The 72089-nt window shown below is 42.2% G+C and overlaps 4 protein-coding genes across 4 annotated transcripts; all 4 read right to left on the reverse strand.

Moving 5' to 3' along the window:
• Window positions 1-701: 701 nt before the first annotated feature.
• LOC311051406 (5-hydroxytryptamine receptor 3E-like) lies at window positions 702-3288 on the reverse strand (the record flags this gene model as incomplete). Its single annotated transcript, XM_084065972.1, has 5 exons — window positions 702-985; window positions 1780-1983; window positions 2314-2538; window positions 2871-3011; window positions 3120-3288. The coding sequence occupies 5 exons, from the start codon at window positions 3286-3288 to the stop codon at window positions 702-704; spliced, it is 1023 nt and encodes a 340-aa protein (XP_083922098.1).
• A 5964-nt stretch (window positions 3289-9252) lies between these two features.
• On the reverse strand, window positions 9253-30512 carry LOC311051407 (uncharacterized protein). The gene is made up of 20 exons (XM_084065973.1): window positions 30455-30512; window positions 30234-30297; window positions 28115-28281; window positions 27407-27451; window positions 26784-26890; window positions 24165-24334; window positions 23372-23535; window positions 22990-23200; window positions 21943-22131; window positions 21276-21567; window positions 18079-18205; window positions 17884-17947; window positions 16825-16991; window positions 16516-16560; window positions 16160-16266; window positions 15360-15529; window positions 12684-12844; window positions 12285-12495; window positions 11969-12157; window positions 9253-9766 (listed from the first exon to the last, which is right to left on the reverse strand). The coding sequence occupies exons 1-20, from the start codon at window positions 30479-30481 to the stop codon at window positions 9468-9470; spliced, it is 2976 nt and encodes a 991-aa protein (XP_083922099.1). The 5' UTR covers window positions 30482-30512; the 3' UTR covers window positions 9253-9467.
• Window positions 30513-35571: 5059 nt separating this feature from the next.
• Window positions 35572-43040, reverse strand: LOC311052169 (5-hydroxytryptamine receptor 3C-like). Its single transcript, XM_084066994.1, has 10 exons — window positions 42956-43040; window positions 42734-42797; window positions 41398-41564; window positions 40693-40737; window positions 40064-40170; window positions 38547-38716; window positions 37848-38011; window positions 37560-37770; window positions 36598-36786; window positions 35572-36215 (listed from the first exon to the last, which is right to left on the reverse strand). The coding sequence occupies exons 1-10, from the start codon at window positions 42980-42982 to the stop codon at window positions 35914-35916; spliced, it is 1446 nt and encodes a 481-aa protein (XP_083923120.1). The 5' UTR covers window positions 42983-43040; the 3' UTR covers window positions 35572-35913.
• Window positions 43041-57097: 14057 nt separating this feature from the next.
• Window positions 57098-60207, reverse strand: LOC311051408 (5-hydroxytryptamine receptor 3C-like; the record flags this gene model as incomplete). The annotated part of the gene is made up of 5 exons (XM_084065974.1): window positions 57098-57414; window positions 57794-57982; window positions 58799-59009; window positions 59443-59603; window positions 60039-60207. 5 exons carry the CDS (start codon window positions 60205-60207, stop codon window positions 57113-57115), a joined length of 1032 nt encoding a protein of 343 aa, XP_083922100.1. The 3' UTR covers window positions 57098-57112.
• Window positions 60208-72089: the final 11882 nt, after the last annotated feature.

A 72089-nucleotide genomic window follows, 5' to 3' on the forward strand; every position in this document is an offset into this window, starting at 1 on the left:
TGGATCCATTTTTAAAAGCATCGGTGGCTTGTGAGGCTCTCAAAAATTGTGTGTTTTTGCTCTCTGAAATAGTGCTTATTGTATGTTCAATATGGTAAAGAAAACAATATTCATGAATGTCTAAACCAGTCTGCACTGTATGTAAATCCCTCAACAGCCTCAGAGATATTTGATTAGGCCAATGTGTCGTACGCATTACCCGTGTACGTGTAGAGAGAGAGAGAGAGTGTGTGTGTGTGTGTGTGTGTGTGTGTGTGTGTGTGTGTGTGTGTGTGTGTGTGTGTGTGTGTGTGTGTGTGTGTGTGTGTGTGTGTGTGTGTGTGTGTGTGTGTGTGTGTGTGCCAGATGTTTATCTCTGAATTTGCATCCATTACTGAAGAAGTAGTCTCCCCCCCCCACTTCTTCTAAAATTCCACCACTAGTAGAAAAACAGAGGAGTTGATAGTAAGAAACTTTCTGAACTTGGCCCAAATGCAGGAAAACTTCCGACTCATAACACTGTTGTGCAAACAAAGTGCTTTATTCATTTGACATTTGATATTATTTCCCCCCCTCTTTTTTGAATCATTATTTACCCACGGAAGTTGCTGATCACTGGTGCTATTTTACAGCTATTATATATATATATATATACAGTATATATATATTCTACCAAAGAAATAGCACAGAAACCATGTCAAAACATGAACTTAAAACTTCCTTTATGACAGCACCCAGATACAGATGATGGTAATGAAGCTGACTGCTATGAAGATGATGTAGAAGATGAAGAGCAGGCGGTCAATGATGAAACCCACCTGGACCCACTCCTCAGAGCTCTGGTTCCCTGTCAGCTGCTGGTCCATCTGGAGGCGGATGGCCTGGAGGTCTTTACCCAGCCTCCTCATCTCCTCCAGGGCCTTATCCTCCACCTCAGGCCTCCTCTCCTCTGGAGCTTTCTCATCAGCCTGGTCCACCACTCTCACTAGAGGGCAGGCTTTTGCTTCTATTTTGAGGTGAGCGGAGCAACACATTATTATGGCAGTGTAAAGAGCATGGACAGTTTACATTGATTTGCATAAAGATCTTCTGTAATATATAGTACCAACTGGTGTTATAAAGGGTGGTTGGATAGACATAATGGATACTATTTATTACACACTTTATGGATGAGTTCTTGAAATTTGCAAGCAATCATAACACACTTTTAAACATGCTGGGCAGCTTTACGGAAGGCCTTTATTACTTTACACAGGACTACTAGGACAAAAATACCAGAATGGAAATGGGTTTTTAAGTAAATAATGCCAAGCCCCATTTCCAATGTTGGTTCTCATTCTTTAGTAAACACCAATATCAACCAAAAAAAGAACACACACACACGCACGCACGCACGCACGCACGCACGCACGCACGCACGCACGCACACACACACACACACACACACACACACACACACACACACACACACACACACACACACACACACACACACACACACACACACACACACACACACACACACAACAATTAGACCTGCCAGATTGCACTAATGTGTCTATGAACTCTACTGTGAAAAAATACTGTACTGTATGACTGATATGACACAAGAAACGTTAACATTACAAATACAAGCACTGCTGAGTAACCTTTTGAGTAGACAGACAAATGAGTTGTAACATTCAACATCAATGGACCAGTAGCTCGTAAAATAATATGAATACATATGTGTATGACAAGGTCGTACATATACAGTACAGTATATCTAATTAGCCCTATGAATTACATCTGGCATGCTACCTTGTGCTTCAGGATTTTGGATGACGGTGCCTCCTTGCTCTGTAGGCTTAGGAGGAAGGCCTACGAGAGAGCCCAGGATGTGTAGAACAAACACCTGGACCCACCGGGGGACCGGAGACAAGTTCCCACACAGGAGATTGGCGATAAGGATGGTCTCTAGTAGGCTGGCCACCATCAGAGCCAGGCAGAGACAGAAGAACACATCTGGGAAGAAGAGGATAGAAGAGAGGCTTAACTAACTACTGCCCTATTATTTCATTTACCTGAGTCCTTCAGGGGTCTTTACTAGAACTACAGTATTACTACAGAAAATATATTTGCCGAAAATAACAGCTATTTTTGCCCTCACTTTCTTTCACGTTAGGAGTCAAGCACAGGCTATAAGTGCAAGTGAGGAGCAATTGATCATACATTCCAGGATCGCCAATGTTATAAGCGACCCAGCAGTAGCAAGATACAGTATACAAAGATCAAAGGGTCATCCTTTTACAAAATTCATTATCCAACAATTACTTGTTGGATAATAATACTAACTTATGAGAGGTATGTTGTTTCCAGTGGTGGGCAGCAGGTCGTTCATCATGAGGAGGAAGACGGTGTAGCCCAGGATGAGGGTCATCTTGAAGGAGGAGCGGTCGACGCTCTGTGGAGGAAGCAGGAAGCTGTAGAGGTCCACTGTGATGAGCAAACAGCTGGGAATGATGAGGTTCACCACGTAGAGAGTAGCCCTGCGCCTCAGTCTGATCTGTTCTCTGTTCTCTTTGAGAAATGATGTGAATTTACCCGAAACGTAGGCATGTAGAAACATTTTATATCGACAGATAATGGCCTCCAGGTTTGACATTATTACTAGTTTCTGAATTTTCTTTCCAACAAAATAACTGTAGAATGAGCTTACAGAATGTTAAATCCTCAACATTTTAAGCAACCAAAAGTTAAATGTCAGCAACAATGTTTTCCCTGTATTCCTACGACTATGGCCCAAGTGGAGACCAGGACTGAGCTAAACAGAAAAGTAAAAAAAAGATGCACTTTTAATACTACTATAAAATAAATACATACATAGAAGTAGATCACATCAAAAGGGTCACTGTCATCATCAGTGCCTCTTATCAGTGGCTTCTCTACGGTAATGTCCTCCAGTTCCCACTCCCCCATGGTCGCAAGCACTTCCAGAGAATACATCTGAATTTCCTCTATAGGCCAGGCCAGTTCCAACTGAATGGCAGATACTGAAAGAAAAACTCAAGTCATTGGTCTTTTGAGGAAAACACAAACAATATTATTAAATCCATATTCTAAACTGCACTGAGTATCTCTATGAACAATTTAGCACTTACTACGGTGAATGAAGGAGTTGTAGGTGAAAGTGCAGTTCTGGACGTCAAAGGGGAAGGTGTAGACGTTGAGATTACAAGAGCTGACCACTTTGAATGGCTGAGCATCATACACAGTGCCATCATTGTACAGATACACATCTGGAACAGAAGGAGCGGAGTTCTCCTCCATACTGCAAGAAAGGCGAACACAGCATTGATGATGGCAGAGAGAGGGGACGCAGGCTAGACAAGGCCAGGATTTGGATTCAACCTTGGGTCCTGGTGGCTCACAAGGATCACATGGTTTGTGTTCCAGGGACTCTATGGGTGGCCACTGTGCCACTTGCTCTACCAGTCACCATCGTGGATGATGCATTCTATTTTATGGAGTGATGTGGTTGCAGAGTGCAGATATATAGATATATATATAGCATACAATGATGCTTCCCACGTTGCTTGTGTGTAGTTCACCGAAACAATTACTGGATGGAGATGGAGATTTTTGGAGTTTTTTTTTTTTTTTTTTTGCATTCCTGAGCCAATAATTTGATGACCGGCGGAGTCGACTCAAAAACCAAAACAGCTCCATGAATTCACGGCTTGGGGTGTGTACTTGATAGAAAATAAGATGTTTTGGGGTGAAATACTCCTTTGAGGTTGCAGGCTTTAGGTTGCAGGCTCTGTCCAACATTTCTTTGAAACCTGAATGTGCAGTGCTGACATTTCACTTGGTTAGGAGATAGTGTTTACAGAATACTGTGGGTCAAATCTAGGCCTAGGTTTGGATTTTGACTGATGCTGCAGCCCCTACAGTTTGATCTTGGGCTGTATGTTTCCTATATAAATAACTCTGAACTGCACAGTAGATGTAACTTACAATTCATTGATCACCACATCTGGCATCCAAAACTTTGTTCTTGGCAGGGAAATTTCATCAGTACCACACTCATCTGCATCCCAGCTTACAAACTCATTTTTCCATAGCTAAAACAGACAACAATTGCAGATATGTTAATGTATGTGTGGCCGATTTTAGCTGTAACACTGTGCATTTGGGAAAAAGGTCAAATCACGATTAATAATAATAATATCTCAAATTATTATAGCGGCATGAAAAAACAACAAAGAAAAACTAATTTAATTGGGGGAAAAATACACTAGGAAAAGCTAAGACAAAGGAATAAAATCAATAAACAGTGGAATGATGGGAAGGAGGGGGTGGGTGGAGTTAGCTGGGGAAAGCCATATTGAAGAGGTGGGTTTTGACGGCGGTTTTGAAGGTTTGGAGGGTGGGGGCTTCACTGAGAGTAATGGGGAGTGCATTCCATAGGGTTGGGGCAGCAAAAGCAAAGCTCTATCGCCCCGGGTATGGTACTCTTGCCCCTCTTTCTTATGTAATATTTGACACTTTGGCCAATTTGGTATTAAAAAGGTCTTAAAAGTCATTAGCTCGTAGTTTGGCTATTTTCACAGTGTTTGCCTCTTTCTTATGTAATATTTGACACTTTGGCCAATTTGGTATTAAAAAGGACTTTAAAATCATTATATTGTAACTTTAGAAATGTGCAGATACCCTGTGTATACACTTTTACTGTATGCTGGTTTGTTTACAACAATGTTGCAATTAAGCTAATCAACTGGGGACCCCCCAAAATGATTTGGGGACCCCCAGTTTCGGACATTGCCAGAACTCTGCCTTAGGCGGCTACAAGGGCGCTTGTAGGCAAGGCATTTGCCTAGATGCTCTGGTTCGATGTCTTTGGGGTTTTTAAACAGTTTTTTTTTTTATCACAAATGGGAAACTTCCAGGATACTAATGCCAATTGATATTTGGTGCTATTGTTCAAAGGAACTTTGACCTCATTTGGCACTGTAAATTCTGGGATTAAACCATGCATATATCTTTTTATTACTAGCTGGCCTTTGTAAAATATTCTTGTATTGCTTTTGTTGTATGCAACATTTTGTGCTTACTTCTGAGAGTTTGGGTGACTGCTGAAAATGTAAAAAACTGCGTAAATTCTGACCGAGAATTTTCTTTATTGATTGAGTATACTCACTTGGTCTTGCCAGATATATGTTGTCAGCAATTGGGCCTTTTCATCCTGGAAAAATAGAATCAAATAGATTCATCACATCAACTTCCAATGTAGATTTCAGGATGCACACAACATGGCTCCAATGTGGATTTCTGACTTCATGTGGCTAGTCAGTGACATCGGTCGTCTATGACAAGGATTCCCAAACTTTTAAGGCTGTGACCCCCCCAAAATAATCCTAGTTGAACTGGGGACCCCCCACCCTGACAAGCACTTAAGCACAATATAGGCTTTACATTTAGTTTGACTCGGTTCCACAGATAAATATTGTGAAAGTAGCCGGTCTACATGCTCCATGCTCACAATGCCTCGCACCTGGAGGCGTTGTATGTTGGTATGTTGGTTTGTTTACTGTTGAGTGAGAAAACAATGTTGCACATTAAGCTAATCAACTGGGGACACCCCCAGTTTGGGAACCACCGGTCTCTGACATATCAATGATGTATGACCTGCCGGATCTCAGCTTGATAAGAGCCCCATTACCCTCCATTATAAAAAATAAAGTTAAAAGTATTAAACATAGGCGTGCTGGCAGTGTGCATGCAAAGCTTGGCACTGATTGGTCCAGCGGTTGTTTACGATATTAGCTCTGGACACACAGACACACACATAGACGGCCAGCATCTTGCAGAGTGCTGCATTCAAACACAGCTCAACTTGTCCATCTGCTCTGTACAAACTACAGATTATACGGACATACAGTACATGTACAGTACCGTATGAGCTACAACACACAGCAAAAAAAAATCTCCTTACCACTCCAAGAATGCCATAAAGAGTGAAGCCAATTCTGACATTTGTTGGGGTAGACATGTTCGCGACAGGTCTTATGGAGTTCAGGTTGAAAACAGGACCAAGAGCCTCAAGGAGAGCAGGGAGTTCAGGTCGAGAACAGTTCAACATCATGGCATTGGATGGAGCTATGGAGGGAAGAACCAGGACACTTTGTTAGCATACCAGTTGTGTCAAATCTCTCCAATGGGAGAGCTGCTAGAAGATCAAATCTTTTGGGCCAAACATGTTTGAAGTTTACGTTACTACATGTATTTCTCCTTGTGTATGGATACTGGCGAGCTGAATGCTGATGTTGGACAGCATCCTGACAGAACACAATGGATGTATGATACCCATTCTTTATTTTCTCTGGGTTAGGGAAGTGATAACGGTCAGCTACCACTAGCTTCCCTAGGGGTTATAAGGCCGCTGACAAACCTGGACAGCTAAAGTGCCACCACGAGCAACCTTGTTACTTAAGGAACTACCATGTCGAACATGGACTAAACTCGGCCGCCAAACACCGTTTCTGATAAATAAGAGAGAAAGCATTGCCAAGCAATGTGGCAGGAGCCTGTCTCCTGTTTCTTGACCTACAGTACAAGCACATCCCCAGCCATGATGTACAAGTACACCCCTTGGACATGACGTTAGTATGTCACAGGGACTTACCCTCAATCCAACCCTTGGTGCTGTGTGCCAAGTAGAGAGGTATTTCGCATTCTTAGTCTTTTGTATGACCCGGCCAGGGAATTGTACCCCGGCCTCCCAAATGAAGGGCAGACACTCTAACCACAGGGCCACTGAGCTGGTGGTTACAATAGTTTGATACAATTCTCAGCTGAGGAGACACTGGAGTTTATCTGGATGCAAAAGTACCAAAACACTGTGTAGAAAACAGCTGCCTTAACGGTTCACAGACTGGGAGCAATGCATACCATCAAAGGCGAGGAAAGCCAGCAACAACTTCTGTGTTCTTAGCCAACTCCCCCCTATACTTTTGGAAAATCCCTGTGGATATGTATATCATTTCATTCACTAGGGCAGTTCCTCGCTGACAGTAAGGTTGATCTATTAACTTACAGTGTTGATGTTCGTTTATCATTGTAAGGCTATAGGGCATAGCAGTGGTGGCCATTTTGTGGTTACACAGATAGAAAGCCGGTTCATTTTTCCCATAGAGATTTATATCAATTATTTTAAGCCTGGAACCAAGCCATCCAGGCTCCTGGTGAATCATGACCAATACATACAGTATTTTATTCTGTGTCAACAAATATTAATTTTATCATATGCTATATTTAATAAATACCCTTTGTTTTGCGTTTTTCAAATATTCTTTGACACTGAATGAAATGTTTTATGGTCATGATTCACCAGGAGCCTGGATGGCTTGGTTCCAGGCTTAAAATAATTAATATAAATACTTTTGGAAATCTCTATGAGACAAATTAATTAGCTTTCGATCTGTGGCACCACAAAATGGCCGACACTGCTATGCCCTATACTGTAGGTATGCGATAAGAATGATCACCAAGTATTTGTCGTTGGCCTCCTTGCCCAACCTGATCATCTATATTTACCGTATCCCACTGCCAACCTATATTTCTCTGAATCATCCATCAATCAGTATGGGTTTCTGGACCAATTCTTGGCCCATAATGTGATCAGTATAGCAACAATAAAGGAAATCTTGGAAAGTAAACTTACCAAGTGTGAGCACTGAGATGAAGATGAACAGAACCTGAGAATGCTTGACAGTCAGCAGCTGGCACTAAAACGTTAACATTGAGTACACATTATCAACTAGAGTACACTGTAGCAACGCATTGGTATGGTTCAGCCTTGAAAAATTCCACCGTCTGAATCTAAATCTAATTTAAAGCGGCACCATGTAACCTTTTTTTAAGTATGTTAATATAACTTATACAATTGGGGTGGCTGTATTTTGTCACCCTGATCTTTTATTGAGACATTCAGATTGTCAAATAATAATGATGATAATAATAAGGGTAATAATAATAATACATGTTATTTATAACGCACATTCTTGCAAATCTCAAAGTGCTACAGGGTTTAAAAACATGTCATAAAAACAGCAAAGGCAACCAAACAATTACATGGGCCCTTATAGGCTAAAGGGTCAAAATAAAAACTAGTTAAAAACAGTTAACTCAAAGGTCATGTCTCACCTAGACACAGGATCTGACACATATTTTGACATGATAGTCAAGATTCAATGTATCCCCTGAGCAAGCAGGCAGGCTCTATTCGCTCAATGGTAAAAAAAAAAATCTGCACCTGCGCAGCAAACCGGGTTCAAATCCGGGGTACAGGAGGAATACAGTGCAGCTTTAAGTCTAAATATTTGGGGAATTTTAAATTCACTTGCCAGCTTTTTCTCAGATAGAAAAGACAAAAGAAAATCTTTACCTGTGTGATCCGTCGACACTGCAAACAACGAGAATTGAAATGTCATGACTTTTCAGGTTAATTGCACTCACCATACTAGAAAGGAGCTCAGTTTTGCTTTAGAACACCGGTTCTTCTAGTCTTTGAAAATGTGATATGATTTGGAGACAACCACACAAAAGACAGTTTTTGAAGACTTTTCTGGCTCCTCGTGATTGGATACTGTATCTTACTTTGTGGAATATATATATATATATATATATATATGTTTAGCTGATGAACAATTCATTTGACTTAACTCAGGATGAGGGTCTCTTTTACTTTATCATGGCTTCAGCAGTAGGCATGCATCATTTAGTTTTATACCAGTTACCTCTAATTCAGTTATATAGCAAAACATACTAGTACAATAATACTCTTTTCTTTAAATACTTTTTCATTGGGGAAGATAACATATGGCAAATGTCATTGCATATAGTGTCACCCATTTAAAAATACTAATATTAGAGAACAACAATTGTTATGGGTTACACGGTAGAATATGTGTTGTTTTGCCTTTTGTAGATTTCCATGTTTACAAATTCTGGCATTCATGGTGTGTCACAAGAAAGGCAATGATTAAAATGAACAGATGCTCAATTGTTCATTCAGTAAGTTATGTTTATTTAATTATTTTCTTTATTTTTTATTATTATCACTGATATCAGTAAGAGCTGGCTAATTATCCACATAACATTGGGATCATTCTATTACAGAAAGTTTGCCATGATGTTATAAGACTGCATTCTATAATCCAGTATCTGTCAAAGAATGTGTGCATTTTCTTCTTACAATCATCAGAAACTATTACATTGTTTTCAATCACTTTTATTTAGCATTGACTAGTTTTCTTTTATTCTACAATGGTACACAAAACCATGTCAATGACACCACATCAGATTACTTCTAGTTTTTAAATTACTAATCTAATTCTATGGGACTGTGTGTGTCCAATATTGTTAACTTGAGTTCCAGCCAACAAAGCCGTCACAGAAATAAAGCCAAACACAAAGAATATGACATATTGAGCCATTTCAACAAACATTTATGTCCCTGCCAGGTTGGCTGCCATTGAATTGGCCCAGATACAGATGATGGTAATGAAGCTGACTGCTATGAAGAGGATGTAGAAGATGAAGAGCAGGCGGTCAATGATGAAACCCACCTGGACCCACTCCTCAGAGCTCTGGTTCCCTGTCAGCTGCTGGTCCACCTGGAGGCGGATGGCCTGGAGGTCTTTACCCAGCTTCCTCATCTCCTCCAGGGCCTTATCCTCCACCTCAGGCCCCCTCTCCTCTGGAGCTTTCTCATCAGCCTGGTCCACCACTGTCACTAGAGAGCAGGCTATTTTTTATTTTTTTTAGGGAAACAGGTACGTACATGGCATTAATGTTACATACCTGGGCATGGGAGTTAAATTGATCACTGGCTTTGAGTGAACTGCATGGGTCTATAAAAATGGCAAAGTTCTGAACTGACATCATCTGGCCCTCATGGCTCACACATCTCACCACTCAAACAGAGAGCGTCTCCTTTCAAACCCCAATGGTTCTATTGAGCCCCCCGCCCACAGGAGAAGCCCAATTCTCTCACAACTTGCTACAAAAATTGCTCATGAAAAACTATATAATCTCCTACATTTAATTTTCCACCTTCACATGTGTCTCCTTCTCTAATAATCAAAAAGTGCTATATATTTCATCTCGCAATGTACTTCCGGATGGTTCGTTTTGCACCTTTTTTTGCCACATCGGTCACGGGAAAGAAATAAGCACTGCCGTGGTCTATGGAAACGAGCCCAAAAGTGCACCCAAATAAGCCCAAAAACGCTTATACAAACAGTCAGACCTGGCAACGCAGCCTACGCCAATCATGCGTGAGAGATCTACAAGCTATGGGGCAGAGACGCCACCGTATCTTAGCAACAACTACAGCGCTCACTCTCATTGGTTGTGTCACGCTAAGAGCAGTTCCCAGACAATGCCATCGCAGAGAGCTTGCTGTAGCCATCACAGCGACGACGGACAGGGCGCTGTGATAGCTGCCATGTCGCTAACGCTAACGTGGTTGTCATGCCTGCAGCGACTGTGCAATCACTTTGTCAACAATGCACGTTCGTGTGGTGAATGTCAATATTGCTGCTCAGTTAGTCCATTGTAGATGGTGTATGTTTGTGTGTGTCTTCTGGAGAACTATGTAGCTCCACAGCAACTACAGTAACTAACGTAATGGCAGGACCGCCCCCTGCAACGCATGTTAGGCTGCATTATGGTCATGTAGTAATTTCAGATCATTTCGCTCCGATTAGAGCAGTGCTTATCAACCCTTTCAGGCCGCCCCCCCCCAAATAAACGTAATTGATCTGGGGACCCCCCCATTTTGTTTGACTCCGTTCCACAAGTAAATATTGTGAAAATAGCATATCTACAAGCTCGCAACGCCTCACGTTGAGAGGCTTTGTAAGCTTGTAGATCGGCTATTTTCTACATGATTTCCTCTTTCTTAGATTATTTGACAATGTGGCCAATGTTTTTATAGTATAGTTTGTTGACTACTTTTGTTGCAGAAATGCTCATTTCCTTTACTTTCGTTTTTTTATTGTCTCCGCCAGGCCGAAAGGCATGGCGCAAGACTATGTTTCACCCCCTGTCCGTCCGTCTGTGATAGCTAATCTCTCACATCGTTGACTTGATCGCAGCGAAACTGTGCACACACACTCCCTCGATGCCAATTCAGAACCTCTGCCCTATTTCTTTCACATGGCCCTGTTACAGTGCCACCAGGAGGCCGCTTTTTGCTAAACACATTTTCTCACAGTACTCCTACATATTTTGCCCAAACATCACGCAAATCGGTACACAGTATCTCCACAGTCATTACAAAAAACGGCTCTTTCAGATTTTTCATATTCCATCCTGATTGGCTAAAATGGCTTCCAAAGTCTGCAGGACTGCTCCGTTTGGACCAAAATGCCTCACATTATGAACACAGCATGCACTTTCCGTGCAACTTTGCACCCACATTCCCACTATGCCGAGGAAGAAATTCCACTTGAGATTTCTCTAATCAGCCTCATGGTGGCGCTATAACAGCCCGATGTGGAGAGTCAGTGAGAGCTGGATAAACGAGGTAAAATGTGTCAAAAAACACTGCTGGGCATTGACTTTCATATGGACATTGATCTACACACAGCAGGTATATCTGCTACACACACAACATCAAACTACACACTACAGCAGGGGTCCTCAACAGGCGGACGTTTCCGGCCCGCGGGGCACCTCTCTGTTTTTTTTTTTTTAAATAACTATAACCCTAACCCTAAAACCGAATTAAAGTAAGAAAAAACGGGGGGGAAAGTACCCGAATCCGCCCAAATCCGCAAAGAAATCTACGTGGGCGTGGCCGCGGGCTAGACGCGAGCCCCCGCGTAGCGGGGGCGAGCTTCTAGTTTCTCTCAATTCAGCGGATGCTCAGGAGGATTTACTTCGAAATATCATTTCATTGAATGTCCATTATTGCAAGTAACTCTCCATACTATTCCCATACCTGAGTTTGTTTTTCCTTTGGGCTTTGGAGGAAGGAATACGAGAGGGCCCAGGATATGTAGGACCAACACCTGGACCCATCGGGGGACCGGAGTGATGTTCCAACTGGCGTCACACAGGAGATTGGTGATGAGGATGGTCTCTAGTAGGCTGGCCACCATCAGAGCCATGCAGAGAGACAAAAACACGTCTGGAAAAGAGAGATAAAAGGGAGAGAAGGAGAGCAGACGGAGTGATGCACCTTACTGAATCTGGGATCAACAACATAGCATTGTTCTCATGCAGGTCGCCTGGACAGTGACAGCTTGTATACTGACTTAAGACAGGTATGGTGTTTCCAGTGACTGGCAGCAGGTCGTTCATGATGAGGAGGAAGACGGTGTAGCCCAGGATGAGGGTCATCTTGAAGGAGGAGCGGTCGACGCTCTGGGGAGGAAGCAGGAAGCTGAAGAGGTCCACTGTGATGAGGAAACAGCTGGGAATGATGAGGTTCACCACGTAGAGAGTAGCTCTGCGCCTCACCCTGATCTACAGGGACAAAAACAAACCATTCCTATAGGTTCACTGCTGGGCTGGCGGGTTTGTACTTTTAAATAGACAAAGCAACTTTATTCTTATTCTATTCTTGGCCTCAACAATATACTATTACTACTGCAAATCGCAATAATATTAATGATAATATCCGCTATCAGCATTTTCCACAGAATATAACATACATGGAATGCAAGCTCATCGATGCCGGTATCCTCAAAAGCCAGGATGTATTTATGGTATGAGATGTCTATCAGCTCCCACTCTCCCATGGTAGTCATTGCTCTCTGGGAATTCTGCAGAATCTGTTCCACTGGTAGATCAAGGTGCATTCTCACATCCGTCACTGAGAGTAGAGGAGAATATTAGAGAGGAGAGGAGAGGACAGGAGAGGATATATAGAGGAAAGTAAAATGAACGGCAGCTAAGGCTAATGACAAACACACTTCCAGAGCATTTATTATATTAGACATCATCAAACTCTTTAAAGTTCAGTACAGTACAAATCGACCACAATGGAAACCTTGGAGTTAAATTGCCTAGAGGGTCAACCGACGGCAGGCGGACGGGCGGGCGGACGGACTGTGGGTGGGTGGACGTCACAAACGTAACCTGTGAGGCGCACCGTTTCTCCAATGCACACCAAACTTGGCACGAACACTGGTTAGGGGCCTGCCATCAGAATAGCTAGACATTGCTCCGCCCCCCTCTGTGTTCTTATTGGCTGTGCTTTAAACAGCCATAACTCCAGTTCCCAGCATACTAAAGGCCCCAAACTCTTAGACGGCCAATAGGGACGGGCTGTAATTTGATGATGCCCGCCCCCTTTGTGTTCGTATTGGCTGGGGTTTAAACACCCATAACTACAGTTCCCAGTATGCTAATTGTTTCAAAATTGGTAGGTTGTCTCACGGGACAGGCTTTAATTGCTGAAGTCCTCCCGAATGCAAGGTCGCACAGGTATGGCAGTAGACCTGGGTGCTGCAAGTGCATCACTGCTTGGCAGCAGTGTTAGAGCAGTGTTTAACACTTCAAATGGCCATACTTTGGCGGCCATTGCTCTTATCAACGCAACATGGGACTAGGTTTCGCGGCCTGAAAATCTAGTAATGTAAATAGACCACAAATGCATAATATATCTATGTAAATGTAAATATAACTGATAAGACATGTTTTGAGACACTAATCGTTCACTAGTTGTACTTTGTGGATCATATAGATTACTGTTCTGTAAGCAACAAGGGTTAATCAGTTTCATGGGTGATACAGCATGTTGTCAGTGAGAGGCTCAGAGATGGTTTGGTACTTAAAAGAACCACAAATATATATTTAATCTAATTATTTGTTGCCTACACCTGGTCATTATCCCCCCTGCTTTCCTTTTTGCTTCATTAACCACTTAAGCCCTATAACATCTCTGTCGGGTGGAAACCTCATATGTCCAAAACTGTTACCTTTTAAGATGATTCAAATTCAAAAGTAGCAGATCTACAAGCTTGAAAAGCGTCGCTTCGCGTTGCGTTATACTTCGTTATACTTCTTCGTACAATGAATAGCTACTAGCTCACAATGCATCTCTATGTGACGTGCCAGGTTGAAAGTTGTTAAATTGGCCAAATACACAGCAGAAAGGCTATATGAATACCATGGTGGTGCAGTGACAAAAGATGACTTTGTCCACAGCATGACTAGTTAGATATTCCATCTCAGAAGGTCACAGGTTTGATTCCCAGCAGCATTCCCAGCAACATCTCAGCCATAATAACTGTGTGTGTACATGGCAATAATCTCAAATCTCTTTGCCGAAAATAGTTATTTTCTAATTTTGCAGAATGTTTGCCCATTATGACATTCTGAAAACAGGGACGAGACGAAAGAAATCTAAAGACAGCGTGAAATTACGTATTATTCTCTTGGTATAAGGCATTTCTTTTCTGAAGTTTAAAGCAGTGGCTCAACCTGTGGGTCGGGATCCCCACATGATTTCTTTTTAATACAGGGTATCTGCAGATTTATAAAGTAACTATTCAATGACTTTTAAGCCTTTTTAATAACTATAAAATAAAAAAATAAAAAAAGACCATTTACTGAGTCAAAAGTAATCAACAAACTATACTATAAAAACTGGTCAAACAATAGGAAGATTGTCAAATAATATAAGAAAGAGGCAACAATTGTGAAAATAGCTGATCTACTGTACAGTACAAGCTCACAACGCCTCACATTGTGAGCTTGTAGATCAGCTATTTTCCACAATATTTATTTATCTGTGGAACTGAGTCAAACTAAATGTAATGCCCCAACTCCTACAAGTGCTTGCCAGTTCAAACTTCAAATATGACTATTTTGCGGGGTTGTGGCCTGAAAAGGTTGAGAACCACTGGGTTAGAGGAGGATGGACGTTTGCAAAGGCTGCTGATGTGAATCCTTTGGTTAAATGATCAAGCGGTGAATAAGTCCCTGTGTTCTAGTTTTTTACTACTGCTGATGTGCCCTTGAGCAAGCGATGCATCGCATCAAAGTGGATTGGTGACATTGATTGAGCACATGTGAAATGTATAGTCTACATGTGGAAAATCACATAAAAGAAGAACCTTAATCACATGGAATGTGATGGAACCACCAAAAACTATTAATATATAATGTATGTATAATGTATAATTATTATTATTTTTTCAGATGATGGAGCAACAAAATAAATAAATTAATTAATAAATAATAAATAATAAGTAAGTAAGTAAGTAAGTAAGTAAGTAAGTACAGTAAGTAAATAAATAAATAAATAAATAAATAAATAAATGTAAACGTTAAAGTTTTCACATGGATGCAGAGGGGCCCTCGAGCAAAGCGGTGCACCTCACCACGGTGGATGTAGGAATTGAAGGTGAGGGTGCAGTTCTGGATGTCAAAGGGGAAGGTGTAGATGTTAAGGTTGCAGGAGCTGACCACCTTGACGGGCTTGGCGTCGTGTAACTTGCCGTCACTGTGGGCGATCACGTAGGGCACAAACGGGGCGTCGTTTTTATCCATACTGCAAGACAGGAACAAAGCAGAACAGCAGGTTAATAATAACTGGTGTGTCTTTTAAAGTCATTCCTTGTGTTTCACCCATCATCACTTTTCCAAACCATGGTATTTTCTCTTCCTTAGATAGATTTGGAATTTTCTTTCTTTCTTTATTTCATAATGCGATTTGATTGATACATTAGACGCAATAAGGGGTAAAACTAGATACATTTTAAACTTCTTCCTGAGGGTGCGGTCACACCGAATTTTAATTCTGCCTATGCGGCGGATTCTGGCAATGCTTTTCAATGAGAAACAAACCTTTTTTTTGCGGAAGTCCGCAAATGGCAGCAAACCGCTCCGTTCCCATTGAAAAGCATATCCGGCAGAATCCGCCGCATTGGCAGAATCAAAGTTCGGTGTGACTGCACCCTAAGCCCTTTTTGTGTACTCTGGAGTTATTTGTATTTTCTATTTAACATTTTCATTACTTTCTAATTTTAACTTGTATTATGTTTACTTAAAGTATTCTTTGTCTTTTACCTGTGTCCGAAATAAACAATCCAATGCAAATCACAACCCCCAGTTGGACTTACCTACCCACTCTATTATATTTGATACTTTGTTAGAGACACGATCGTGTAACAGAACTCACAATTCGTTGATCACTACATCTGGTACCCAAAACTTTTCTCTGGGTAGATTAATCTTGTCAGTGCCACACTGGACCGGGTCCCAGCTGAAGAACTCATTCTCCCAATGCTAAAACAACATACCAGTGTTATTGTGCTGTACACAAAGCAGGCCTACGTGGGTTATATGGAAGCTGGGTTAATAATGACATCATCAAGACGCAGAATATTTGTATTGTCATTACTGAGTTTTATTTTTATGTTGCACTTTTTGATATGTGCCAGTTTGAATTTAAAGTACAGTGAAAAAAAATTAAATAACTCAAAATAATGGATGGCCACAAGTAATTGTTTGCCTTCTGTATGATAAGATACTCACAAAATGTAGCCAGATGTATGTAGTCAGAATCTGAGCTTTTTCATCCTGTAAAAAATTATAATAAGTAGGCTATTACTTTATATAAGGACCTATTCTTTTACAGAAATTAAACAACAGTGTATCTTTCAGAGAACCTACAGTATGACAAATGAAAGACAAACCAGACTGGACTATTGACGGATGAACAAATCTAGAAAGACCAGACTCCATAACAACACTTGAACTTAGAGAAATACTGTGATCGTATCTGGTTGTCTGCAGTGAACGGTCCACACGAGCAGACAATAACGTCTTCACTGATTCACTTACCACTCCGAGAATACCGTACAGGGTGAAGTGTGTGGTGACATTGGTGGGGGTGTTGGAGTTCAGGACGGGTCGTATTGCGCTCAGGTTGAAGACAGGTTCCAGAGCCTCCAGGAGAGCAGGGGGATCCGGACGCGTACAGTTCAATACAATGGCACCATCACATGGAACTGTGGGACAACTCTGGTCATGATCATGCTATGGTTATTTGTTCTCTCACAGACTTTAAGTGAACTCATTAACCACTTAAACCAGGGTTGGGCAACCTTAGGCACAGGTGGCAACATTGGCACAGGGGAGGGTGATCACTGATCACTGTCACACTGGCATAAGTGTGAGAGAGAGGATTTTGGTTTAAAATACAATATTTTAAAAATGTAAGTCCCCTCACATTTGTATGCAAATTACATCCTGCACATAAATCTACATTCATTCAAACTCTGAACTCTGACTGGGGAGGCAGTCTGGGATACAAGTCTACAAGTTTAAAACACTGTGCATTGGGGCATGTTGTAAACTTCTAGATAAGCTATTGTTTGCTATTTTATAACATTTAATCTAAAGGAAATCTTTAGCCGATAATGATATACCCAAAATATGGAAATGCCAGGTTGAAAGTGCTTAACAACCAACAGTTAGACATTGTTGTCAGTTGATGATAGATAGCCTAACTATATGGTCTTGATTTACCTGCGTGAGTAGAATTGTTTTTAATGTATTATCATTATATTTAAATCAGGAAACTCTTGGATTGAATACAAATATTTATTGAGCCTAAATATATGTATATGAGCATAATGTGTATATTGTATACTTTGGCGCTAAGGCTCTGTCTCAATTCATTTATTACCTGTAAGCATGAAAATATTTCTAATAAATAAATAATCTGCCAAATAGATATTACATGGAATGGAATTCCGTGTAAAACTCCCTTAAGGGAATCATATAGGAACAGAGCCCACAGATGGATGCCGTGGTGGCGGTGGGAGCTCAAACAAACAACAATAATGAAGCATAAATATATTAAAAGACAACACATTTTCTGCTTTCTAAACTCCTTACCTTTCATGAGGCTGATGGTAACGATACACAAAATCACAAAGGGCTGGACTGATGGCTGGAGCAGCTAAAATTGACATTCATTTAGCAAGGTTAAGTGTTTATCACAGCTCAATCCAGTTATATTATCTTAAAATGAACTTAGCCAGTAAACCTGACACCTGAATCTACAGTATGCACCATAAAAGCATAATTTACCTTCATTTTAGAATGCTTGTCAGCCATCACGTGAGATTTCCAGTTTTGTGTTTTCAAAGCTGTCAGAGTCCAATGGTTTCTTAAGTTTCCAAAAGCCTGGAGAGCCCTGATTAATCCATATCCAACACTAAGGTATTTTGCATATCAATCTTGGATGATCGTCACAGCTGCTGCTATTACGTAATCCCCACAAAATGACTGGAGGACCATTCAGTGTTTTGAACTATTCCGTTTCTTCATATGAGTCAATTCTTCAGTGAGAAAACAATTGCAGAATTTTAACGTTTATCAAACTGCGCATAAGGATCTAATCCAAGACCTGTCTGGCAGACAAACTCTGGCTAAGCTAAAATAAGCCTTGTAGTGGCACAGATATACATAGGCTACAGTATACGTAGCATACACAAGCCAAGCGTGACTTGGTTTAAACCTTTGGCAAATCAGGTGGCTTTTTAAATTTGTGTTCAATTTTACCTGTACGTGTTTGGACAACAGAGCTTCAGTTGTGGTGGATGGCTTTGGTCAGTCTGTGTGTCTTCAGGTGGTGAGAACTAACCACAGTGGTGTGTGACTCTCACTCATGGAGGATTTCAACCCTGACCCCTTCATGAGATAGGAGGGGTGACGTGATCTGATAGCCACATAAAAAATAAACTTTTTACATATTTTTTTGGTGGGGTTTTTCTTTTAGAACATTGCAACTAGAGTTGTTCCGATACCGATACCAGTACGTAATTGATCACATGCTGATATTTAATTTACAGTCATATTTTGATTGCTTCAGTTGATGTTGCATGACTCTTTTATACTCTTACTGTACTATTTACATTATTATTATTTTACTAACTTGTAGCTGCACATTAACAATTATTAATAGAATTGTTATTTATTCCTAGATCAGTGGTTCTGAAAACTTTTAATTTCAAGGACCCCATAACTCTGAAAGTGTACAAATGGAACCAAATGGATCCCTAAAGGTCCATTTGGTTCCATTTGTACACTCTCAGAGTTACAGACCTGTAAGGGTCCATTTGGAACCCCCTCAATGAACCAGTTGGTCCCTGGGCCCCACTTTGAGAACCACTGTGCTAGATTTGTTTAAATTACTCACTGGTTTCGGCTCAGTACTCGGAATCGACCGATACACAAGTTATGGGTATCGGAAATGGTATCGGGAAGGTGAGCTTGTAGATTGGCTTTTTGCATTTGATTGTTGATTGTTGTTTTGTTTCATGTAAAATACTTCAACATTTCAAACCAAAATAGTTCAACCTGTGACATGTGTCACTGCCTGGTGTTCATGTGACAGAAATCCACACTGTGATTTGCAGCGAATGCAAATTTCTATTCTCTTGTGGTCCCAGTTGTCTGAGCTCATTTCCATTTCGTGTCGGGCAGAAACCTCTCATCTCCATATTTCGACTTTTTGTGTTTTTCCGCAAATTAAGGCCCTAAAAATAGAAGATACATAAGCTTGAAACGCGGCGCAAAGCGACACGTTTTGAGCTTGTAGATCTCCTACTTTTGGTTCTTTTGAATTAGAAAAAGTAACAGTAACACTGTGGTCTCACCGCTCTATCAAAAGACAGGCGTTGTGAAGTGAAGCAGGGTGTGACAAGAAGGACACAGACCCATATCATACTCATAAAAGTTGTAATTTATTTATATTATTTAAATTAATAATATAGGCCACAATGCACAATTCATACCAGTGTGTATGAAGCCGTAGCTTATAATGCCTACCCTTTTTATCTTATCACTTAAATCAAAAAGAATAATATCTATACAATCAGCCTAATGGTTGAAGACAGAGACTTCCCATGTTACCTGTGCAGGTTTTAGGTTGCAGGCTCTGTCCAACATTTTCTTTTATGTGCAGTGCTGCCATTTGAGCTGTTTAGGTGATAGGTAGGCCTAGGTGTGGATTTTGATTGACACACAAACACCTGTAATGACCCCTACAATTTGATCTTGGCCTATGTAGCCATATAAGCACTTTAGATAGTTCCCAACAAATGTTCAATAATGTATTTTCGCAACAAAGTTGTGCGATACATTTGCATGGGTAATACACATACAATAGGTTATTTGGTGCTGCATTTGGCACTGTGAATTCTGGGATTAAACCATGCATATTTTTATTACTAGCTGGCCTTTGTAATTAATCTCACACCAAGAATTTTTGGTTCCAATCTTATTATACTGCATTTTTGTTGTATCGAACATGTGCTTACTTCTGTGAGCTTTTGGTGGCTGCTGAAAATCTAATGTTGCTTCAAGACATCAGACTATTGACTCCTGTCAAGCTCACATGAAAGGTAGGACACAACATGCAAAGAAGAGAACACACAAGGGTATAGGCAAAAGCTGGAAGTCTTTACTTACATAACACTCACAAGTGAACCTCACACAACTAAACACACTGAACCTGAAAATCCTATAATATGACAAATGGGCAGTCCTAAATACCAGAACAATCAGCTCAAGAAACAAACTCAAGCATCTTCAGCTGGGTTGCCCAGGTGGAATCAATCTCTCAATCCGGACAAAGAAGGGAGGGGGAGGGGGAGAGGGAGAGAGAGAGGGACATTCAGGGACGTTCTTCTCACATGAAAAACTAGTCAATTGTTTTCAAGGAATGTTTAGTGTTCACTTGTTTTCCTAGATTCTACAAAACCATATCCACATCAACCACATAAGATTACTTAAGCAAATTGTATGGGACTTGGTGTGTAGTGTTAACTCAAATAGTGTTAACTCAAATTCCAACCAACAAAAGCCTTCACATAAAGAAACGCAAAACTATGAAATATTGAGCAATTTCAACAAACATTTATGTTACTGTCTACAACATGGGTCTCCAACAAGGGGTCCAGGATCCCTAGGGGATACTGCAGGGGGGCCGCCAAAACTTTGTGTGATAGGGACTTCATTTGATTTTTTTATTAACCACTTGAAACCTCACATCACTATTCTGGGGGGAGCATCAGATTAAAATAGCAGATCTACAAGCTCACAATGCATCTGCGACACGTTGTGAGCTTGTAGGTCGGCTATTTTCGGCAAAGAGGTTTGGTGTACAGGGAAAAAAGAGCAGACCAAGTACCGAGCCAAAGGTCAAGTTTACAAAGTATTGAGGGCCTGAAAAACGTTGAAGACCCCTGGTCTACAATAATGTGTAACAAACAGTGGTCATCTACATAATCTCAGCTGCATATGTGCTGGCCCAGATACCGATGATGGTAATGAAGCTGACTGATAAGAAGATGATGTAGAAGATGAAGAGCAGGCGGTCAATGATGAAACCCACCTGGACCCACTCCTCAGAGCTCAGGTTCCCTGTCAGCTGCTGGTCCACCTGGAGGCGGATGGCCTGGAGGTCTTTACCCAGCCTCCTCATTTCCTCCAGGGCCTTATCCTCCAGCTCAGGCCCCCGAGCTTTCTCATCAGCCTTGTCCTCCACTAACACCAGAGGGCAGGCATTCACTTCTAGGAAACAGGTATGCACATGACATTAGTGTAAAATAGCTGGGCATGGGAGGTAAATATCACTGGCTTTGAGTGAACGGGGTGTATAAAAACGGCAAAGTTCTGAACTGACATCATCTGGCCCTTCTGGCACATGCTGGTGCATTAGGCCTACTCCTAATTCAGTGCATGTATGCTCAGCTAAATGTACTTGGCTATTTCCTTTCATTGGATGCTATGCATTGTGTTTTTTATGAGAAGAGTTTGTTAATGTCGCCGTTCCATTGAGGATGTAACATAATCAGATGTATATAGAAATGTGGACTTGGTCAGGGTGCTATAGTGGAATATTTTTTTTTTTTTTATCATATAACTCATACCATATTATTCCCATACCTGAGTTAGTTTTTTCTTTGGTCTTTGGAGGAAGGCCTACAAGAGGACCCAGGATATGTAGGACCAACACCTGGACCCATCGGGGGACCGGAGTGATGTTCCAACTGGAGTCACACAGGAGATTGGTGATGAGGATGGTCTCTAGTAGGCTGGCCACCATCAGAGCCAGGCAGAGACAGAAGAACACATCTGGGAAGAGAGAGATAAAAGGGAGAGAAGGAGAGCAGAAGGAGTGATGGAAGTCAACATGTTATTGTTCTCATGCAGCACATCTGAAAGGTTATATTCCCAACACACACTCACAGAAAAATAACACTTACCTATGTGATAACAGACTAGACAGCATTGTTAACAAAGTGATTTAGGAACCATTTCCTTCTCTAATCACCTGTGTGATTTGTGGAAGTCATTCTTCAGGATGACATTACATGAAGTCCTTGTGCCGTCTATAGTGGTAATAATAGGGTTGTCAGCTACCTGAAATTCAAATATGGGACAGCCGGCTGGGTGTATTTTTCCAAGAAATAATAAGGGACGCCCAGGAAAAAAATTTAATCTCACTGTATATATAGTTTTTGTGTATTATCCACTTGAACCCCAGCATGCATAATTCTGCAGGGAACATAAGTCGATCTTGTAGATTGACTATTTTTGGCAAAGTGATTTGGTGTAGACTGAGGGAAAAAAACGGTCCAAGTACAGGAGAACAACTCAGGTCCAGTTTAGTCTAGAGGGTTTAAGTGGTTAACAACCTGGGTTATAGTATACTGTACGTATGTATATGAACTGTTTGAACTTGTAACATGTGTGTCATTGATTGATTCCCACAAATAAGGAATAAAGTGTGTCCTTTTATCAGTTCAATAAGGGGACACGTCTTTTAGTGTCCATATAAGGGACGATTCTGTATCTCAAGGGACGGTTGGCAACCCTAACGCACACGCGCACACAATCCATGGTCCTTCAGAAACATGACATTTTAGTTAAGCCGTACAGAAGGCTAGCTAGTCCTCTGGCCTTTACGCCTGGACAGCTTGTACTACTGACTTATGAGAGGTATGCTGCTTCCAGTGACCGGCAGCAGGTCGTTCATCATGAGGAGGAAGACGGTGTAGCCCAGGATGAGGGTCATCTTGAAGGAGGAGCGGTCGACGCTCTGGGGAGGAAGCAGGAAGCTGAAGAGGTCCACTGTGATGAGGAAACAGCTGGGAAGGATGAGGTTCACCACATAGAGAGTAGGCCTGCGTCTCATTCTGATCTACAAGAGACAAGAACAAACCATTCCTAGGTTCACTGTTTCTGGGTTCATGGTATTATTACTGCAATCAACATCTGCTATCAGTATATTCCATAGATTATGTTTAAGATTTTAGATTTAAAGTGCTCGGGTGGCGCAGTGGTAAAGTGCCTATTTCAGATTTAAACGTACATGGAATGCAAGCTCATCGATGCCACCACTCATAGTAAACTGCAGGATATATTTAGTGTATGTGATGTCCATCAGCTCCCACTCTCCGTTGGTTGACATCACCTCCTTGGAACGCTTCAGAATAGCCTCTAGTGATTTCCCAAGTGTCAATCTCACCTCATTCTCTGAGAGGAGAAGAGAGAACAAAGGAGAGATTATACAAGGAAATAAGAAGAAAAAGGTAAGTTATGATTTGTTCCTGTCGGGCAGAAACCTCTCATCTCCATGTTTTAACTTTTTGAGTTTTTTAGTAAATGAACGCCCTACTTGATCATACTACAGGGTCACACAAAAGTAGCAGATATGGGCCCGGACGGCTAGGGTAGCGGTCCGGGCACTATAGGCACTGGGCACTGGCAGCGTGTCGAGGGTTTGATTCCCGATCCCTACGACCTTTGCTGCGTGTCACTCCCCAACTCTCTCTCCCCATTTCCTGTCAGTCCACTATACTATCAATAAAGGCAGAAAAAAGACCCCCCCCCCCAATAATTAAGTTATAAAACAAAACAAAAAAGTAGCAGATCCGCATGCTCGAAAAGCGTTTTGAGCTTGTAGATCTGCTACTTTTGATCTAAGAAATGTCCATCTCATGTCCATATAATTTCCATTATTCATTACTTTCCATTATTAGTAGTATTCAATTTCAAAGTACATGTGAGGGAACAACCAAAAATCATTTGAATCTGAAACCAAACTAAATGTGACATGTGGGTGCTGAGGAGGAGCCCCTCTTGAGCAAAGCGGTGCACCTCACCAAGGTACATGTAGGAATTGAAGGTGAGAGTGCAGTTCTGGACGTCAAAGGGGAAGGTGTAGATGTCAAGGTTGCAGGAGCTGACTACCCTCATGGGCAGCGAGTTTTTTATCCGGCCGTGGTGATTGGCGGTCACGTAGGGGACAGACGGGGCGTCGTTCTTGTCCATGCTGCAATACGGGAACAAAGCAGAACAGCAGACTGATGAAGTGACAGAAAACAAGCTGTCAAAGTCGGCAAATTAATCTCACAATCCAAGGTTTTGAACACAGGTGCCCCCCAAGGCTGTGTTCTTTCTCCTTTTCTATATTCTGTCTACACATATTTTTGTCAATCACACACTAATTCTGTCCTGTTGTTTAAATTCGCAGATGACACCTCTGTGGTAGGCCTAATCACAAACAGTGATGAATCTGGCTATCGCAATGAGATAGATGACCTGGTGAGGTGGTGTGAGAACCATAATCTCATACTTAACATCTCAAAAACCAAAGAGTTGGTTGTTGACTATAGGAGAAAGAATAAAACCTTCCTTCCTCCTCTCTCCATAAATGGAGTAGAGGTTGAGAGGGTCTCCTCGTTCCGGTTCCTCGGAACCACCATCCACGAATCCCTATCATGGGAACTCAACACCAGCCTTAAGGTCAGTAAATCCCACCAGCGTCTCTACTTCTTGCGGCAGCTTAGAAAGTTCAAGGTCAGTAAAACAGCTATGATACATTTCTATAGGTCAGTCATTGAGAGCGTGCTCACCTTTTCCATGCTTGTCTGGTACGGCAATACAACCGCACAGGACAAGACACGGTTGGAGAGGGTTACACGTCAGGCAGCTAGGATAATTGGTTCGAGCCTCCCATCGCTGTCATCACTCTATCCCACTAGATTGGTGAAGAGGGCTAAAAAAATCATAGCCGACCATTCCCATCCAGCCCACTACCTTTTCAATCTCCTCCCATCAGGTAGGAGATATGGCAGCATTGGGAGTAGAACCTCCCGTTTTAGAGACAGCACATACCTCCAAGCAGTCAGGCACCTTAACGACACTCTTGCACTACATACACAAACTAGACGGTATGCACTTTAAGTATGCACTTTAAAAATTGCTACATAATTGCACTAAGCAGTTTCTTCTACTGTCTGTACTGTATACATGAGCCAAAGCTGCAGCTTGGTCCTGGTTTGGTTCTGTTTCTTGTGTCTCTTTTTGTTCTTGTCTTTGTGCTGTTGTTTATTGTGTTGTCTTGTATGTGAGAGGAAGCACCAAGACAATTTCCTATCAAACTTGTTTTGAAATGGCAAATAAATACTTGAACTTGAACTTGATGTCATACAGCTCTAGAATGACCTTTTTGTAACATATTGTAAAGTATTTTAAAGTCATTCCTCGTGTTTAACCCATCATCAGGACATTAGCTTGGCATTAGCTAGACTTATCACGTGGGTTCACTGGCTAATGCCAGGCTATCCTGCCGAGTACTGATCCGATCCGAGTACACCAACGCGTAATAAAAGAACAATCTTTAGGAATAAATAACAATTCCATTAGTTAAAGTGCAGCCACAAGTTAGTAAAATAATAATGTAAATAGTACAGTAAGAGTATAAAACAGTATTAAAACATCAACTGAAAATAATTGTTCAGTGCAAATGAAAATATCATATTATAAATTACGTGGTATCGGATTGGCATAGACTGGCATACTCACTGATACTGATACCAGCATTTTTGGGCAGTATCGGCAGCTTTTCCAATACTGGTATCGGTAATTGAGCGACTGTACTTCAATCCTGTATAATTTGCAAAGAATGCCTATACACAGCATACCCAAAGCAAAGATTCTTGAAACATTTGGAATATACATGCATGGTCTCATTTTGAAGGTAACACTATAAAGTTTTTCCCCAGCAAAAATAATCTACTCTATGTGCAAATGACATTGAGTTATACAAGTTTGAACTTACTGGAATAGAAGGTTTTTAATTTTCGCCTGAACATTTTCTATAAATAGAGGCCTTTATAACACTGCTATTATCATTTGAGCTGGAAAACACAATGTGGCCACAGTATGAAGCCTTATCTAGCCCATGACCATAAAACATTTGATTGTGTGAAAAATCAAATGTGTCATGGTCATGAATGATGATTCACCAGTAGCCTGGATGGCTTGATTCTAGGCTTAAAATAATTGATATGTTTTTGGAAATGGCCTTTTATTTTGTGGAGTCACTGCTATGCCCTATGGGGGTTTCTGTGGGGTTTGGACATTATATATCACTTAATCACCCCGAAGGAAGAACATCATTTTTGTGGAAATATTTCATATTGGCGGAGTAGAATTCAACTTTCAACAAGTCACTGCAGCTTTGTGAATGTTTGTTTGTTTGTGTATGTCAGACTTCGGCGTTGATTGTAGCGTCAGTTTTGATCTTGGAAAAGTTTTAAAATCATTTTAATCACAAGACCTGTACCTTTAAAATGGTATATAGCTTGCCAAGGTAGGTGACACACACAATTATGTACAATACATTTGTTTGTTTGTGTGAAAATTGCAAAAACGGCCGCGGATTGTTATCAGGTTAAGAGACAATCATGTACAGTAGTACATGTAACAGAACTTACAATTCGTTGATCACTACATCTGGAACCCAAAACCTTGTTCTGGGTAGACCAATCTTGTCGGTGCCACACTGGACCGGGTCCCAGCTGAAGAACTCATTCATCCAGTACTAAAACAAGAAACAAGTGTTATTGAGCTGTACACAAAGCAGGCCTGCAGTGGGATATGATGTATGCTGAGTTAAAGGAGTAGTTCACCCAGAAAATTGCTTACACTCCATGAAGCCTTGAATTCATGGAGATTTTTTTAGTTTTAAGCGCATTCCTAAGCCAATAATTTGATGAGCGGCGGAGACTCAAAGAGTCAGTCTCCTACTGAGTCTCCTACTGACCGATGACCCGGTCATCAAATTATTGGCTCAGGAATGCGACAACAACTATAAAATCTCCATGAATTCAAGGCTTCATGGGGTGTGTAATTGATAGAAAATAAGTATTTTTTTGGGTGAACTACCCTTTTGATAATGAAGTCATAGACAGTGTAGAATATTTGTATTGTCATTACTGAGTTTTGGACTGTTGCATTGTTGTCAGAATGTAGAACACGGTGAAAGAAATTAAGTGACGTCCAATTAGTGGTCAGCTCACAAGTAATTGTTTTGCATTGTTTACGATCAAATACTCACAAAATTGAGCCAGATGAATGTAGTCAGAAGCTGAGATTTTTCATCCTGTTTTTTGTTTTTATACAAAAAGAAAATATTGATAATTAAGAAATATATAATTCTTTACATGGACCTATTAATTTACAGAAATTAAACTACATTTTTCTCAATTGACAATTGAAAGTCCAGACTGCATAACACAACTAAATGAAATACTATAAACCGCTTGTCTGAGTGACAAGGGGTTACTTAGGCACGGTGTCAACATTGGCACAGGGAGAGATGATCACTGGCACATGCTGGCATTTAAGTGTGAGACAGAGGATTTCTGGTTTAAAATAAAATAAAATATATATTTTAAATGTAGTCAATTAAATCAAGCCCCCTCACATTTATATGCAAATTACATCCTGCACATAATTCTACATTCATTCAAACCCTGAACTCTGACTGGGGAGTGAGTCTGGGAGATAGGTTGGGGTCTAATGACAAAATGTCCTGATGTGAAAGAAAATAATAATAATTAAAGAAAAGGCTGTTGTATTTATGGACTGTAAAATCAGTTGGAAATGTTTTCATTTGATGTGGTGTTAATGTTGATGGCACACTGACTATCAAGAAAATAAAAACATGGCACTTCATGTCAAAAAGGTTGCTGACCTCTGTTCCACTCTGTAATAACTATGTTGTGGAGAACATAATGTTCACTGATTCTACAAGAGGACATACCACGCCGAGAATACCGTACAGGGTGAAGGATGTGTTGACATAGGTGGGTGTCGACATGTTCATGACGGGCCGTATGGCGCTCAGCTTGAAGACAGGTCCCAGAGCCTCCAGGAGAGCAGGGGGATCCGGACGCGTACAGTTCAATACAATGGCGCCATCACATGGAACTGTGGGATGACTCTGGTCATGTTATGGTTATTATTTTGTTCTCTTACAGACTTTAAGTTAACTCATTAAAGGAAGGGTAAGTGATATTTTTTTGTAATTTATTTTTTAGTTAAAGGTTAAAGTACTATATTTTGATAGTAATCATTGCTACAGAGCGTTTGTTCGGTCACAGGCGTCTCTCCAGCTCTTTAGTAAACAGAATATAATACATTTTCAGGTAGGTGACAACATTTGTGACAATCAGGAGAGAGCACTGAAAATAGATTTTCTGTTTAATAAAGAGCTGGAGAGACATGGGAGACTCCTTATATCGACATATATCGATATCGACACTCTATAGTAACGAGTACTATCAGAACATAGACCCATTTTGCAATTATTTGAATAATTACAAATCACTTACCCTACCTTTAACCACTTAAAGGGATTGTAGGCAAGTTCAGAGATAAAAAAAGAAAAAAACTGTTGTCAAACACCGCCCCTCCACTCCCCTCCCCCCTCCTCATCAGCAGTTTGTTTCCCCGACCACCAGGGGGGACTTCTAAACGTGCCATGCCGAAAATAGGTTGCTTTATTCGGATACAATGCGTGTCACTGCCCGCCCCTGCCGGTTCTCTGAATTTTTATTTTTAAATAGGCTCTGTCATGAATTGAAATGAAAATTGACCACATATATGAAGTTAAACAACTAAATTCTATCCAAACGATATCTTAAAAGTACATTTCGTAACTCAAAAAAGAAGTTTGAGGGCGTTTTAAAACCGAAAGTAAAAAGTAAAAACTGGCCACAGAAAACAATGGCGGCTCGTTCCATTTTTGTCGGCTGCACTCGGTTCCATTCGGTTTCACTTGAACAGTTCACCCGGACACGGACGCGCACATGCGTGTGTCCGTGCATTTACATCCCGGACAAACATAAACTGTAGGGAAAATACGGATTTCAGAAAGAGGACTGTGTTTCAATGCAGGAAAACACCCCAGCATCATTATATAGTGGCTGATAGAGGGGAAAAAATGCAATATATATATATATGTATATATATTGCATTTTATATATATATATATATATATATATATATATATATATATATATATATATATATATATATATATATATATATATATATATATATATATATATATATATATATATAAATATTTTTAAAATGTAGGCTTAATGTTGCCTAGAATCCCTTTCAACCCTGTATACCTTGTTGTAATGAACGCTGAATATAGCCAAAATACAAGCTCACACCATGGTAAATTGGGACACATTGTGAGCTTGCTTTAATATATCATATTATTATTCAGGGGTGGGCAACCTTAGGCATGGGTGCCAACATTGGCACAGGGCAGGGTGGTCACTGGACACGTGTGAGAGAGGATTTTCTTTTAAAGTTAAATATTTTTAAATTAAATCAAGTCCCCTCACATCTGTACGCAAATTACATCCTGCACTTAATTTTACATTCATTTCATTCATTACATTCATTCTGAACTCTGACTGGGGACGGAGTCTGGGAGATAGATGCATGGGGTTGTAGTCTAATCCTGAAAATATTTCAAAAGAAGAAACATAAATAAAGGTTGCTATGTATATGGACAATCAAAATCTGAAATATTCTATTGTGATGTGGTGTATCATTCTTAATACTGATATGGTACACTGACTATCAAGAAAATAAAAAAACGGCACTTCATGTCAAAAAGGTTGCCGGCCCCTGTGTGATTATAGCACAATTTGCGGAACAGGTCCCAACAACATTCCACTGCTTCTACTATAAGTACTAACTATAAGTTAGTGACAAATAAAACCAACTTGATTCTTATAGATATGCTATTATTTCTGAACATTTTCATACAGAATTAGAGCCCAGGTGGATGCTGGGGTGGTGGTTGGAGCAAGATAACAACAAAAATTAAGCATCAATATTAAAAGACCACTCCTTACCTTTCATGACACTGATGGTAAGGATGCACAAAATCACAAAGGGCTGGACTGATGATTGGAGCAGCTAAAATTGACATTAGCAAGATTAAGTAATATAATCAACAGTTAAAAATTACAGAACTAGAAGGGTTTATCACAATCAGAGTTTAATCTATTTTTTTGTCTTACAATTAACCTACACATGAGACATGTACAGTATGAACCATGAAAATATAATTTACCTTCAGTTTAGAATTCTTGTCAGCCATCACACTGTGATTTCAACGCTGTGAGTGTAATGGTTTCTTCAGCTTCCAAATGGCTGCAGATCACAGATTAATTTATAACCAATGCAAAGGTATTTTACATAAACAATCAATCTTGAATGATGTGTGGGGACTGTGGATGGAAATGAGCTTCCAGCTAAATCCTCCATGTTTACATGAGATACTTTTCATCTTATTGAATTCACATTCATGTACTAATGTTCATTGGTCCTGTCCAAATAAACAATAAAGTAAAGTAACACTAAACTTTCCCCAGAAAATTACTGGATCATAGTTTTTTTTTTTAGGTATTCACTTTCTTCATATTAATCTTCAGAGAGAAACAATTGCAGAATTTTATAACGTTTCTAAAACGGTGCAGAAGGATTAACTCTTGCTAATCCCAAATTAACCTTGTGTCAACAGGCTTAATCCCAAATAAAACATGCAGTGGCATGGACAGGATAAGATAAGCCAAGAGTGCCTTGGGAAAAACCTTCACCAAATCAGGTGGCTTTTTACATTTCTGCTCTATTTTGCCTATACGTGTTTGGACAACATGAGCTTCAGTTGTGGTGGATGGCTTGGTAAGTCTGTGTGTCTATAGGTAGTGAGAACTATAACCACAGTGGTGTGTGACTCTCACACCGGGGGGGAAGAAGTACTCACATGTTTTACTTAAGTAAAAGTATCAATACTGCAATGTAGATATACTCTGTTACAAATAGAAGTCCCGTATTAAAAATGTACTTGAGTAAAAGTACAAAAGTATCGGTATCAAAATATACTTAAAGTACTAAAAGTAAAACTACCCATTGTGCAGAATGCCCCGATCCACAAGTTCAAAATGTATAAAGAAATCTTTTGAAAATAGCCAATCTACAAGCATTGTGTTCAAACTGCTATTTTCAAATTTCCGAAATATGTATTCGGCTGAAGTGGTTGGTGAGTTTTGTAATAATTGTTTTCATGTTTTCATATAATTATATTGGAGTAAAAGTACATTAGTTTCCCCTGAAGTGGGGTAGAAGTAAAAGTATTGAGTATTGTAAATACTGAAGATAGTAAAAATACCTAAACATTTTACTTGAGTACATGTACTACGTTACTTTACACCACTGAATCTCACCCCACCCCTTCATGGTAGGGGTAACATCTGCTGGCCACATAAAAAACAAATGAAGAATTCTACTTTGCTTTATGCAAAAGGATTAAAAACAGTCTTTAGTCCTTTTATCAATATGTGTCTGTCTGTCTGTCTGTCTGTCTGTCTGTCTGTCTGTCTGTCTGTCTGTCTGTCTGTCTGTCTGTCTGTCTGTCTGTTTTACTTTTGTGTACACTTTAACCCTTGTGTCCTTATTTTTGACATGTTTAAGAAAACATTTCAAAGCCAAGCGACCTGTTGTATTGGGCTTAAGTGGTTCATCTTGTTTGACATTTGGTTGTGTTGTTGTAAAAGAAGAAAAAAAAGAAGAAAAAAAAAAAAAAAAAAAAAAAATATATATATATATATATATATATATATATATATATATATATACATATATACACATATAAAGTATAAAGTATAACAAGGCCTAACATTCATATGCATACAGTATGACAAATGAGAAGACAAGAGCAGATTTATAAATAGGGTTAGATTTCTGAATGACTCAAGGGATGACTTCTTGAAAATAGATTCATAAGTTCAAGTCTGAAAACATGGTGGTCAAGTCCTGTGTACAGATGCCCTGCATGCAGGCTTCACAGTGGGCAGCCTGGGGTCCTCTAACTTCCGCGTTATGAAAGGTCCTGTTCCTTTTGCCCACATATTCACCGTAGCACTTTTCCCTGATCTTCTCCATCAGCTTCTCCAGGAGAACTTCAATGTTCTCTGAGGGGACCGTGGGGTCCTCCATAGGGGCTTCAGTGCATTGCATGCATTTCTGACGAAAGCGTTTCACCTTAACGGTTCCCTTCCCTGCCTCCAGGCGCATGTGGAAGAGCACCATCCCTGTTGGAAGGCCAGCCTTTCTTACACTTGGAACACTTGAACCTGCATAATGAAGACAGTTATTATTATTATTACAATTTTATATACACACTAAAACCTGGAGTGTTAAAAGACGACTTCACCCATTTTCAACCTGTTCATATCATGAGCATATTAGCTTTAGCTCAGGAGGATTTCACCCCGACCCCTTCATGAGATAGGAGGGGTGATGTGATCTGATAGCCACATAAAAAATAAACGTAAAAACAATAATTGGTGGGGTTTTTCTTTTAGAACATTGCAACTAGAGTTGTTCCGATGCCGATACCAGTATCGGAAAGGATAAGGATAAGGATAAGGATAAGGATAATTCATTTAACAGGTCCGTTCATGAAAGTCCTTGCGGTCTTGTTTCCAATGAGGGCCTTTGAGCAATTAGGGGTTAAGAGTCTTGCTCAGGGACAAATTTAATTTCATCGACACATATACTGGCCTGGCCTGGAATCGTACCTGGGGCAACCAGGGCCTCTGGCTCCCTAGGCGGGCTCACTAACCACTCAGCTATGGCCCCCCCTAAGCTGCCGATACTGCCTAAAATTCTGGCATCGGCAAGTATACTGTACCAGTCTATGCCGATCCGAAACTACGTAATTTATCACATGCTGATATTTAATTTACAGTCATATTTTGATTGCTTCAGTTGATGTTGCATGACTCTTTTATACTCTTACTGTACTATTTACATTATTATTATTTTACTAACTTGTAACTGCACATTAACAATTATTAATAGAATTGTCATTTATTCCTAGATCAGTGGTTCTCAAAACTTTTAATCTCAAGGACCCCATGAGAGTGTACAAATGGAACCAAATGGATCCCTAAAGGTCCATTTGGTTCCATTTGTACACTCTCAGAGTTACAGACCTGTAAGGGTCCATTTGGAACCCCCTCAACGAACCAGTTGGGCCCCACTTTGGGAGAACCATTGTCTTAGATTTGTTTAAATTACTCACTGCACTGGTTTCGGATCAGTACTCGGTATCGACCGATACGCAAGTTATGGGTATCGGAAATGGTATCGGGAAGGAAAATCTACAGATCTACAACCTCGTAATGCGTAGCGCCGTGTTGTGAGCTTGTAGATTGGCTTTTTGCATTTGATTGTTGATTGTTGTTTTGTTTCATGTAAAATACTTCAAAATTTCAGACCAAAATAGTTCAACCTGTGACATGTGTCACTGCCTGGTGTTCATGTGACAGAAATCCACACTGTGATTTGCAGCAAATGCAAATTTCTATTCTCTTGCGGTCCCAGTTGTCTGAGCTCATTTCCATTTTGTGTTGGGCAGAAACCTCTTATGTCCATATTCCGACTTTTTGTGTTTTGCCGCAAATTAACGCCCTACTTGATCATACTACAGCGTCACACACAAAAGCATTAAAAATAGCAGATACACAAGCTTGAAACGCGGCGCAAAGCGACACGTTTTGATTTTGTAGATCTCCTACTTTTGATACTTTTGAATTAGAATCCTGCAAAAGTAACACTGTGGTCTCACCGCTCTATCAAAAGACAGGTGTTGTGAAGTGAAGCAGGGTGTGACAAGAAGGACACAGACCCATATCAATCATACTCATAAAAGTTGTAATTTATTTATATTATTTAAATTAATAATATAGGCCACAATGCACAATTCATACCAGTATTTCTCAAACTTTTTTGTGCCAAGGACCCCCAAATTCATAATGCTGAGGGCATTGTATTTTATGGAGTGGCGTGGTTGCAGAGTGCAGTAATGAATGAATGGTTTTTATTTCGGTATCCACAGTTAAAAAATGTAACACACAACAATTCAAAATAAAAGAATAAAACAGTACTTGAACAGAAAAGGTGTAGGCTGAAGCCGTAGCTTATAATGCCTACCCTTTTTATCTTATCACTTAAATCAAAAAGAATAATATCTATACAATCACCTGTGCAGATTTTAGGTTGCAGGCTCCAACATTTTCTTTTATGTGCAGTGCTGCCATTTGAGCTGGTTAGGTGATAGGTCAAAAGTAGGCCTAGGTGTGGATTTTGACTGACACACAAACACCTGTAATGACCCCTACAATTTGATCTTGGCCTATGTAGCCGTATAAATAAGCACTTTAGATAGTTCCCAACTATGTTCAATAATGTATTTTCACAACAAAGTTGTGTGATACATTTGCATGGGTAATACACACACAATAGGTTATTTGGTGCTGTATTTGGCACTGTGAATTCTGGGATTAAATCATCCATATTTTGTATTACTAGCTGGCCTTTGTAATTAATCTCACACCAAGCATTTTTGGTTCCAATATTATTATACTGCATTTTTGTTGTATGGAACATGTGCTTACTTCTGTGAGCTTTTGGTGGCTGCTGAAAATCTAATGTTGCTTCAAGACATCAGACTATTGACTCCTGTCAAGCTCACATGAAAGGTAGGACACAAAATGCAAAGAAGAGAACACACAAGGGTATAGGCAAAAGCTGGAAGTCTTTACTGACATAAACACTCACAAGTGAACCTCACACAACAAAACACACTGAAATTGAAAATGCTGTAATATGACAAATGGGCAGTCCTAAATACCAGAACAATCAGCTCAAGAAACAAACTCAAGCATCTTCAGCTGGGTTGCCCAGGTGGAATCAATCTCTCAATCTCTCAATCCGGACAAAGAAGGGAGGGGGAGAGGGAGAGAGACAGGGACATGCAGGGATGTTCCTCTCACATGAAAAACTAGTCAATTGTTTTCAAGGAATGTTTTAGTGTTCAGTTGTTTTCCGAGATTCTACAAAACCATATCCACATCAACCACATAAAATTACTTAAGCAAATTGTATGGGACTTTGTGTGTCCAATAGTGTTAACTTAAATTCCAACCAACAAAAGCCTTCACATGAAGAAACGCAACTCTATGAAATATTGAGCAATTTCAACAAACATTTATGTTACTGTCTACAACATGGGTCTCCAACAAGGGGTCCAGCAGTATCTTTGCAGGGGCCCCCCTGCAAAGATACTGCAGGGGGGCCGCCAAAACTTTGTGTGATAGGGACTTAATTTTTTTTTTTATTAACCACTTGAAACCTCACATCACTTTTCTTGGGGGAGCATCAGATTAAAATAGAAGATCTACAAGCTCACAATGCATCTGCAACACGTTGTGAGCTTGTAGATCGGCTATTTTCGGCAAAGAGGTTTGGTGTACAGGGAAAAAAGAGCAGACCAAGTACCGAGCCAAAGGTCAAGTTGACAAAGTATTGAGGGTTTAAGTCGTTAAATGTCTAAAAACTCACATTTAACATGAATCCAATATGTAGTGGGGTCCCTGTGTCATCTCTCTCTCAGCTAAGGGGTCCTTGGCCTGAAAAACGTTGAAGACCCCTGGTCTACGATAATGTGTAACAAACAGTGGTCATCTACATATTATCAGCTGCATATGTGCTGGCCCAGATACCGATGATGGTAATGAAGCTGACTGATAAGAAGATGATGTAGAAGATGAAGAGCAGGCGGTCAATGATGAAACCCACCTGAACCCACTCCTCAGAGCTCTGGTTCCCTGTCAGCTGCTGGTCCACCTGGAGGCGGATGGCCTGGAGGTCTTTACCCAGCTTCCTCATCTCCTCCAGGGCCTTATCCTCCACCTCAGGCCCCCTCTCCTCTGGAGCTTTCTCATCAGCCTTGTCCTCCACTGCCACCAGAGGGCAGGCATTCACTTCTAGGAAACAGGTATGCACATGACATTAGTGTAAAATAGCTGGGCATGGGAGGTAAATATCACTGGCTTTGAGTGAGCGGGGTGTATAGAAACGGCAAAGTTCTGAACTGACATCATCTGGACCTTCTGGCACATGCAGGTGCATTAGACCTACTCCTAATTCAGTGCATGTGTGCACAGCGAAATGTACTTGGTTATTTCCTTTCATTGGATGCTATGCATTGTGTTGTTTTTATGAGAAGAGTTTGTTAATGTCGCCGTTCCATTGAGGATGTAACATAATCAGATGTATATAGAAATGTGGACTTGGTCAGGGTGCTATTGTGGAATAAAACTAATATCTTTTTATTATTATATAACTCATACCATATTATTCCCATACCTGAGTTAGTTTTTTCTTTGGTCTTTGGAGGAAGGCCTACAAGAGGGCCCAGGATATGTAGGACCAACACCTGGACCCATCGGGGGACCGGAGTGATGTTCCAACTGGAGTCACACAGGAGATTGGTGATGAGGATGGTCTCTAGTAGGCTGGCCACCATCAGAGCCAGGCAGAGGCAGAAGAACACATCTGGGAAGAGAGGGATAAAAGGGAGAGAAGGAGAGCAGAAGGAGTGATGGAAGTCAACATGGCATTGTTCTCATGCAGCACATCCAGCGGCGGACTGGCCATTTGGCCTACCGGGCAAATGCCCGGTAGGCCAGTGGGGCGCTTGGCAAAATATTTTCGCTCCCGTTTTAGGATTATTATGGTCATTTCCGGGTCGCGCGGCCCAATTATTAGTTACGTTAATGTTTGGGCTGGGATGCTTTCCAGCAGGGGCCTCAGTGCGGTTGCAGAGTTCATGTGCAGGGCTTGGTTGCCCTCCCCGCCCCCTCCGTTGATCCGGGGGGTGGTGGGCCGGTTCGGACCAAAATGCCAGGGCTGAATTTTGGTCCCAGTCCGGCCCTGAGCACATCTGAAAGGTTATATTCCCAACACACACTCACAGAAGTACAGAGAACAACTCAGGTCCAGTTTACTAAATCTAGAGGGTTTAAGTGGTTAACAACCTGGATTATAGTATACTCTACGTATGTATATGAACTGTTTGAACTTGTAACATGTGTGTCATTGATTGATTCCAACAAATAACAAAGTGTGTCCTTTTATCAGTTCAATAAGGGGACGCGTCTTTTAGTGTCCATATAAGGGACGATTCTGTATCTCAAGGGACGGTTGGCAACCCTAACGTACACGCGCACACAATCCATGGTCCTTCAGAAACATGACATTTCAGTTAAGCCGTACAGAAGGCTAGCTAGTCCTCTGGCCTTTACGCCTGGACAGCTTGTACTACTGACTTATGAGAGGTATGCTGCTTCCAGTGACCGGCAGAAGGTCGTTCATCATGAGGAGGAAGACGGTGTAGCCCAGGATGAGGGTCATCTTGAAGGAGGAGCGGTCGACGCTCTGGGGAGGAAGCAGGAAGCTGAAGAGGTCCACTGTGATGAGGAAACAGCTGGGAAGGATGAGGTTCACCACATAGAGAGTAGGCCTGCGTCTCATTCTGATCTACAAGGGACAAGAACAAACCATTCCAGGTTCACTGTTTCTGGGTTCAGGGTAGTATTTTTATTATTTAAACGTACATGGAATGCAAGCTCATCGATGCCACCACCCATAGGAAACTGCAGGATATATTTAGTGTATGTGATGTCCATCAGCTCCCACTCTCCGTTGGCTGACATCACCTCCTTGGAACGCTTCAGAATAGCCTCTAGTGATTTCCCAAGTCTCAATCTCACCTCAGTCTCTGAGAGGAGAAGAGAGAACAAAGGAGAGATTATACAAGGAAATAAGAAGAAAAGGGTAAATTATGATTTGTTCCTGTCGGGCAGAAACCTCTCATCTCCATCACACAAAAGTAGCAGATATGGGCCCGGACGGCTAGGGTAGCGGTCCGGGCACTATAGGCACTGGGCACTGGCAGCGTGTCGAGGGTTAGATTCCCGATCCCTACGACCTTTGCTGCGTGTCACTCCCCAACTCTCTCAAAAAAAGAAAATTAAGTTATAAAACAAACAAAAAAAGTAGCAGATCCGCATGCTCGAAAAGCGTTTTGAGCTTGTAGATTGTAGATTGTAGATTTGAGCTGCTACTTTTGATCTAAGAAATGTCCATCTCATGTCCATATAATTTCCATTATTCATTACTTTCCATTATTAGTAGTATTCAATTCAAAGTACATGTGAGGGAACAACCAAAAACCATTTGTATCTGAAAAAAAACTAAATGTGACATGTGGGTGCTGAGGAGGAGCCCTTCTTGAGCAAAGCGGTGCACCTCACCAAGGTGCGTGTAGGAATTGAAGGTGAGAGTGCAGTTCTGGACGTCAAAGGGGAAGGTGTAGATGTCAAGGTTGCAAGAGCTGACTACCCTCATGGGCAGCGAGTTTTTTATCCGGCCGTGGTAATTGGCGGTCACGTAGGGGACAGACGGGGCGTCGTTCTTGTCCATGCTGCAATACGGGAACAAAGCAGAACATGCAGACTGATGTCATACAGCTCTAGAATGACCTTTTTGTAAAGTATTTTAAAGTAATACTCGTGTTTAACCCATCATCAGGACATTAGCCTGGCATTAGCTAGACTTATCACGTGGGTTCACTGGCCAATTCCAGGCTATCATGCCGAGTACTGATCCGATACACCAACGCGTCATAAAAGAACAATCTTTAGGAATAAATAACAATTCCATTAATAATAGTTAAAGTGCAGCCACAAGTTAGTAAAATAATAATGTAAATAGTACAGTAAGAGTATAAAACAGTATTCAACTGAAAATAATTCAGTGCAAATGAAAATATCATATTATGAATTACGTGGTATCGGATTGGCATAGACTGGCATACTCGCTGATACTGATATCAGCATTTTTGGGCAGTATCGGCAGCTTTTCCAATACTGGTATCGGTATTGGAACGACTCTACTTCAATCCTGTATAATTTGCAAAGAATGCCTATACACAGCATACCCAAAGCAAAGATTCTTGAACCATTTGGAATAAATGCGTGGGCATGGTCTCATTTTGAAGGTAACACTTTAAAGTTTTTCCCCAGAAAAAATAATCTACTCTATGTGCAAATGACATTGAGTTATACAAGTTTGAACTTACTGGAATAGAAGGTTTTAAATTTTCACCTGAATATTTTCTATAAATAGAGGCCTTTTTAACACTGCTATTATTATTTGAGCTGGAAAACACAATGTGGCCACAGTATGAAGCCTTTTCTAGCCCATGACCATAAAACATTTGATTCTGTGAAAAAATCAAATGTGTTATGGTCATGAATGATGATTCACCAGTAGCCTGGATGGCTTGATTTTAGGCTTAAAATAATTGATATGTTTTTGGAAATTTGGGAAAACTTAATGGCCTTTTTATTTTGTGGAGCCACTGCTATGCCCTATGGGGGTTTCTGTGGGGTTTAGACATTATACTGTATATCACTTAATCACCCCGAAGGAAGAACATCATTTTTGTGGAAATATGTCATATTGGCGAAGTAGAATTCAACTTTCAACAAGTCGCTGCAGCTTTGTGAATGTTTGTTTGTTTGTGTATGTCAGACTTCGGCGTTGATTGTAGCGTCAGTTTTGATGCTATCTTGGTACATTTTGCATAATTCTAATCACAAGACCTGTACCTTTAAAATGGTATATAACTTGCCAAGGTAGGTGACACACACAATTATGTACAGTTCACTTGTTTGTTTGTCTGAAAAATGCAAAAACAGCCGCAGGCCGCTGAGTGTTATCAGGTTAAGACACAATCATGTACTGTAGTACATGTAACAGAACTCACAATTCGTTGATCACTACATCTGGAACCCAAAACTTTGTTCTGGGTAGACCAATCTTGTCGGTGCCACACTGGACCGGGTCCCAGCTGAAGAACTCATTCATAAAGTACTAAAACAACAAACATGTGTCATTGAGCTGTACACAAAGCAGGCCTGCAGTGGGTTATAATGGATGCTGAGTTAAAGGAGTAGTTCACCCAAATAATTACTTATTTTCAATTTCACACCCCATGAAGCCTTGAATTCATGGAGATTTTTTAGTTTTAAGCACATTCCTAAGCCAATATTTGATGAGCAGCGGAGACTCAAAGAGTCAGTCTCCTACTGAGTCTCCTACTGACCGATGACCCGGTCATCAAATTATTGGCTCAGGAATGCGACAACATCTATAACATCTCCATGAATTCAAGGCTTCATGGGGTTTGTAATAGATAGAAATTAAGTATTTTTTGGGGTGAACTACTCTTTTGATAATGAAGTCATAAACAGTGTAGAGTATTTGTATTGTCATTAATGAGTTTTGGACTGTTGCATTGTTGTCAGAATGTAGAACAGTGAAAGAAATGAAGTAACGTCAATTAGTGGTCAGCCACAAGTAATTGTTTTGCATTGTTTATGATCAAATACTCACAAAATCGAGCCAGATGAATGTAGTCAGAAGCTGAGATTTTTCATCCTGTTTTTTGTTTTTATTAAAAAAATACAATAATAATAATTAAGAAATATATAATTCTTTACATGGACCTATTATTTTACAGAAATTAAACAACATTTTTCTCAATTGACAATTGAAAGTCCAGACTGCATAACACAACTAAATGAAATACTATAAACCGCTTGTCTGAGTGACAAGGGGTTACTTAGGCACGGTGTCAACATTGGTACAGGGAGAGGTGATCACTGGCACATGCTGGCATAAGTGTGAGACAGAGGATTTCTGGTTTAAAATAAAATAAAATATATATTTTAAATGTAGTCAATTAAATCAAGTCCCCTCACTTGTATGTAAATGACATCCTGCACATAATTCTACATTCATTCAAACCCTGAACTCTGACTGGGGAGTGAGTCTGGGAGATAGGTTGGGGTCTAATGACAAAATGTCCTGATGTGAAAGAAAATAATGATAATTAAAGAAAAGGCTGTTGTATTTATGGACTGTAAAATCTGTTGGAAATGTTTTCATTTGATGTGGTGTTAATGTTGATGGCACACTGACTATCAAGAAAATAAAAACATGGCACTTCATGTCAAAAAGGTTGCTGACCTCTGTTCCACTCTGTAATAACTATGTTTTGGAGAACATAATGTTCACTGATTCTACAAGAGGACGTACCACGCCGAGAATACCGTACAGGGTGAAGGATGTGTTGACATAGGTGGGTGTCGACATGTTCATGACGGGCCGTATGTCGCTCAGCTGGAAGACAGGTCCCAGAGCCTCAAGGAGAGCAGGGGGATCCGGACGCGTACAGTTCAATACAATGGCACCATCGCATGGAACTGTGGGACGACTCTGGTCATGTTATGGTTATTTGTTCTCTTACAGACTTTAAGTTAACTCATTAAAGGTAGGGTAAGTGATATTTTTTTGTAATTTTTGTTTTTGTTAAAAAGGTTAAAGTACTATATTTTGATAGTAATCATTGCTTTGTTTTTGTTAAAAAGGTTAAAGTACTATATTTTGATAGTAATCATTGCTATAGAGCGTTTGTTCGGTCACAGGGGTCTCTCCAGCTCTTTAGTAAACAGAATATAGTACATTTTCAGGTAGGTGACAACATTTGAGCCAATCAGGAGAGAGCACTGAAAATGCATTTTCTGTTTAATAAAGAGCTATAGTAACGAGTACTATCAGAACATAGACCCATTTTGCAATTATTTGATTAATTGCAAATCAATTACCCTACCTTTAACCACTTAAACCCTGTATAACTTGTTATACAATGAACACTGAATATAGCCAAAATACAAGCACACAACATGGTGAATTGGGACACATTGTGAGCTTGCTTTAATATATCATGTTATTCAGGGGTGGACAACCTTAGGCATGGGTGCCAACATTGGCACAGGGCAAGGTGGTCACTGGACACTGGGACACTGCCACAAGTGTGAGAGAGGATTTTCTTTTAAAGTTAAATATTTAAAAAGATGTAGTCAATTAAATCAAGTCCCCTCACATCTGTACGCAAATTACATCCTGCACTTCATTTTACATTCATTCTGAACTCTGGGTTGTAGTCTAATCCTGAAACTATTTCAAAAGAAGAAAAATAAATAAAGGTTGCTATGTATATGGACAATCAAAATCTGAAATATTCTATTGTGATGTGGTGTCATCATTCTTAATTTTGATATGGCACTCTGACTATCAAGAAAATAAAAACATGAAATTTCATGTCAAAAAGGTTGCCAACCCCTATGTGATTGTTGCACAATTTGCAGAAGTCCCAACAACATTCCACTGCTTCTACTATGAATACTAAATATAAGTTAGTGGCAAATAAAACCACCTTGATTCTTGATTCTTGTAGATATGCTATTTTCTCTATTTCTGAACATTTTCATACAGAATTTGAATTAGAGAGAATTAGAGTGGATGCTGGGGTAGTGGTTGGAGCAAGATAACAACAAAACTTAAGCATCAATATTAAAAGACCACTCCTTACCTTTCATGACACTGATGGTAAGGATGCACAAAATCACAAAGGGCTGGACTGATGGCTGGAGCAGCTAAAATTGACATTAGCAAGATTAAGTAATATAATCAACAGTTAAAAATGACAGAACTAGAAGTGTTTATCACAATCAGAGCTTAATCCAGTTTTTTTGTCTTACAATTAACCTACACATGAGACATGTACAGTATGCACCATGAAAACGTAATTTACCTTCAGTTTAGAATTCTTGTCAGCCATCACACTGTGATTTCAACGCTGTCAGAGTGGAATGGTTTCTTCAGCTTCCAAATGGTGCAGATCACAGATTAATTTATAACCAATGCAAAGGTATTTTACATACACAATCAATCTTGAATGATGTGTGGGGACTGTGGATGGAAATGAGCTTCCAGCTAAATCCGCCATGTTTACATGAGATACTTTTCATCTTATTGAATTCACATTCATGTACTGAATGTTCATTGGTCCTGTCCAAATAAACAATAAAGTAAAGTAACGGTAATATTTCCCCAGAATATTACTGGACCATAGTTTTTTTTTAAGAATTCACTTTCTTCATAATATTAATCAATTCTTCAGAGAGAAACAATCTAAAACGGTGCAGAAGGATCTAATCCAATACCTACTTGCAAACTCTTGCTAATCCCACATAAACTTGTGTCAGCAGGCTTAATCCCAAATAAGACATGCAGTGGCACAGACAGCATAAAATAAGCCAAGAGTGCCTTGGGAAAAACCTTCACCAACTCAGGTGGCTTTTTACATCTCTGTTCTGTTTTGCCTATACGTGTTTGGACAACAGAGCTTCTGTTGTGGTGGATGGCTTGGTTAGTCTGTGTGTCTGTAGGTAGTGAGAACTATAACCACAGTGGTGTGTGACTCTCACACCGGGGGGGGGGGGGGGGATTTCCAGTGATGGAAGAAGTACTCACATGTTTTACTTAAGTAAAAGTATCAATACTGCAATGTAGATATACTCTGTTACAAATAGAATTCCCGTATTAAAAATGTACTTGAGTAAAAGTACAAAAGTATCGGTATCAAAATATACTTAAAGTACTAAAAGTAATACCCATTGTGCAGAATACCCCGATCCACAAGTTCAAAATGTATACAGAAATCTTCAGTTTTCATATAATTCTATTGGAGTAAAAGTACATTAATTTCCTCTAAGATGAAGTGGGGTAGAAGTAAAAGTATTGAAAATTGTAAATACTGAAGAAAGTAAAAATACCTAAACATTTTACTTGAGTACATGTACTTAGTTACTTTACACCACTGGATTCCACCCCCACATCTTCATGGTAGGGGTGACATCTGCTGGCCACATAAAAAAACAATGAAGAATTTAAAAAAAGGTTCTAATTTGCTTTCTGCAAAAGGATTAAAAACAGTCTTTAGTCCTTTTTCAACTTTGAGAAATGTCTGTCTGTCTGTCTGTCTGTCTGTCTGTCTGTCTGTCTGTCTTCGGGTTTCACTACTGGGTTGCTTTCAACTGTTTTACTTTTGTGTACACTTTAACCCTTGTGTCCTTATTTTTGACATGTTTAAAAAAACATTTCAAAGCCAACAAAAATAGCAGATCTACAAGCTCATAATGTGACCTGTTGTATTGGGCTTAAGTGGTTCATCTTGTTTGACATTTGGTTGTGTTGTTGTTTTGTTTCATGACAAAACAGAAAACATTTCGGACCAAAATAGTTTGACGTGTGAAAAGTGTTGCTGATGTTAGTGTGCTAGAAAGCCACAGTGTGATGGGCAGCGAATGCAAATGGCTTTCTCTTGTGGTCCCAGTTGTCTGGGCTTATTTGCATTTCATGCAACATATCATGGAGTGCTGCCTCTGTGGTCTCACCGCTCTATCAAAACAAAAGACTTCATGTCGCGAAGCAAGGTGTGACAAGGAGGAGACATACCCATATTAATCATATTCATAAAAGTTGTCATTTATTTATTTAATTTGAATGGAGAATATAGGCCACAGTGCAGAGTATATATATATATATATATATATATATATATATATATATATATATATATATATATATATATATATATATATATAGTATAACAAGGCCTAACATTCATATGCATACAGTATGACAAATGAGAAGGCTAGCACAAGAGCAGATTTATAAATAGGGTTAGATTTCTGAATGACTCAAGGGATGACTTCTTGAAAATAGATTCATAAGTTCAAGTCTGAAAACATGGTGGTCAAGTCCTGGGTACAGATGCCCTGCATGCAGGCTTCACAGTGGGCAGCCTCGTGGGGTCCTCTAACTTCCGCGTTATGAAAGGTCCTGTTCCTTTCGCCCACATATTCACCGTAGCACTTTTCCCTGATCTTCTCCATCAGCTTCTCCAGGAGAACTTCAATGTTCTCTGAGGGGACCGTGGGGTCCTCCATAGGGGCTTCAGTGCATCGCCTGCATTTCTGACGAAAGCGTTTCACCTTAACGGTTCCCTTCCCTGCCTCCAGGCGCATGTGGAAGAGCACCATCACCCTGTTGGAAGGCCAGCCTTTCTTACACTTGGAACACTTGAACCTGCATAATGAAGACAGTTATTATTATTATTATTACAATTTTATATACACACTAAAACCTGGAGTGTTAAAAGACGACTTCACCCATTTTCAACCTGTTCATATCATGAGCATATAATGCTCATGATAAAATTGTTTAAAAAGCATCTACTCTGTCTGTATTTTTTTCTCATATAGGGCTGTGGAAACCCGTCTACCAGTGACATTCATCGTAGGCACAAATTTGTTTTCTTCAAATTTGTATTTTTATTATTGCAAGAACAATTGCCTCCATTATAGCATGCTAACTTTCCAGGAAGAGAAAGCCTGCCGTTTCTCGATGATGTCACTGGTAGGCTGGTTCTGAACTGTCCACAGACCGAGTTGACAAAAATGGTATCATATTATCATGAGCTTTAGTGAGGACCAGTTATGAAGATAGGCTGAAAATGGGTGAAGTTGTCCTTTAAATTCACTCAATGAAAATAAATTAATAAAATAGCATAAAAGACAAAAGGTGTAAGTGCAAAAATCTCTCTTTATACAATACATAATCCGGTCTCAACATATTTACATGCCATACACAGACACTCTACTGATTTGGGTGACTAAGGACCTTCATGCATCCCCTTTAAGCCATAATTTAACATTAGTCAAACCTCACTGTAATTCTAAAACTAGCCTTAATGCTTAAGGTTAGGGTAAGTGATATTTTTTTGTTAAAAGGTTAAAGCACTATATTATTCTGATAGTAATCATTGTTACTGTATGGAGTGTTTGTTCAGTAACAGGAGTCTCCCTGTCTTTCCAGATCTTTAAAAAACAGAAAATAAATGTTCAGGTAGGTGACAAACGTTCAGCCAATCAGGAGAGAGTACCCATTTATCAGCTTCATTTTTATAGTGTTCCAAGTTCCAATTTTGTCTGCTCATTTCTTTGTGTCATCACTTCCAATTTCACTTGTTTATCTTGTCTGAGTTCTCTATCCTGATTGGATAAAATTGGCATCCTGACCTGAAAATGCATTTTCAGTTTATTAAAGAGCTGGAGAGACATAGAGACTCACGTTACTGAACAAACAGTCTATAGCAATGAGTACTATCAGAATCTAGTTATTTAACTCTTATTTTAACCATAGAAAATCACTAACCCTACCTTTAATGCTGTAGTCCTTAAACTATATCTGAAAATCAAGAATGGAAATCTGTCGCTGTTTGTGAAGACATTTGCTTTTCACACACACACACACACACACACACACACACACACACACGTAAGCGCACACGCACGCGCACACACACACACGCACGCACGCACGCACGCACGCACGCACGCACACACACACACACACACACACGTAAGCGCACATGCACGCACACGCACGCACGCACGCACGCACACACACACACACACACACACACACACACACACACACACACACACACACACACACACACACACACACACACACTTTGATAAACTTTGATAAACAACAACAAAGCAGACTAACCTTGCCATTGTATTTTTTATGTACTGTTTCCAGCCATTGCTCAGACTATCTTTCACAATAGAATTACTAAACTCTAAAGTCCAAGAATCATCGAGTCGATTCAATTCCTCGATTTTTGTATCAAAAATACTCGTCCATTCCTCCAGTCCCATCGTTGATGTCTGACTGAGAGACTGAAGAATCCCTTCAACTGATGAATGCAGAGTACTGGAGCCTTGTTTAAACAGAAGCCTTTTATATCAACCTGCTTCTGTTATGGAGGAAATGAAACTTAAGATAAGAACCTTCTCTAGAAGCAGTGTTGCCAGATTTAGCAAGAGAAACAAGGTTTGAGGTTGTGCTTTATTGTTACAGTACATCTTGTGTACAGGTACATAAGAGTATTTTTGTTTGTCTTCCTTCAGAGAATGCAGCAGCATTGGTAGTTATAATAATAATAATAATAATAATAATAATAATAATAATAATAATAATAATAATAAAACCGTAAAAAGATTTAAAAAGCAGACAGGTCTACGAAAACAAGCCCAAAAGAAGGCTGCATGATCACACACACATGCGGGTCCCCAGCATAAAATGACTCAATATAGCATCAAAATCAGTTGAATCACGAACCATATATACATCAGCTATTTAAACTAGCTGATATAAAAGCTCACAACACGTTGCCTCTTTTTTTATATTGGAAAAGAAATTGGATTTGAACTAAACAGATCTTGTATCCATGGGGGTCGGGTCCCTGTCACAAAATATTTTCAGATGAGGGTCCGCAGACAAAAATAATACATATTAATTTAGGGGGCCTTGAAATTAAAAAAACATTGCAAAGGAAGTCCAAATAAGCAACTAGACATTAGAAACAAGCCCAAATAAACACACTACCACCAATATTTACAAGAGACTTTACAGCAAAACAAGCCCAAAGTTGCTTATAATAAGCAGACTTGGCAATACTGTGTAGACTAGAGGCACCTCAAACTTTTCAGTTTCAGTTTCAGTTCACAGGACCAGTGAGTATGGGATGGGTCCACTTGTTTTGTTGCCAGATTGACAGCTGACGAAACAAGCAACATGACTCATTAGCAGTGGTGTAAAGTACATTTACTCATGTACTGTACTTTGTAGATTTTGATTATTATTACAAAAACACTTTATTTTATTTTATCTCTGTATACATGAAGACATGGTAATAATAATAAAACATTTGCATGGTAAGAGGGTTTAAACTTACTATGTTAAGCACAATAAAACAGAACATTTTATACATTTGAAAACTTGTGAAATGGGACCTTCTGCATAATGAGTACTTTTACTTAAGAACTCGAGGTTACGAATGTAACCCCGGTTTCTTTAGAATTCGGAGTAACATACTCACTATGGGATATCAGCGCCTCCTGGCGATGAACAGAGCTACATACCATAAACTCCCGGGCCATTCATTGGCTGAGAAGGGTATGTCACGTGTCCGGTAGACCGGAACCGGCTTAAAGCCGGTCGCGTGACGTGGCTCATCCTCTTTAACAACCGCTCTCTGCATGCAGATGCACACAAACAGGGGTGTTAGGTGAGTATGTTACTCCGAATTCTAAAGAAACCGGGGTTACATTCGTAACCTCGAGTTTCTTGTCAAATTCTCCGTAACATACTCACTATGGGATTCATAAACCCCCCTGGGGCTTATAGCCATACGGAAACCCTCCCAGTCCCGCACGCCCCCTTGCCGTAAGGCCCCGCCCCCACGGGCGTGACCTCCGGCCTCACGGGAGCCCCGGCCCCCCGGGCCGGGGTGCGGGATATAGAAAAAAGGTAGACCCTGACAGACTAAGTCTTCCTTATTGAACTAATGAACAGACACAAGTCTGTCCCAAAAGTGAAAACCCAAGGAAACAGGGCCTCCTCCCCTGGGACCCTACCAGGGTGGTCCCGAGGGGACTCAGGAGAAGGAAGGCAGGAGAGAGAAAAAACAGGGTAACAAAACCCTGTCCAAACCTCCCCCACTCTAGCTAGAGACAGCCGCTACGCCCAGGACAGCGTGCGTCACTGACGACGCCGCCACGTCCAGGCTGCAGGAAGCCGCAAAAGTTGATGGAGACGACCAGTTTGCCGCCTCGCAAACCTCCTGGACCGAAAATCCCCTGGAGAGAGCCCAGGATGCAGCCATGCCTCTAGTAGAGTGAGCCTTCAGTCCTTCCGGAACTGGAGCGCCACCACTGACGTAGGCCAGCCTAATGGCATCCAAGATCCATCTAGAAAGCGTCGCCCTAGCCACCGCCTTCCTCCGACCACATGGTCTGAAGGAGACAAAAGCTGTGACGACGACCGGCCGATCACTGTCCACTGGCAGCAGAGCTTCAGAGCCCTCCCTGGGCAAAGACAGTGCAGCCGCTCATCCTTCGCTGAAACGAAAGGAGGTGGATGAAAAACAGCTCAAACGGGGCCTGGGTCACCAACCCGTTCTTGGGAGCAAACGCTAAGTTGGGTTTAAACAAAACCCTCCTGTTGTTGCCCGAGAACCTCAAGCATCCCGAACTCACCGAGAGTGCATGCATGTCACTAACCCGTTTAGCTGTAGACAAAGCAACTGAAAGGACCGTTTTGAAACTGACGATCTGCGGATCTACAGACTCAAACGGCTCGAACGGTGGACGGCAAAGGGCCCCCAGTACCACCGCCAGGTCCCAGGCCGGGAAAGAGGCCTAGTAACCGGTCTGGCCCACCTGGCACCGTTTCAAAAAACGACGCACCAGAGGATGTCGGCCAACCGCCATGCCACCGAAACCTTCGTGACAAGCGGAAAAGGCCGCCTGGTACCCCTTAACCGTCGAGAAACCAGACCCTGACTCAACCTGCCATGCAGGAAGACGAGGATGCTGCGCACCGGGGTCTGGAAAACCACCACTGGCGGTGATAGTTCCAGAGACCAAGACACGAACATGTTCCATCTATCGTTGTGCACAGCCCTCGTGGAAACGGCCCTCGCGCCCTGGATGGTAGTCACCACCTCAGGGGGCAGGCCACACGAAGTCAAAATCTCCCTCTCACGGGCCAGACCCACAGGTCTAGGTCCTGAGGCCGCTTGTGGAAAATCTCGTACCCTGCCTGTCGTAACAGATCTCTGTTCGGGGGGAGGGGCCAGGGCTCGTCGCAGAGGGGAGGATTATTCCTGACCTCCATGCGCCCCACGCCAGTGCCACCAGCGGCACTGACAGTCCGTGGAGTCTGACCCTCTCCATTGTTGAGAGGACCAACTCCAGTGACGGGAACGCATAAAGCAGTTCAGTCGGCCAAAACTGGCCCAGATCTGGCTCGTTATCTCCGGAGGAGAGGCCAATCTGCGTACCAAAAAAATGCCCCTGGACAACAGAGTCGCACCGCTGTTCAGGAGGCCCGGTACATGTGAGGCTCTGAAAGACGCAAGGCGCGCGTCGCACCACAGCGTCAGATCGCCAGCTAGCTTTGTCCAACACCGGAGAGGCCAGGCCTCCCTGCTTGTTGACATAGCACAAGGTCGCGCTGTTGTCGGTCCTGAACAGGACATGACAACCTCGAAACCGAGCCTTGCAATGTCTGACCGTCAGAAAAGACCGTCATCAGCTCCAAGTAGTTGATGTGGGCCGTCTGTAGACTGGGACCCCACACCCCCTTGACCGAGCGGCTCTCGTGGACGGCACCCATTCAGTGAGGTTAACGTCCGTGGTAATGACCTTCCGCGAGACCACAGCACCCATTCTGACCCTTTGGACATAAGGGTTGCGTCTGACCACGGTCTAATCGTGTCCATGCACCGTGGGGATACCTGGACCTTCTGATAACCTCAGGTGGACGGGACTCCAAGACCCCGCATCCACGAAAAAGGGGTCACAAGTGGGGCTTGTCTAAACGAAACAGGTGTAAGGCCGAAGTCATGAGACCCGCCGCCGGCAAGCATAGCCTGTATGTGACTTGTCGCCTCACGCGAGAAGACCATAGGCCCAAAAGCTGTCTATCCCGTCCCGGGACAGACGCCTGTGAGCCTGGTCTAGCCCAGCGAGATCCCCATGAAGGTGGTCTGCTGAGACGGAGGTCGATGCTGGTCCACCAATCCCCTTAACGCACCGTCTGTAGCAGAGACGCGGACGTCAAAATCCGGAAACAAACACCTTGTTTGACATAGGAGGTTTATGCATAAAGGCATGTGGAAAACACACCAGTACAACCACAGTGTGTTGTTGTTGATCAGGGGAGCTGACCAGTACAACCACAGTGTGTCACTGCCGTACTGAAAAAGAGCAGTACCCACACAGTGTAACACTTACAGCAAAGGTCGTCGGGATCGGGAGTCGAACCTGCGACGCGCCGTCAGGCTGGGTTACCAGCATGTGGTATGCACCTGGACCGCTAGGCCAGCGGACGCCCTGAAGTACCGGAATAGTAAACAGTTCCGGACTGCAAACTCTCCAACAAGCTGCGCCACAGCAAGCGAGTTGGGGGGGGGGGGGGCTCTGATGTCACCCAGTCCCGCGGAGAACGCGCACGTTTCCGACGGGACCGGTGATGTCGTCACGTGGTCCAGCGGACTGCTTTGAGGCCTCCCGACCCAAGGGAAAAACCCTTCAGTTAGGCAGTTTGCGGCAAAAGCTGCAGTCTGAACAGTTCATTCAAATGATTTGCAATGTTTTTCCCCCCGCACAGGTTCAGAGGCTGAGCCGTGGTGGTAGGTGGCCACCGTGGTGTTGCTTTAGCGTGGCTGGCTATGCACTGTACCAAAAAACAACACTGCAAGTGTTGATGATAGTAAGGCTAGTCGGCCGCTAAGTGAAAACAACAGTAGCCTGACTGGAAGTCTTTAGTCAAGGCTAAACCCACCATGAGCCACGACAATGTTGGCATCCGTTCCCATGGAGACCAATGATGTCGTCACGTAATCCCACGGACCCGCACGAGCAACGCCCGTTAGGGAGCGTGGAAAGGTAGCGGTGATAGTGGCCACCGCAGTGTTGCTTTAGCGTGGCTGGCTAAGCACTGTACCAAAAAACAACACTGCAAGTGTTGATGATAGTAAGGCTAGTCAGCCGCTAAGTGAAAACAACAGTAGCCTGACTGGAAGTCTAAGCTTTAGTCAAGGCTAAACCCACCATGAGCCACGACAATGTTGGCATCCGTTCCCATGGAGACCAATGATGTCGTCACGTACTCCCACGGACCCGCACGAGCAACGCCCGTTAGGGAGCGTGGAAAGGTAGCGGTGATAGTGGCCACCGCAGTGTCGCTTTTAGCGGGGCTGGCCATGTGCTGCACTAAAAAACAACACTGCTATGCGTTGTTGTCAGTGAGGCTAGATAGCTGCTAAGTGAAACAACAGTAAGCCGTTATCAAACATTCGAAAGTTGTAAACCTTCAAATATTTGTTGAGGCTGCTGGACCCTACGCATGAGAAAAACAATACTTTGTCTGTCATGGGGGTTTTTGTGGAGAATTGCAGCCTGCAACCCTTCAGTATTGTGTGCAACAACACCCAAGGATTCGGCTTGCAATATTTCCATTGTTCCACACCCCGAGCGAACGGGTCGGTGGGGGCTGATGACGTCATCGGCCGTTCGGAGCTCAACATTCGGTTCGTCCGTCGTCGCCGCTCGCCTGTTCCCATGGAAACCAACGGCGCTGCCGATTGGACAGGCGGGGCCGTGCGCGTTAGTAACGCTGGCTTGCCCGGGGGACTCGGAGGAGTCACGTGACTGGTCACGGGAAAAATTACCCGACGTCAGAAATAAGCCTACCTCGGCCGTCGTCTCTGCGCGGAGTGTCGACAAAGTTATCCTCTCTTTAGGAGGCGCCCCGTCGTATTCCAGCGGCAGACGAGGCCTTCTGTTTCCATGGAAACCTGTGAGGCGTGACAGCTGAGGGGTCGTCTGTCCTTCCAAAATGGCGGAGACAGAGGTCCGCTCTTTCTGACTCAAGCACTTCCGGTTCACAGTGGCGCTTGATCGCTTCCTGTGAGACGTAAGGCAAAACCGCCGTGACCCTGTTCCACTGGCGCTTTGGCGCCCTCTGGCGGACAAAGGTGGCGTCGGTTTTGTTATTACCTCCTAATGATTTATTCCCTTCATATGATCCAAAACATGCACAGATGTTGTCCCAACAATGTCCGGGGCACCGGAATTCGGGTGTACCCGGGCATTGTGGGCTCATGGGATGATGACACTGATCCATTGCATGCACAGATGTTATCCCAGCAATATCTGCCACACCGGAATTCGGGCGCTGCAGATATTGACGGGCTTATTTGGATAACAACATTGATTCAAAGCATCATGTAATGAGAACATTGGAGCAGAGAAGCCGTCGGTACGGGGACTCCACTGCACCGTTGTTCTAGGACATGTGAAATAACGAGCTGGTTTGTAACATGTAACACATTTATTTTCTTTGGCAGAAATAATGGTACCTTTAAACACACATTCGTTTTCATTACAGTCTTTTGGCACTTGAGGAGCCGTTCCTGGCCCTGTCCAACGAGGCCTGACAAGCCACTGTCCTCGTCCCCAGCATATGAAAAATGGCTTATGAAATGATTCATTGCAAGCACAGCTGTTAACCCAGCAATCTTTGAAACACCGGTGTTCGGGCGCTTCAGCTATTGTGGGCTAAGGGCTTATATAGAAAACATTGGAGCAGAGAGGCCCTCGGTACGTTGACTCCACTGCTCTCTGCTGTTCTAGGACATGTGAGATAACAAGCTGGTTTGTAACATGTAACACATTTATTTTCTTTGGCAGAAAAAAATTGTACCTTAAACACACACATTCGTTTTCATTACACACGGGGGTGTTGAACCGGTCTGTGCACCGGTGAGTCTGCAAATGTGCAAATGTACTTTGGAACATGTGAAATGAAACAAAAGTAGGCACAGGAACAGTAAACAGCATGAGACGTTTTAACATATTGTATGAAAAAACAACATGTGTACAAATGGCACCCGATGAAACCGTTCACGGTTGTTCTCATCCTGGAGCCTCCTTTCCCTGGATGCCGGATTGGAGGTGCAGGGGGCAGGAGGGCGGCCAGCCCTTGCTGTCTGGTGCTAGGAGGAGGCGTAGTCTGGGCCTACCTGGACCTGGAAGCTGCCTCGTCCCTTGTGGTAAAAACGCCGGCTCGGCTGCGGTCTTTAGACGCCCCCGAGCGGGGTTACTCGTTACACAGAGTGAGAAGGCTAACACGCTAGTGTAGTCCTAGCGAGGCTATAGCTAAGCTAGAACAGCACCGCTAATAACCTGTCGCTTAGTTAAGCTAGCTGGGTGTTGTTAAGCCAATAAAAACACTGCCTGACTGGAGCGATGTTAACTAGCAAAGCAGCTAACGTAGCTAGTCTGGGCTAACTCACTCAAGAGGCTCCTGCCTCGTTCTCCCCCTCGTCCATGCTGCCATCGCCTGGAGCCCTTGTTGTCCTCTGGCGACGTACTGCCGTCCCTTGTAGATGGCTGGGAGGAGGGGGAAGAAGAGCCGCTAGTAGGCTGTACCTGGCTGGGCCCACCAGGCACAGCTCGCGCAGCTGCTGGAGTGCCGTGTTCAACGGCCGGTGTGGCAGCCTGGTGGAGTCGCGAGCCGTGGTTGCGCTGCTCGGAGGCTCCGGGGCTGCTGGAGGGCCCATGGTGATCTGGGCACGCACGTGGTGGGGCCACCACGCACGGTCCCTGGGCCAGCGATGCGGGGTGTCTCTGGAGCCGCGCCGATCTAGGACGAATCCCCGCTACTTCCTCCGACTCGTGCCCTGGCCTTGGCCAGGCGGTTGTCGAGGTGCAGGGTGGGGAGTCAATGCAGTGTCCTGGCGCATCGGGGATGCGCCAGGCAGGAGATGCAGAAACGTGGGGATCGTCTCGGTTGCATGCGGTAATCCAGAAGCCCGCATCCGTGTGGTTCCTCCAATGCAGGGCTAGCGTCGAGTGTTTGCTAGTAAGCTAACGCTAACGCTAAGCTAGGCTTTAACACAGCGACCGACGGAGAGCTAGGCTAGTTAGCTTTAGCTGCTAGGCTAAAGCTAGCTGCTAACTCTGGCTTGACCGTGCTAGCACGTGAGGAGGAAAACATGTAGTAGTAAGATAAGTTTAGAAAGAAGAAGATAGCCGCGGGAGCGGAACTAAGGATTTAAGGACTAAAAACCCGTGGGTAGGTACAAGTACCACCGCTGTGGGCTAAAGCTGGTTTCAGTCCGGAGAAATCGAATAGTTTCAGAATAATTTGTTTTAGTATGTCTTAAGCCGTGTTACATCTGCCATGCAGAGAAGCGAAAGAGGATGAGCCACGTCACGCGACCGGCTTTAAGCCGGTTCCGGTCTACCGGACACGTGACATACCCTTCTCAGCCAATGAATGGCCCGGGAGTTTATGGTATGTAGCTCTGTTCATCGCCAGGAGGCGCTGATATCCCATAGTGAGTATGTTACGGAGAATTTGACAAGAAACATTTTGATGCCTATACTTATTTACTTTTACTTAAGTTAGTTTTGAATACAGAACTTGTACTTAAACAGACTATTTCTACACTATAGGTATTGATACTTTTACAAAAATAATTGAGTACTTTATGTAATGCATGCCACTCTGCCCGCAATGACTCAGCAAATCATGTCACAAGGCCATATAAAGTTCATATTTGATTGAGATCTTTGACTATAACTGATAAACAGGTATGATTCAATTTGGTGGTAAAAGGTCAAGGCCAAGACAGTCAGTTATTGATTAACACAACATGCAACTTCATAACTATCTATGGTGGCTCAATTATGCACAACTATTTAAAGGGCAAGACCACTTTGGTAGAGGTTTGGGTTGTGTAGTTATCTTGCCAATTATTAATTATTAATGTATGCTATATAAAAATATGCTCCTCATTGACTTACATTGTACGGTAAAACAGCTCTCAAAGTCCCTCTTATAGCCCGTAAACAAAGCAAACAAAGTTGATTCAGACAATATAGATTAGAACATCACCGAACCTAGTACTGTTTATTTTTTTCAATAAAAAACTTCCTGTTGATTTGCTATATATCATCCAAATTCTGGCCAAAGGTGATAACTGGTGTTTACAGTGAACATATGTTAAGAGCAAACTGTTCTACAACAATATTTGTAACGGGCACTGGTTGTATACAATCGGGCTTGTCAGGGTGAGTCTTAATAGATTGCATACACAAATCTAGAGCACGCTGTAAGAAAATCTATGCATTAATTATTTATTGAAGGAACACAAGTTCTATAGACACAGGGGCATGGTCAGATGGAATTTCAATATGTTGGTTCACTTCAAACCTTTTGACACTTTATATAACGAGCAGTGATTAAACAGTAGTATACTTCAGAAATCCATTTCTCTCTCTTGCGGTAGGTTAGAGACCTGGGAAAGGAGTAAGACATGGAATGCAAGTTGTTCACAACGAGCAGGTTATTATCTTTGCAAACTTGAATAATACTCTTTTCATTGGTGTTTACATTTACATCAACAGGTTTATAGTACTTGTCATTGGTACCTTCAGCAGCTCTTTCACCTTGTCTCCACACCTACGGCCCTATTCCGGACAGAAGTTGCTAAAGCCACTAATATCGTATTTAGGACTAGGCAAGGGGCATTCCTCCGCAAAAGTTGCGACAAAAAGCCAAATAAGCCCTCATGCCAGACTCCTTCCTGAAATCAAATGGAAATTAGATTTTCCGGAGGGAGGGGCTTTACCAGGCTAGGGATGTTCTTCTCACATGAAAAACTATAGTCAATTGTTTTCAAGGACTTTTTTAGTGTTCACTTGTTTTCCTAGATTCTGCAAAAGCATATCCACATCAACCACATATAATGACTCAAGCAAATTGTATGGGACTTTGTGTGTCCATTAGTGTTAACTCAAATTCCAACCAACCTTCACATAAAGAAACGCAAAACTGTGATTGAATACTTGAATACTTTATTTAGAAGTTTGCAGAGAAAAAAGCACATGGAAGTACAGTTCAAAATAAAAGGTCAACTAAAAAATGATGAAAAGCCCACATCTTGAGCAATTTCAACAAATGATTTATGTCACAACATGGGTCTTCAACAAGGGGTCCAGGACTCCTAGGGGGTCCTCAGAGATACTGCAAAGAGGTTTGTTGTACAGGGGAAAAAAGAGCAGACCAAGTACAGAGCCAAAGGTCAAGTTTACAAAGTATTGAGGGTTTAAGTCGTTAAATTCTCGCTAAAAACTCACATTTAACATGAATCCAATATGTAGTGGGGGTCCCTGCTTCATCTCTCTCTCAGTTATGGGGTCCTTTGGCCTGAAAAACCTGGTCTACAATAATGGGCCTTGTAACAAACAGTGGTCATCTACATATTATCAGCTGCATATGTGCTGGCCCAGATACCGATGATGGTAATGAAGCTGACTGATAAGAAGATGATGTAGAAGATGAAGAGCAGGCGGTCAATGATGAAACCCACCTGGACCCACTCCTCAGAGCTCTGGTTCCCTGTCAGCTGCTGGTCCATCTGTAGGCGGATGGCCTGGAGGTCTTTACCCAGCCTCCTCATCTCCTCCAGGGCCTTATCCTCCACCTCAGGCCCCCTCTCCTCTGGAGCTTTCTCATCAGCCTTGTCCTCCACTGCCACCAGAGGGCAGGCATTCACTTCTAGGAAAAAGGTATGCACATGACATTAGTGTAAAATAGCTGGGCATGGGAGGTAAATATCACTGGCTTTGAGTGAACGGGGTGTATAGAAACGGCAAAGTTCTGAACTGACATCATCTGGCCCTTCTGGCACATGCAGGTGCATTAGACCTACTCCTAATTCAATGCATGTGTGCACAGCGAAATGTACTTGGCTATTTCCTTTCATTGGATGCTATGCATTGTGTTGTTTTTATGAGAAGAGTTTGTTAATGTCGCCGCTCCATTGAGGATGTAACATAATCAGATGTATATAGAAATGTGGACTTGGTCAAGGTGCTATAGTGGAATAATACTCATATTTCTTTATTATATGACTGATACCATATTATTCCCATACCTGAGTTAGTTTTTTCTTTGGTCTTTGGAGGAAGGCCTACAAGAGGACCCAGGATATGTAGGACCAACACCTGGACCCATCGGGGGACCGGAGTGATGTTCCAACTGGAGTCACACAGGAGATTGGTGATGAGGATGGTCTCTAGTAGGCTGGCCACCATCAGAGCCAGGCAGAGACAGAAGAACACATCTGGGAAGAGAGAGATAAAAGGGAGAGAAGGAGAGCAGAAGGAGTGATGGAAGTCAACATGTTATTGTTCTCATGCAGCACATCTGAAAGGTTATATTCCACACACATTGTGATAACAGACTAGACAGTATTGTTAACAAAGTGATTTAGGAACTTTCCCTAATCACATGTGTGATTTGTGGAAGTCATTATCCAGGAGGACATTACATGAAGTCCTTGTGCCGTCTATAGTGGTAATAATCACACGCACGCACAGTTGCCAAGCGTATTTTTCAAAGAAAGAATAAGGGACGCCCAAGAAAAAAATTAAATCTCACTGTATGTATGTATATTTTTTGTGTATTATCCACATGAACACCAGCATCCATAATTCTGGGGGGAACATAAGCCTATCTTGTAGATCAACTATTTTTGGCAAAGTTATTAGGTGTAGACTGGAGAAAAAAAACGGTCCAAGTACAGAGACAACTCAGGTCCAGTTTACTAAGTCTGGAAGGTTTAGTGGTTAACAACCTGGATTATAGTATACTGTACGTATACTGTTTGAACTTGTAACATTGGGTCATTGATTGATTCCCACAAATAAGTTACAAATTGGGTTCCTTATCAGTTCAATAAGGGGACACGTCTTTTAGTGTCCAAATAAAGGACGATTCTGTATCTCAAGGGGCGGTTGGCAACCCTAACACACGCACGCACGCACGCACGCACGCACAATCCATGGTCCTTCAGAATCATGACATTCTAGTTAAGCCTTACAGAAGGCTAGCTAGCTAGTCCTCTGGCCTTTACGCCTGGACAGCTTGTACTACTGACTTATGAGAGGTATGCTGCTTCCAGTGACCGGCAGCAGGTCGTTCATCATGAGGAGGAAGACGGTGTAGCCCAGGATGAGGGTCATCTTGAAGGAGGAGCGGTCGACGCTCTGGGGAGGAAGCAGGAAGCTGAAGAGGTCCACTGTGATGAGGAAAAAGCTGGGAAGGATGAGGTTCACCACATAGAGAGTAGGCTTGCGTCTTATTCTGATCTACAAGGGACAAGCACAAACCATTACTACTTTCACTGCTTACGGGTTCAGGGTATTATGTGCAGTGGTAAAGTGCCACTGCCGCGAAGGTTTTGAGTTCAAATTCACGGTGGTACATCCGGCTTTGTCGAGCGTCTGCACAAACACAATTGGCCCGTGTTCGGGGAGGGAAGCCGGGGCGGGGAAGATGATATTTGTTGCTGCACGTATTCCTACGGGCTGGGGGCGGCACCTGTCGGGAGGGAGTGCTTGTCAGGAGGAGTAGAATGAAGGCCCTATGTCCTCCCGGTTGGGGCTCCCCGCTGGCAGGTGAGTCAGTAAGATACAACAGCAGTGACAGCACACAAATGTCCGTGGGGAGGAATTAACTTGCATAACGACTAAATTGGAGGGGAAAAAAGCAACAAAAAAAAGATTTAAGATTTAAACGTACATGGAATGCAAGCTCATCGAAGCCTCCGTCAGTATACATCATGACAGATTTAGTGCATGTGATGTCCATCAGCTCCCACTCTCCGTTGGTTGACATCACCTCCTTGGAATTCTTCAGAATAGCCTCTAGTGATTTCCCAAGTGTCAATCTCACCTCATTATCTGAGAGGAGCAGAGGGACCAAAGGAGAGATTATACAAGGAAATAAGAAGAAAAAAGATAAGTTATGATTTGTTCCTGTCGGGCAGAAACCTCTCATCTCCACGTTTTGTCTATTTTTGCAAATTAACGCCCTACTTGATCATACTACAGCGTCACACAAAATAATCAAAAGTAGCAGATCCGCAAGCTCAAGGCGTGGCACGAAGTGATTTGAGCTTATATATCTGCTACTTTTGATGCTTTTGAATTTGAATTCTGAAAAGTCAAAGTTTACCTAAACATACATAATGTCCATTATTCATTATTATCCATTATTAGTAGTATTCAAAGTACATGTGAGGGAACAACCAAAAACTATTTGTATCTGAAACAAAACTAAATGTGACATTTGGGTGCTGAGGAGGAGCCCTTCTTGAGCAAAGCGGTGCACCTCACCGGGGTACATGTAGGAACCGAAGGAGAGAGTGCAGTTCTGGGTGTCAAAGGGGAAGGTGTAGATGTCAAGGTTGCAAGAGCTGACTACCCTCATGGGCAGCGAGTTTTTTATCTGGCCGTGGTGATTGGCGGTCACGTAGGGGACAGACGGGGCGTCGTTCTTGTCCATGCTGCAATACGGGAACAAAGCAGAACATGCAGACTGATGTCATACAGCTCTAGAATGACCTTTTTGTAAAGTATTTTAAAGTAATTCCTCGTGTTTAACCCATCATCAGGACATTAGCCTGGCATTAGCTAGACTTATCACGTGGGTTCACTGGCCAATGACAGGCTATCATGCCGAGTACTGATCGGATACAGTCAGTACCAACGCGTAATAAAAGAACAATCTAGGAATAAATAACAATTCCATTAATATTGGTTAAAGTGCATCCACAAGTTAGTAAAATAATAACCTAAATAGTAGAGTAAGAGTATAAAACAGTATTGCAACATCAACTGAAAACTAGAAAGTACTGTTCCTGAAGAAACAGTGTGGGATCGCTAAGAATGTTGATGGTATTGAGTATTGATAGTTAAGTGTTAAAGGTGTGAAAGTATTAGTAGTGTTAAAGGTTTTAAAGGTTAAAGGTTCTAAAGGTTTGAAAGGATTGAAAGGTTTGAAAGGTTCTAAAGGTTCTAAAGGTTTGAAAGGTTTGAAAGGTTCGTAAGGTTTAAGTTTCGAAAGGTTTTTACAGGTTTATGGTTTGAAAGGTTCTAAAGGTTTGAAAGGTTCTAAAGGTTTGAAAGGTTTGAAAGGTTTGAAATATGTGACAGGTTTGAAAGGTTTGAAAGGTGTTAAAGTATTAGTAGTGTTAAAAGTTTTGATAGTGTTGACAGTGTTGAATGGTGTAAAATGTATTTTTTTGGGGTAAAACAGTGATTGCTAGGCAAAATAGGATATAGGGTCTAATAGGTAGTTTCTAGGGTCTAATAGGTTGTTGCTAGGGTCTGATAGCCAGTTGCTAGGGTCTTATAGGGGGTTGCTAGGGTCTGATAGGTGGTTGCTAGGGTAAAACAGGTGGTTGCTAGGGTAAAGCAGGTGGTTGCCAGGGTAAAACAGGTGGTTGCCAGGGTCTAATAAGCGGTTGCCAGGGTCTAAAAGGGGGTTGCTAAGGTCTAATATGCAGTTTATGTGGTCTAATAGACGGTTGCTAGGGTATAATAGGTGGTTGCTAGGCTCCAATATGGTGTTGCTAGGGTCTAATACACAGTCGCAAAGCTCCACTGTAGCTAAATGGCATTTCCCCATTGAAATGTATGTTTTTTTTTAAGCAATTAACACATCGGGTGCCGAACACGGTCTGAACCGTGTGTTTACATAGTGGCGGTTCCACCGCTTCGGTGCCGAACACGGTCTGAACCATGAGTTTAGTCTTTTTGTTTTTTTCGTTTTTCTCCGCGCGGGCGGGGCTAGAGAAGCTCTGGGAGCACCCATTGTAATCCTGCGAAGGAATGCCAGATCGCTCACCGGAAACATTTTTTTTTCCCCCATCCGCTTCCTGTCTATTTCCTACTTTGAAACGCCTATATCTCCGAATCTGTTTCCTGTGGGGAAAACCGGTCATGCGCGATGCGCGATCCCCCCCGTTGTAACTCGCGGAGGGGAATGTTATGGTTCCAGGCTGTAGCCAGACTCATGGCACAACATGAATCGATGCTTTTTTTTGCGTGGATTTGCTTGTAACGAACGCGGAAGCTTTAAACAGCAAAGCGCAGTCAATGGGGAGAATGCTGGCACCCACGGTAAGTTGTTATGGCACCCGATGTGTTAAAAGTGAAATATCTCCAAAAAGATCGCCTTAGCGATCCCACAATAATAATAAAGGAATAGTGAAGATAACATTAGTGTGATTGCCCTAACGATGACACAATAATTGCAAATGAAAATGCCATATTATAAATTTACGTGGTATCGGATTTAGCCTCGCGTAGCCAGACTATATCACTGTGTGGATATGAGTCTGGTGCATCAATGAGGACGTTTTTTTTACAAGGGGGCTGGATCAAAACAATGGCTATGGACGCAATTGGTTAGACCTACAACCAACAGTGTTGGGACATAACGCGTTACAAGTAACGCGTTACTGTAACGCCGTTATTCTTTTCAGTAACTAGTACTAGCATTCTTTTTTTTTATTCAGTAACTCAGTTACTGTTACTACATGGTGCGTTACTCCGTTATTTTTAGCGGCGCTAGCCGCTCTGCTCTATACCTGACTTTGTCTGTGCTCACCGTCAACGTTCTGATTGGTCAGACACGTCAACAAAGTCATTGGTCAAGCTTCACGTGACACGTGGCTATAAACACATTATAAACACATATCGATGACAAAATGTATCAAAGGCGCCGCTACCTTCACACAGGGTGTGATTTTTTACTCCGCCCACCCACCAATCTACCTGGCGCTATTTATACCCTGTCAGAATTACCCGGAAGCCCCTTATTCGCTTTCGTACATCCATACTCAAGCTCATAACGTTTTCAGCATGATGAGCATCAAGAGCACCTTACCTCTTCCAGCCAGCGTTCTATTTCTCCCAGCACCCCCGTTTTCTGCTTTCTCCAGACACCTCAACTTCACGTCGTTCTACCATCATCCCACCTTCCGGTCAACCGCGACATCATACAGGTCGGTCCCACGCACCCACACAAGATCGCCCGACTTCTTGGGAACGGGAGCGGGGCTGAACCGCAAAGAGGCCACCACCAACCACCGAGCAGCTCTGCGTCCCCGACGGCCAGCAACGCCACCGTCCCCGAAACGCTCGCCTCGTGGCTCCCCCGGCCCGTGCCACCACGGCTTCTCCAGCCGTTAGCTAGTAGCTACTAGCTACAGCCACAACGCTAACTACAACAGCCGGCACTACAACAACACCGGGGCCTTCGTCGCGCCAGTCACGGTCCGATGACGTCACGCGCCACAAGCTACCGCGGCGACTCCGTAATGACGTCACCCGCTGCTCCGGAAGGCTTCAGGGATGGCCGGGCCGCGCCTGCCCAGAAGAACACCGCCTCCACCAGCCTGCATATTTCTTTTCCAACTACTACTCCTCCAATACATTTCCAACCATTAACCCTGTGCCTGCCACCCACCCCTAATGTCTTTCTTGTCTATCTTATCATCCCTCGTACCGCAGGCTGCACTTTCATCCCCCCCCACCCACCCCTACATCCACTTCAGTCTCCTTCCATTTCTCCTACCACCCAAAACCCAAGCACTGCCGTGGCCACACCTGGCACCAGCGCACCCCCCCCCCCCCCCCCCCCCCCGCCCCCCCGCTTCACTTTCGAGCATGCCACCCAATCAAACCCTGTTGCCACAACCAGCGGTGGCATCGCCTCACTCTCCCCACCCCTGTCTTTTCCTGTCCTCCCCTCAATAACCCCTCCCCCATCCACCCCCCCCCCCTTTTCTGCTGCTCCCTCCATTCATGAGCTAAGCTAGCATCACGCTCCCATGCTAGCTCCTTACTATACTACCAAAATTTGCTCCCACAGCTGCTATAGCCATCACTTCAAGTTCCTACCGAACTAACATGTGTTCTTTCCTTACACTGCTGTTCTCTCCATTCATGAGCTATGCTAGCATCATGCTCCCTTGCTAGCTTTCTTACTACACACACTACCAACATTGCCCACGTGGCCACAGCTGCTACTGCTATTATTACAATGTTCCTACCGAACTAACATTGTTTCCTTCCTAACACTGCTGCTCGCTCCATTCACGAGCTTGCTAACATTCACACCCGACGTACTACCAATATCGCTCCCGTGGTTAGCCGCCACTGCTATCACTACAATGTTTCCAACTAAACTAACATTGTTTCCTCCACAGAGATGGCTGCTTGGCGTTACTAACATGTTTCCTCCACACAGATATGGCTGCGTGGCGCTACTAACATTGCTTCCTCCAGTCCACAGACATTGCTGCGTGGTGCTACTAACATTGCTTCCTCCAGTCCACAGACATTGCTGCGTGGTGCTACTAACATTGCTTCCTCCAGTCCACAGACATTGCTGCGTGGTGCCACTAACATTGCTTCTTCCAGTCCACAGACTTTGCTGCCCGGTGCTACTAACACCTTAGCTACGAACATCGTTAGCGCTATCCACAGCGCTCCCTCCACTACAGCGCTCTCCACAGTGCGCTCCTCCCACAGCTCTCTTGCAGTGCGCTCGTGCCCACAGCATTCTCTCCTCTCCATCCTCTCCCTCCCCTCTTTTCTCCATCTTCTCGCCGCCCTTTCACGTCAGTACCACAGTCTTATCACGTCATTATTTTGCCAGCATTATGTCTGTATAATGGTCAGTTTCATGTCAGTATCATGCCAGCATTATGTCCGTTTCATGGTCAGTGTCTTGCCAGTTCACGTCAGCATCATGTCAATATCTTTGTCAGTATCATGCCAGCTTTATGCCTGCATCATTCCATTCCAATAGGTTCCAGCCCCAGAGGTTCCAACTCCTTCTTTTCTAGCCCTGCCACACGGCAAAGACGGCTACCTCTGTTCCACTCCAACAGGCTCCTGCCTCTGAGTTTCCAACTCTCCTCCCACTCTAGCCCTGCCACACAGCAACAACGGCTATTTTTTTTCCATCCTCCATTCCCACTCCTCCACACCCCAGTTTCTCATCAGTTAACCACTCGGTCATTCCGATTTTCTTCCCCAGTCTAGACCAGTTTGCTGTGTTTTTTATGGGGCCTGTCAAAACAGAGCAGGCTAATCCCTTAGTCTAGTAGTTGCTCTCGTTGTCTCTTTTGGGGGGTATCGGCCGATGAGTGCCGTGCTGACTACGCCATCGGCCGTCCGCGTGTACTGTGCTGACTACGCTAACGACCTCCTCCCCAAAGACTCCAGGGTCGGCGACCCTCCCCGGAACCTTCTTCCCCTCCCTCCATTACTTTCTATTCATTCAATAAAACATTTAAACTTTCCATTAAGGTGTTTCTTCGCCTAGTGAAATAGTATTTATATATACAGCGAGGCGAAAAGTGACTGTGAATTGTACCTAAGTACAGTACTTGAGTAAATGTACTTATTTACTTTACACCAGTCTGTGTTGCGGAGATGCGCTGTGATCGGCTTTGGAAGCTCTCTCTCTCTCGCTCGCTCGCTCTTTCTTTCTCTCTCTCTCTCTTAACAGCGTGCGTGTGTTTCTGTCGTCGGGAAAGTTACACGACTCACTCGCCCAGGTGGTGTCAATAATAGGCTAATCACCGTAATCGTAACAAAATTCAGAATCACAGCGCTGCCTGTTTCGGATTCCGCACGTTAAAGTATATTAATTCATTTGTTCGTCTATTTATTAACTGCGTCTGCTACTGCAGTCTCTGCGGTACATGAAAACTCCTGTTACAGTCAAGGATCACCTTCAACCTGGTGTTTGCACTTTCTCCATTTACGGTCCGTACATCTATATAAACGTTCAGATTTCAAATATAAAGTGCTTACCCCATGGCCACGGATGTTACAATTATGCACTGGACTCTCAAAAGTACCCGTATATTCTGTATTGTTCAATGAAAAGCAGTGGCTTCCGATCAGTGGCCATTTTTTCATAATGTATTGGAGTGCAATACACCTACCAACCGATAGACGGGTTTCCTGTTAGTAAACATGAGAGGAATATGACCGCGCAGAGGAGGGGGAAGCCTATGGGTGCGTTTGGAAATTACGCACCGGAGCACACTCGCCTATTAGTTTGTATTGGCCAGTGCGCTCACTGCCGCTCAGGGCTGTATTTTCGAACGCGCCTTTCACCCGGGCATGCGCAGATTGCGCATTCTGCTCTGTGATGACGTCGCGCGGAAATCCGTCTATAGGGTCACTCAGTTGACAGCATATGGAGAAAATGGCCACCGATCAGATTAAAATGCTTTTTATTGAACAATACGGATGATACGGGTACTTTTGAGAGCCCGTATATACATGTAACATCCGTCGCCATGGGATAAGCACTTTATATTTGAAATATGAACGTTTATGTAGATGTACGGGCCATAAATGGAGAAAGTGCAAACACCAGGTTGAAGTTCATCCATGACGGTCGTGACAGTCGACCGTCGTGTATCCATGACTATTACTCCCTCTAACATTTCCCATGTTTTTAGTTTATTGAAATAATGTCATGCACATCCAGTGCATAGCCTACTGCAGGCCTTGTTGACTAGATTTAGAAGAGATTTTGAAGCTCTTGCTCCTGAAATGATCGATTATTTTTAAGGGGAAAAGCCATCATTTAACATGCAAGTCAATGGGTGAGAAGCAGAGATTGCCAGGCGCAAATGGTAGTGTAGTAGGTAATTAATGTCTTTGTGCAAGATGACCCTGCTACTGTATATAAAATGTGTATATTACTCTTTCATCATGGTTCACAGTAACGCATTACTTTTTGGTGTAAGTAATTAGTAAAGTAACTGAGTTACTTTTAAATGAAGTAACTAGTAATGGTAACTAGTTACTGGTTTTCAGTAACTAGCACAACACTGACAACCAACTACCAATTACAGTCTCCCATATTTGAATACTGGGCCTTGATTGGTCACCCCAGACTTCAGGAGCAGGAAATGGATTCACAACGGAGCGGTGCCAGACCCAAATCAGACCAACATTTTTTTTTGCACTGGCAGATACGTCTGGTCCCAGGCTATATCAGATTGGCATAGACTGGCATACTCGCTGACTGATACCAGTATTTTTGGGCAGTATCGGCAGCTTTTCCGATATTGGTACGGGTATTGGAAAAACTCTACTTGTTAAGAGACAATCATGTAGTACATGTAACAGAACTCACCGTTCGGCGATCACTAAATCTGGAACCCAAAACTTTGTTCTTGGTAGAGCAATCCTGTTGGTGCCACACTGGACTGGGTCCCAGCTGAAGAACTCATTCATCCAAGACTAAAACAACAAACCAGTGTTACTGTGATGTACACAAAGCAGGCCTGCAGTAGGTTATATGGATGCTGGGTTAAAGGAATAGTTAATCCAAAAAAGTACTTATTTTTGATCAATTTCACACCCCATGAAGCCTTGAAACATTGCGATTTCTTTTGTTTTTGTCTTATTCCTAAACCAATAATTTGATGACCCAATGACCCGGTCATCAAATTATTGGCTCAGGAATGCGACAACAACTTTAAAATCTCCATGAATTTAAGGCTTCATGGGGTGTGTAATTGATCTAAAATAAGTACTTTTTTTGTGTGAACTACTCCTTTAATAATGAAGTCATAGACAATGCAGATTATTTGTATTGTCATTACTGAGTTTTGGACTGTTGCATTGTTGTCAGAATGTAAAGTAAAACAATGAAAGAAATTATGTAAAGTCCAAATAGTGGTCAGCCACAAGTAATTGTTTTGCATTGTTTGATATAAAATACTCACAAAACGGAGCCAGATGTATGTAGTCAGAAGCTGAGCTTTTTCATCCTGTTTTTTTTTTAATAAAAAAATAAAAAAAAATATATATATATAATTCTTTACAATAGGACCTATTATTTTGCGGAAACTTTTAGACGGCTTATGTATAACAATACAATTAAAGACAAACTAGCATAGACAATTGAAAGTCCAGACTGCATAACAATACTTGAACTAAATGAAATACTATAAACCCCTTGTCTGGGTGTCTGAAGTGAATGGTCCACATCAGAGGTAGGCAACTTTATAGGCACGGGTGCCAACATTGGCACAGGGAGAGGTGATCACCGGCACTGGCATAAGTGTGAAACAGAGGACTTCTGGTTTTAAAAACATTTAGTCAATTAAATCAAGTCCCCTCACATTTGTATGCAGATTGCATCCTGCACAGGATGAACTGACTGGGGGAGTGAGTCTGGGAGGCAGGTTGGGGTCTAATGACAAAATGTCCTGATGTGAAAGAAAATGATAAATAAAACATAGGTATTTGTGGACAATCAAAATCTGTTGGAAATATTTTAATTTGATGTGGTGTTAATGTTGATATGGCACACTGACTATCAAACAAATAAAAACATGGCACTTCATGTCAAAAAGGTTGCTGACCTCTGTGCCACACTGTAATAACTATGTTGTGGAGAACAGAATGTTCACTGATTCTACAAGAGGACGTACCACGCCGAGAATACCGTACAGGGTGAATTCTGGGTTGACATAGGTGGGTGTTGACATGTTCATGACGGGCCGTATGGCGTTTAGCTTGAAGACAGGTCCCAGAGCCTCCAGGAGAGCAGGGGTATCCGGACGTGTACAGTTCAATACAATGGCACCATCACATGGAACTGTGGGAAGACTCTGGTCATGTTATGGTTATTTGTTCTCTTACAGACTTTAAGTTAACTCATTAACCACTTAAACCCTGTATACCTTGTTTTACAATGAACACATTGTGAGCTTGCTTTAATATATCATGTTATTATTTCAGGGGTGGGTAACCTTATACTGTAGGCACGGGTGCCAACATTGGCACAGGGCAGGGTGGTCACTGGACACTGGCACAAGTGTGAGAGGACTTTCTTTAAAGTTATTAAGTAAATTAAATCAAGTCCCCTAACATCTGTACGCAAATTACATCCTGCACGTAATTTTACATTCATTCAAACTCTGAACTCTGACTGGGGAAGGAGTCTGGGAGAGGTACCTGGGGTTGGAGTCTAATCCTGAAAATATTTCAAAAGAAGAAACATAAATAAAGGTTGCTATGTATATGGACAATCAAAATCTGAAATAATTTATGTTGGTGTGGTGTCATGATTCTTAATGTTGATTTGGCACACTGACTATCAAGAAAATAAAAACATGGCACTTCATGTCAAAAAGGTTGCCCACCCCTGTGTGATTGTAGCACGATGTGCAACAACATTCCACTGCTTCTACTAGAAGTACTAACAGTGACAAATAAAACCACCTTGATTCTTGTAGATATGCTATTATTTCTGAACATTTTCATACAGAATTAGAGCCCAGGTGGATGCTGGGTTGGTGGTTGGAGCAAGATAACAACAACAATTAAGTATCAATATTAAAAGACCACTTCCTTACCTTTCATGACACTGATGGTAATGATGCACAAAATCACAAAGGGCTGGACTGATGGCTGGAGCAGCTAGAATTGACATTAGCAAGATTAAGTAATATAATAATCAACAGGCAGAGCTTAATCCAGTTTTTTTGTCTTACAATTAACCGACACATGAGACATGTACAGTATGCACCATGAAAACATAATTTACCTTCAGTTTATAATTCTTGTCAGCCATCACACTGTGATTTCAACGCTGTCGGAGTGTAATGGCTGCAGATCACAGATTAATTTATAACCAAAGCAAAGGTATTTTACATAAAGATGGAAATGAGCCTCCAGCTAAATCCGGCACGTTTACATGTACGTTAACTTTCTCCGTCCAAATAAACAATAAAGCAAAGTAACAGTAAACTTTCCCCAGAAAATTACTGGATCATAGTTTTTTTCTTTAACTTTTCAATTTCTTCACATTAATCAATTCTTCAGGGAGAAACGATTGCGGAATTTTAAAACGTTTCTACAACTTTGCAGAAGGATCTAATCCAATACATACTTGCAAAGCAAACTCTTACTAATCCCAAATGAACCTTAAATCCCCAGGCTTAATCCCAAATAAAACATGCAGTGGCACAGACAGCATAAGATAAACCAAGAGTGCCTTGAGAAAAACCTTCACCAAATCAGGTGGCTTTTTGTCTCCGCCAGGCCGAAAGGCATGGCAAGAGAGATGTTTTACCCCCTGTCTATCCGTCCGTCCGTCCGTCCGTCCGTCCGTGTGTTCGTCCGTGTGTGTGTGTGTGTGTGTCCTGTCCGTGTGTTACCAGCTAATCTCCGCCACAGTTGGCCCGCTCGCTGCGAAACTGTGCACGCACACTCCCTGGATGCCAATTGTGAACCTCTGCCCCAAATTTTCACATGGGCTGTTATAGCGCCACCAGGAGGATTTGTGCAAAACCATTTTTTTGACATTACTCCTACAGATTTTATCCAAACGTCATGCAAATTGGTACGCAGTATCTCTATAGTCATGTGATCAACCCGGATCTGTTCGATTTCTCATATTTCATCCTGATTGGCTAAGGTTGGCTTCCAAAGTTTGCAGGATTGGTCCGTTTTGAACAAAATGCCTCAAATCATGAACGCAGCTTGCAATTTCCGTAAAATTTCACACGCACATTCCCACTAGGCCGAGGAAAAAATGCCACCCATTTCACATTGGCCTGCTATAGCGCCACCAGCAGGTCTAATTTAGCAAAACACATTTTTGGAACAAAATGCCTCAAATCATGAATGCAGTGTCCAATTGCCGTGAAAGGCCTAAGAAGAAATGGCACCCTTTTCACATTGGCCTATTATAGCGTCACCAGGAGGCCACAATAACATACCTGACCTGGCGGAGACCAGTACTCCGAGGAGCACTTTTTAGTTACATTTCTGTTCTGTTCTGTTGACTGTTGCCTATACGTTTTTGGACAACAGAGCTTCAGTTGTGGTGGATGGCTTTGGTAAGTCTGTGTGTCTGCAGGTGGTGAGAACTATAACCACAGTGGTGTGTGACTCTCATACCAGGGGGGATTTCACCTGTGATGGAAGAAGTACTCACATGTTTTACTTAAGTAAAAGTATCGATACTGCAATGTAGATCAACTCTGTTACAGGTAGAAGTTCCGTATAAAAATATACTTGTCAAAAGTACAAAAGTATCGATATCAAAATATACTTAAAGTAGTAAAAGTAAAGGTTGTGCAGAATGTCCCGTTTCACAAGTTCAAAATGTATGAAAAATCTTTTGAAAATAATATACAAGCATTGAGTTCACACTGCTATTTTCAAATGGCCGAAATATAGATCCCTTAACAGACGACGTCACACTGATAAGAACCAGTATGCGCGCGCAGGCCGGCACCAAATGAAACCCATTCTTTCATGTCTCGCTAGGACGCGCCTCACTAGCCAACACATAAGAGGAGGTTGAATGAACTGAAACCAGCGCACCCCGAAACAATATGTTGGGAATTGATTGCATGAAACAATCACCTGTGCGTCCAGGCTCAATGTTGGTAAACAAATAATTGGTCTATATATTCAGCTGAAGTGGTTAATGTGTTTTGTAATAATAATCACAATCTACGAAGTAACTGGTAACTAAAGTTTTCATATAATTGTATTGGAGTAAAAGTACAATACTTTCCTTGAGATGAAGTGGGGTAGAAGTAAACGTATTGAAAAAAGGTAAATGCTAAGAAAGTAAAAGTAACTAAAACTTGTACTTGAGTACATGTACTTAATTACTTTTCACCACCGGATTTCACCCCCACCCCTTCATGGTAGGGGTGACATCTGATGAAAAAAAGTTACTACTTTGTTTTCTACATAAGGATTAAAACCCAGTTTCACTACTGGGTTGCTTTCAACTGTTTTACTTTTTTGTACACTTTAACCCTTGTTTCCTTATTTTGGACATGAAAAACATTTTAAAAATAGCAGATCTACAAGCTCATAATGCAACCAGGGGCCTGTTTCACAAAAGCAGAATTAAATAAGCCTGGATTTAAGCCAAATCAAGGTTTGACAAACTGCTCCGTACAGCCTGGTTTATTACGCTCCACGAACGCCAAGCTATAGGCTGAGAAGGAGCGACTTTGTCGAACCAGACAGTGTTGAGCCAGGATGGTAAAGCCAGAATGAATGCGCGTTCACGTATCCTATAAAAGACCATGAACTCGATCGCAGATTCCTTGACCAATCATGGAGCCCAAAACCAGAGCGGCGTTCTTCTCTGTGGCTGAACAGCAGCACTGCAGCAGCTCATGGAATCATACGAGGAAGTAAAATGTATAATAAGCAAGAAAGGAAACACGGCCGCAATAAATAGATCCAGGGAGAAAGCGTGGCAAAGTATTGCTGACAAATAAAATGCAGAAGTCGTCCAAAAATATATACAATTTATATACAAGTCCATAAATACATAATTCAGTTAGGCTTAAACATGAG

Source organism: Gymnoscopelus microlampas, assembly GCF_963454915.1.
Source record: "Gymnoscopelus microlampas genome assembly, chromosome: 9".
Classification (NCBI taxonomy): Eukaryota; Metazoa; Chordata; class Actinopteri; order Myctophiformes; family Myctophidae; genus Gymnoscopelus; species Gymnoscopelus microlampas.

Bases quoted from the DNA above. Each gene is read 5' to 3' on its own strand.
- LOC311051407 (XM_084065973.1), bottom strand. From the start codon at position 30,481: ATGGCTGACAAGAATTCTAAACTGAAG. The intron at 30,298-30,454 runs GTAAATTATATT...TGTCAATTTTAG, and splicing joins ACAAGAATTCTAAACTGAAG to CTGCTCCAATCATCAGTCCA. The intron at 22,132-22,989 runs GTCAGTAGTACA...CTCTCTTCCCAG, and splicing joins AAGCAGCATACCTCTCATAA to ATGTGTTCTTCTGTCTCTGC.
- LOC311052169 (XM_084066994.1), bottom strand. From the start codon at position 42,982: ATGGCTGACAAGAATTCTAAACTGAAG. The intron at 42,798-42,955 runs GTAAATTACGTT...TGTCAATTTTAG, and splicing joins ACAAGAATTCTAAACTGAAG to CTGCTCCAGCCATCAGTCCA. The intron at 36,216-36,597 runs GTATGGGAATAA...CCTGTTTCCTAG, and splicing joins CAAAGAAAAAACTAACTCAG to AAGTGAATGCCTGCCCTCTG.